This window comes from Pogonomyrmex barbatus, unplaced genomic scaffold (genome assembly GCF_055798465.1).
Source record: "Pogonomyrmex barbatus isolate J1 unplaced genomic scaffold, ASM5579846v1 scaffold1, whole genome shotgun sequence".
NCBI classification, from domain to species: Eukaryota; Metazoa; Arthropoda; class Insecta; order Hymenoptera; family Formicidae; genus Pogonomyrmex; species Pogonomyrmex barbatus.
In genome coordinates, this window is record NW_028297098.1 from 3,102,243 (window position 1) to 3,163,190 (window position 60,948).

General features: G+C 36.5%; 1 protein-coding gene and 1 long non-coding RNA gene across 3 annotated transcripts; one reads left to right on the forward strand and one right to left on the reverse strand.

The window, feature by feature from the left end:
* Positions 1-26,585: 26,585 nt before the first annotated feature.
* LOC148937956 (uncharacterized) lies at positions 26,586-29,873 on the reverse strand. The gene is made up of 3 exons (XR_016138672.1): positions 29,667-29,873; positions 29,235-29,300; positions 26,586-28,926 (listed from the first exon to the last, which is right to left on the reverse strand). It is a non-coding gene; the product is annotated as an uncharacterized LOC148937956 (long non-coding RNA).
* Positions 29,874-33,827: 3,954 nt separating this feature from the next.
* LOC105432509 (uncharacterized) lies at positions 33,828-59,624 on the forward strand. 2 transcript variants are annotated; one of them, XM_011647363.3, is made up of 4 exons: positions 33,828-33,985; positions 55,703-55,989; positions 56,970-57,239; positions 57,511-59,624. In XM_011647363.3, exons 1-4 carry the CDS (start codon positions 33,976-33,978, stop codon positions 57,916-57,918), a joined length of 975 nt encoding a protein of 324 aa, XP_011645665.2. In that variant the 5' UTR covers positions 33,828-33,975; the 3' UTR covers positions 57,919-59,624. The 2 variants fall into 2 exon arrangements, with proteins under 2 accessions (XP_011645665.2, XP_011645664.2); XM_011647362.2 differs by lacking the exon at positions 33,828-33,985 and adding an exon at positions 38,740-39,549.
* The last annotated feature ends 1,324 nt before the right edge of the window (positions 59,625-60,948 follow it).

The following is a 60,948-nucleotide window of genomic DNA, read 5'->3' on the forward strand; positions in this document are numbered from 1 at the left end:
TCCCGTCGTCAATAAATTCCGAAAAAATATGCCCCAATTACGGAAATGACTCATCAAGTAATTGCGTATAAAACAAACCGCCTCGCGGGAGATGCTTATGCGACGATAACGGCGTAGCGGCGGCTTTGCATTCTGAGCACATACCGGACACCAAATAAGAACGTAGATAAGACATATTTTCCCAAGACGCCCGACGTGATCGACTAAATTTATAGTAACCAGTGAGAAATTTCGAGACTGATGGCTCCTCCTTGCACATTTATGAATGTGGAAAGATCGCTGTAGTTAAAGAATAAATAATAATAAATCTTAAATAATAATAAATAATTTACTGTTTATCTTGCTAAGAAATCATTTAGAGGATAATATAATATAAAAGTACATTATTAAATATATTTTAATGTCTTCGATAAATATAAATTTTTTAATCTTTTTTATAAAAAAAATTTTGCTAATAATATGCTACCATATAATATTTAAACATGATTGCTCATATTAATTTGAAATATATAATAATTGATTTTTTTTATAAATATACATAAATTATGATCTTTCATATATTTCATTGACTCCTAAAACTTGTTTTTTAGTAAACAGTTCTGACTATCCGGTTGCATTTATCAGGCGCCATATATTGCTCTATATGTTAATTAATTAAATACATTTAAATGTTTTCAGTACTTACATATTTAATCTAATTATATATTAGACTGAACTTCATTGTAAGGTATTATATACATTCGTGTTGTTCACACAATTATATAAAATATAATATGTGCTTAAATAGAAAAAGTTCAATTTTTGTATCAAATTATACTTTATATGTTTTTAAATTCCATTCATTGTAACTATATTTTTAACAAATAAATAAATTTAATTTTCTCTTTTTAAACTTACAATATATACAAATAAATTTCATGCAAGGAACAGTCTCCACCGTGACAGCTGGAGCAACTATCAGAGAATACTTAACCGATAATGAAGATTTCTTTGTTCTGAGAGATTTCTTTTAATTTTATATCTTTTACTTATAATATATATAGTTTTAAAAACTGAAAATCTATGATCTATGTGACGCGAACTATATATTTTCAGCTACTAGCAGTAAATATCGGAACGCAGCCATTATAGAATAGAAAACAAAATAGAAGCTCCAAAGTAAGCTTTATAATAATGTCAGGTATTATAACTTCGAAAGATTTAGAAAGAAGAAAGTGCATAAGATGATATAACCCTTATTAATATTTAACAAATCGATAAGTTAATGTATTTGTCTGTAAAAAAAAAAAGGATAAAACAGGAAAAGGATAAAATACGAATTGTGGCTATGATTGCAAAATTTACTTTCAATTGGATTTTTATACGGTAGACCGTCATTGAGCGAGACGTATAAATTAGATTTCACGATAATACAATAAATTCTGTTGGATGCATGTAAACGTCTTGCTGTGTCCAGTCGGGGACAATATTTTACATTGGCTTGTGCAGGCGGAGTTGCCCGACTTGGGCGCGATCTCCCATAGGACACGTCACGCATTCGAATGGGTAATAAATAGTGCGCGATTCCCGAATCGAATGATTTAAAATTTCATAAAAGAAGATCGCGGACCGGTGTTGGGAGGTCGCACAATGTATATATAACTCTTCTCCGCGACGGGGCCGCGAAGCCAGTTCAAGCGCCTAAATAAATCGTGGGAAAGGTCCGCGTTGCCTAGAACTTTTATGGGCGATCGTTTCCTCGTGCCACAAAGTCGCAAGCCGATAGTCCTTGCCGACTCGTTTCCACGAAAAGTGATCACTAAGTAAGTACTTATTGCGTTCATTCCACTCGTGAAATTGCTTCTCCGCGGTGTTGTAGACTTTACGGAAAGTATGCTCGAGATTTCTCTTGGTGTTTCTTGTTGAATTTGGGTTTCTCTCGAATACAATGTAAGCAGTATTTTAAAGAAATCATCAATTAATTAATATCTTGCAATGTAATTATTTGTCGTTAGCTATCTTGCCAAATTCACTATTCGGAATCAAAGCACATTAAAATATTATTTATACTTTTTTTATAAAACATTTCGTAAAAAATTTATATGCAAATATTAAGTAAAATCAAGATTTCAATATTATAAGTACACATTTACAAATAAACATACTAATCTAAAATATGACTATGAAATATGTAAGGTGAAGTGAACAAGGAAGCGAAATACTGCTTCCTTATGTAAGTCTAACAAAAATAAATAAAATAGGACAAATCCCCCGAGGAATGTGTCAAAGATTAATGCAGTCTCATGGATCTGCATAATTTACATACTAATACGTGGATTCAATGTGCTCGGTTGCTCAATGGCTGGCGTTGACGGCGTGTATACAACGTGCAATATACATATATGTAATCAAATATGCCAACGTCAAGTCAACCGTTCCATCACACGTGTTTAGCTCGGCGATTAAACGCCAGCGTTGAATCTAAGTAGCTTTAGATAAATTGATCAATAAAATATTTAACCATATTATAGAAACATCAATATATAATCTCGTTTACTCTAATACATATTCAGATAGATGTTTTTACGCATTTGAAATTTTGCAAATGAGATTTTATCTTCTGCTTGCATAGTACACTAATAATTTTCGCATCGCAGTAAAAAGATCATATCTTATAAGATTCTAACTTCTTCTTAATCTCAAGATTTTTGGAGAGAAGAAGATAAGAAGTTTTGACGCTCCAATCAAAATATAATCGATTATAAATTCGACATGTCTTCGAAATAATAAGAAACTGTATAATGGATGATCAGTATAATGGATGATTTGCATTCAATAGCCCGCAACCTTGATTCTTGCGTTTTGCTGATAAGGGGATCATCGACTTCTGGACGATCTTCTTTGTCACGGATAACGATCGAGAGTATCCATTTCCAATCTTATTTCATGGCGCGTCCAATGCCCAGTTACAGCGCGATTTTTACGGCCAATAAAAATATTAGTAGGTGATCCTTTTCTACCAGCCGCAATCGCTCGTCGTTTTCTGCTGCTTCGGTCAGTATTAACCCCCTCAAACGTATTCTTCCATGAGTCTTTCAGCGATCCGTAACCAAATAGATTCCTAACTCAATGGCTTTTTGACGATATATTTCATATTTTATGATTTGTAGAATGTTCTCGCTCGCATATAAGTGTCTTTTTAATCGTTAAAATGACGCGCCTACCTTATATATAAATCGGACATGTATGTAACAAAGAAACGGTAAGATCAGAGATGTTCGTAACTTTATCTAAGCTTTTAAATAAATTCGCCATTTGCCAATCGATTTCTTGCATCATATAAGTTTTAATTCATCTTGCTCATTGTAATTGTATTTTAAAGTATATTTTACATCTCGTGCGCTGATTGATCGCAAATGCGCGCAATTCGAAACGAAGCGCGTAATAATAGCAGAAGAATGGCGAACAAAGGCAGCTTCCAATTACATGACGTTCCTTTAATTATGCAGCATCGATGGACCGGCCACGAACAGTTCGTAGGAGGCAGCCAACGGCTTTAATTTGGGTCTCTGGAAGTTTTGCCAGAACCCGCTGCCCGGGGCGCCGTACGTGGGAACATAACCCGGACCATGGATGGATCGGTATGGGTGGCCGTCTATGCCATGCTCCGCCGTGTCCTTGGTCCTTGGACTAAGGTAGTCGTCCGGTCTTGTCTTCTTTTGCGGTTGGTCTCCCGCGGAACTGAAACTCTTCCCCGTATCGAAACGAGAGCTCGCCGGCCGAACTCGGAATTGGCCCTATAAGACGCCGCTTTCTAATCAACAACTTTTTACCGCTTAGCGAATTTTACCCCAGATCGACGTCGTTCTTTTAACTTCTGCCAGTGACTAACACACTTGCTTGAATTTCCAATCCGATTATCGTGTTTGTTCAAATTTGAAGAATGTAGAGGAGATTGAGTTCTTCTGCCTCATAGGCAGGCGACGAAACATAGATATGATTAATTATAATTATAATTAATAATTATAATTAATATATTTAATGAATCAAAATATATCAAAATCTAATAAGAAATTATTCAATAACATGTCTTTCATTTTTAATGCCAAATAATAAAATAAACTAAATCAAGAGTCAAGAGTCTTGATTTAGTTTCACACAGAATCTTTAACTCTTATTATTAATTTTTTAAAATAAACTAATTTATCTGCATAAAACGTTAAAATAAAATAAATATTATATAGAAAATACAAAGAATATTCGTAAAATTCACATTGATAGAGTTTCACACATCTACTTTTTACAACTGCATCCGCGTAACGCATTGTAACTGCAAAAGAGACTTAATTTTATAGAAATCGCATGTATGAGGAGATGTACTTTATAAAAGTAACGATCTTAAGATTATTCACAATACAAGGAATAAGTGTACTTCGTAAACAGAGATTAGAGTAAAATCAGAGAACCATTAAGTTGGCCTTGATTTCTTACGCGTCGAAAAGCCCAACGTACGATCGCATGTTTTTCAGCATAACAATATACACGTAATGCTAATCCACTTTCATTGCATGTCGCATGATACTTAAACGATACTTGCTACCGAAAATGGCATCGTATCAATATTGTAGCAACTGAAGATTATTCGCCATTACATTTTGCAACTGGCAACTTCAGACTTGTCGCTTGGATGTTCGCACTATTGAAAAAATACCCTGACAGTTATGTCAATCGTGAGGATTTAGCGAATGGCTGTGTCGACTTTCGAAAACCGCAGGTAGATGAATTCTTCGGTGATCAAGTTAATCCGCTCGAACGTTGATGACGATGGTCTCCTCAAGTGGGTTATAAAAGTACCACTTTTTTATGTAGCATATGATTTATAGGGATTCTAAATCGACGTCTTTACGCTGCATTTTTCAAATTCTATAACGAAGATGCAAATATTATCCGCGACTGACACTATATATTCGCAAAACGATTCCCTGAGATGTAAAAATTACAAAAACAAGCTAATAATAAAATAATTATATAGAATCTAAAAAGTTTAATTAAAAAGAGCATTAAATTACAGAAAATTATAAAATATGCGAGTTTATAAAATCTCATAAAATATTTTTATAGAAACATGATATTTATCAAGAATGTGTATTTCTTTTTACTTCTATTAGTTATTCTAACTTTCAAGTAGTAATCATATTTATCAAAGTAATTTTCATAGCTCTAATGTAAGCTGTATACTATGATCTATATATTATTCAATTATCCGTTAAATTAATGTTACAGTACGTCTAGTTTAATAAGTCAAAAAAGTACATTTGATACATTCCATTTTATTACGTCAAAACTGTCCTAGATCTCACTAATATGAGACGTTAATAATTCTTGTCAACTACATAAATTAATGTTGTGTACCCCTGTAGAGTGCGCAGAGAATAATTACCCACCTACAACGAGTTCCTTTCTATTCCGATAATGTCAATCTGATACATTCTAATGATTTTGCCTCCGGTCCTATCATTTTTCTCGAGAACTTTATTATTACTTTATTAGATTACATAATTAAGGATACCTTGCTTGAATAAAAGATATACACGAATACCTTACTCGAATAAAAGATTTTACAAAATACTTTTGAATAATTCAAATTGTTTATCTTTATCATAATCATGAATTTTTCCTGTCATTAGCAGCTCGAGAGACGAAAGTTACCCATGATGACTAGCACTTTGCAGCGCAAAAGTGTTTTCTAAGAAGAGCGTTACGTTTTTGTGACTTCTCTGCTCTTTCCTCGCGCGATTATCCGACTGAGAATTATTTTTACCTTGCTTACCGACTTCTCCTTTGCAGGTTCTCCGTTGCTTAATGACCATTCAGTGACAAATAGACCCGAACAGCTAGCTCCAGATGTTCGCCTTCGGCGGCACGCTATGGCTGTTGGATAATTGTACATCGGTGAACATAGGAAAGGTTTCAAATCGCTTGGTACCGCCTTCGAATACTCGCGATTACAGTTGCTTGCCTCGCACGTACCGCCCCATGAATGCGCACATTAATGCGAATAATCGAATATACAAAAGTACTAAACAATTATGTAACTTACAGGCATCGCCGTGACATAAAGCTTGCTAAATATTTTTTGCATGCAAAGGAATACAATTCGTTTGCATATTAATTACATTTTGCACAAATTTACTTTCTTAGTAACTAGTTTTAATAGTTATATATTTTATTTGACCAATAATTAATGTATCGATGTATTTAGTTGTTTAAGAGAAAGGAATTTAATTTTCCCCTTTCTCTGTGACAATGCGAGAGATATAAAAGTCATAATTACAAGACACCAACTTTGTTATTTGAGAAAACGACTTTGGCGGACGTATCCTTCGACGGATAAAAAGAAAAGGGGCGAGAGAGTCGAGCGAGATGGATCGCGAGACTACAGCGAGAGCATCGTAACCGGTGCGTTTCGGCATAATTTTCGGCGTGCCTCGATCTTTATGCAGATCGGGAGCAAACATCTAGTCCGACCGGCTGATTGGTATTCCTGATGGTACGCGGCTCCTCACTTTCCCCCCAGATTTATCGTGCAAAATTCGGCCCGCATTTTTATATTGATAATCACTCACGAAAGAATTCAAAAGGGATGAGAGAAGTGCACGAGGAATGTGGGATGAGTAAATGCAATCACAATGACGTCATAGCGACTGTGGTAGCGTATTGTTGGATGTGGATAGATAAAGAACGAGATTTTATTGCTCCCTCGGTACTCTCTCCTTTGCGCTGCTTCTCTATTTCAACTTGATGCGATATAACCGGATCCAATACAAACGGATTAGTTGGACTATATTTACATGATATATTCTTAATTTGCATGTATATGTGTAAATAGCAAATAGTGTACCGCAAACAATGTCAGTCCATAGGTACAGAGAGTACACTCCAATTACCATCGTGAAATAATGTTTGTGCAAATGTAAGAGAAATAATGTAAGAGAAATAGAGAGAAACAAGCCGTACAGACAGACAGAAAGTCTGATAGGATGAAGCACCTATGTGTGATATTAAGATGTTTAGAGAGTAAACAAAGAGCGACATCGAGTACCACTTCGTGAGTATAACCAGTTCGTCACGCTAGCACTACGTCAGGTAGCTTTTCATGAACCGACCACGGCGTGTCTTCGTGTAAACTTGTCAGGTAAAACAGGGTGAGAAGTTCTCTTCTCTCCCTTGTTCGCATTCCTATCTATTATTGATGCGAACGAATAAACTCGTTAATGCCGAGTTCGCTGATCTCGCCGATCTCGCCGATCTCGCCGTTTATTCTCGCGACGTCAACGTCATCATTCGTGATCAAGAGAAAAAAATCGCAGCTTTCATCGCTTTTGTCGTTAAATTTTGCTTAATATCAAAAGTGAATCTTAAGCAAATAATAAGTTTTCAAAGTATATCAAGTATAAAAAAAATTTTCCGTAATAAAAAGTCGTTAGAATCATGATTGCAAGTCTCACTCGATGGGTGACATATAATAATCACACAATGCCTGTATGACAATTGCTGATACAAAATATTGATAAGATCGACGAACAGATTCGATTTGTGTATATGTGTCTATACTTTAGAATGATCTCAGTACTTCAGAATGTTTTAAGTTTACTCTTTGATAATATCAGTTCCGATTGTGAAAATTGCACATGGTATGAAGCAACAAATATATCTTTTGTGTAGATGACTTTCACAAATTCATTTTAACGTTACGTTTCTTCTTCATAAAAAAAATTTAATTTATGTTGATGATGATAATGTTATAAATATAAAGATAAACTATCAAATATAAAATGTTAATGGCATTATAAATATTAATATAAAGATAAACTATCAAATATAAAATGTTAATGGCATTATGATAATCCAATAAAAATAACTAACACAAAAATATTATAAATAAAACTGACATTAACTCAGTGTAACTTTCAGTCTGCGTTGTGGGAAATACATTAAATGAATGACTAACCAATCTATTTCTATCGACACCTCGTTCTATTATTACGTCAATCTTGTAATAGCCAGACAGCATTGAATCATAAATCTCTTTGAGTTTTATCGTTCTATGAAAGTTCAGATTATTTTCATCGTAACCTCTTTCAGAAAATTGCGTTAAAATCTTGGATAAAACATACACATCTCTATTATAAATAAAATTATTTATTTATACATGGGTGTTAACGATAAATTAATAAATTTAAAGTTAAGAAAAATTAAGTTTAAATTATAAGATTAATAAGTTTCTTAATAAGTTTATGTTGTTTCATTGTTTATGAATATGATGAGAATATAATGACTTCCCTCGGAGATATTATTCGCAAACGCTTAAAGTGCAACGCTATGAATGACGCAGTTAAAGTAAACATCGTCGATAAGGGCTCATGCGCAAAGGGTGGGAGAAAGCGAGAAGAGGGTAAACTGAGACGATAATGCCTGCAGGTGTCTCGATGCTGATCCACGGGAAGTCTGATGCGGTATAACCATAGCAACAACGTTCCTGGAGCGACCGATGACATAATCGCGGCACGTCCGAACTATGTCACCTGCATGATCGTTATCATCGCAAGTGCATGCGTGGCAAAAAGTCGACCCTTTTCCAAGTAATAAGGGCAGGGATACCCGGCTTTTCATTTCTTGCCGTGCTGACCACATCATGCGTCGCTCGCCAGATAGATAGCACTTAGATATTTCCCGTATCAGTAACCTGTCAACGCCGAGAACGCGAGACGATCGTCGCAATTAGGACATGGCTATATAACACGCCACCACTCGACACGGCCCGCTTCATAAACACACATTGCACCAGATCCATGTTTTCGTTGATAAATAACGGCGCAGAAAGCCATATCTGATCTTGCCGCAATAATTACAATCGGCTGACTCATCAGAACGCGCCGGCGATTATCGCTTTCAAAGATCCGGGAATTCACAATGAGCTGCAAATCCGCGAATCTTGTAACGCTTGACGAACCGAAAATACTTCTTATTGTTTCTACAAAATGATTTTTGTGTGCCTTTGAAAATGATAAATATATATTAAAATAATTAATCTTGATTCATTTTTTTTTAAATTAAACAGATACTCAAGTTGATATACAAAAAAAATGTTATTGCATTTATAGAACACTTTTTAATTTTCTTTGATACTTGTTATGTAACGGAATCTGTGTATCTTTATATGTCTTTGGGTATTTCCAATCTTGCACCATGCAACGTATTAAATTATCAGTTTTTTTCGGATCTATAAATCTCCCTGTAATTTAAATTGATTCTTATCCAAATGAATCCTGTCAGACGTAGACAAAACAAACTATAATCTACATTGTTACACTCAAGACTATCATCGACATATACATGGACGGTGAGATCAAAGAAGTAATAACTCCCTAATCAGGTAAAAAATATATTGCTTCGTTCAGATCTAAAAGATCTGCGAGATCTAATTGGACAAGAAACAATTAGGAAGTAACGATTATAAGAACAATCACGTCCAAATCACGATGAGAGCTAATATTAGTTTAACGACCGCGTTTTCGGAAACGCGTAAATTAACTTCGCAATCGGCTGATTCATCATCGAATGACCATCGCGCCGAGGATTCTGAGAGTGAATCATTGATACTCAATATGCCCGATAACCGTGTCACGATCGGCCACGGATTCCGTTGTGCGTAGGCACACCGGAGCCACCGAGATCCTGTCCGGTTAGATCAGCTCTAATTTTACGAGGTACCAAAGGTGGCCGGCGGACACACGCGGTTGCGTCCGCACAACTCATTTCAACCTGTCAGTTCGTTGTGTTGCGACTATTTCGATATGTCGCTAAATTAGCGCCCCATTAACTAATTATTATTATGTCTTAATTAAGAAATCATATAACATATTAATCAAGTCATTTGCATTGATATATTAAAATATTAGGAAAACACTGCTTGCATTTTTATCAAATGAACTTTTCCGCTAATGATATTACACTTTTGTCGATCATAGTTCATGAATTATTGGGATAATATAAAATGGAAATATTTTCAATAACGTCAGAAAATTTTTTTTATTAAATTATTGCGATTTACAAATGACACACATTTTTATGAAGACTTTCCGTTTTTACAAAAGAAATATTTGAGTTGTCGTTTTATTATTTATTAATTTTATGTTTCTCGGCCATTTATTTAAAATATGTCCATAATAATCCAAAACACTCCAGACACAATGTAAAACTTTGTTTTCAACACGCGTGTTGCTAATTCCGCTTTACAAGCTCGCGATAATGAAACATTTTGACAGGCTTCTTTTATTAGCTTTATTTTTCGCAAAACCCGCTTGACACTCTGATTAGCTATTAACTCCGTTAAAAAATAAATTATTACGAGGAATAACCATGCAAATCATATCTTATTTCCAAATTAATCTGTGGCCTCTCATTATACAAGGATCTAATGGATATACGATGTACAAAGATCGCCGAAGCGGCGTGTGGTTGTATTGTAATTGACCGCCGAAGGAAAACAGAATTCAAAGTGTATGTTTACAAGAAATGACGTCATTTGCTTAGGGGGACATGTGTTGTCAACCTGTCTGGTCAGATCGCCGGTTGTGATCCTCGATAACAAAAAAGCGTTATGATCCTATCAGGCGAGGATATAAATTTTAAGTCGTCATTTCAGGTAATCGACACTTTTTATATACAAGTGTGAATAGATAGATAATATTGCAATTGCAATTATCGATAGCAACCAATAATTGCAATGGAATTTGCAAAATGTTATTAAAACGATGATATTTAAATAATCTAGACTACATTTGAAAAATTATATCCACGAATATATATTCTAATACAAAAAAGTTATGGGAGTAATTAAATCGATACCACTCATGGATAATATTATTAAGAATTAAATCTCTAGAAACCAGTTTTTCTAAATATGATTATGATTCATTAGCTTATGATCCAATAGCAATTATTAATTAATAAATTGCAATGAAAGCTATTTACTAATTACATAATAGAGATAAACTGGCTCTGTTTTTTATCCGAATGAGGTGAAAACTCTGTACAACGCACTTAAACAATATTTAAATAAAATAACAAAATTTACACATTTTTTTATAAAAAATTGATTAATACTATTTTGGACAATTTTTATAACTCTTAAATTTTCTTCTATAACAAATATTTAATAATATTATTATTAAAAGAATATTTTTACTACAACAATTATAATAAAAAATTATAATTAAATTAATAATAATAATAATAATAATAATAAATAAGTAAAAAATAGTTGGTTCCTTACATACATGTAAAATGTAATGTAAAATCATTTAAAGTCATCAAATAACTCGTGTGCTATATTTTCATTCACAAGTTATTAAAGTTGTTATAAATATAGAATTACGCAATATTCATGGATTTATTCTCAGAGTGGAATTGGCTGCTCGAATGATTGCGTCGTAGAGAGTGAAGGCGTGGTGGTCCCTCTTACGCGTTATTAACGTTTCTCCGGCGCAGAAAATGTGCACGGATCACTTGTTACTTATTACGCAGGTATGCACCAACTGCAGCATCCAGAGCGCCTTGTCATTACACAACTATCGACAAACCCGATGAAAGTATTTTCCTCCGCTTTCAGAAAGCTATAACATACCGCAACAGAATAAGTTCCTGCTCCGGTTTGATGTACAAATAAGTATTTTTTTTTTTTTTATACAACATCAAATAATATATCGCTTTCTCTTGATACGATACTTCAAGCTCGATTTAAAAAACGCATGATTTAAAAACTGAAAAATGTGTGTGTGTGTGTGTAATAATTTTATATATTCAGTATCAAAAAAAGATTAACAAAAATACAATTTTGTTATTAATAAAAAAATATCATATTGTAATATGCAATTCCATTCAGAAAGAGAATATCAGTCTTCTGCGTTCTGTCATTGTAAGTTATAAACTATTTTAGAAAAAAATGAAAATTTTTCTTATAAATTAAAGTAAAATTAAATTAAAATAAAAAATGACATTTTCATTTTTTCACAAGTTAATCGTATGTCTAAGGAAAATCTTCCTGATAAATCAAGAAACTTAATTATGTATTATAAAACTGCATGAGGAAACAATGATTCGAGCAATCAATTAGTAAATCCAAATGTAATTCAGAAATAAAAAAACATGATTTTATTTATTTTTTCATAAATTTGTAAATAAAAAATAGTTTCACTGTAGTATTGCAATAGTCACTTTCCAATCGGGATTATATCGAGAATCTTCTTCGTAATACAGGTTCTATTTATAGACATCATTAACAAACTAATAATTAAGTATAATCGCTCGTGCTGCTTGTAATAACGCTATTGATATCTTGCCGAGAAGTCATAATTTTATCACATCTATCGAGGAGTATCCCGATAGATAAAATTCTACTATCATCACTACGATAATCTATTTAACTATCATAATTTTAATTTAACTAGAGTTTATATTATTTTATATATCTATGCATTTATTTCATCTAATCACAAAACGTTATCTTTTAAAAATAAAATGAATTTAAATTTACGCAAATATAAGATATACTTAGATATCCAAAATAAAGTTTTCATCAAAGAATCACTATTCTCAAAAATTAAATAATTTTTTACAATAGTTTACACATACAAATATGTGTAAACTTGAAAGAAATATGAATAGATATTTTGAGACTTTATAGTTCTACAGCTACCAAGTTACTAGACTGTACGCGCATTATTGTTACATGAACCTCTCCAAGCAAGAAATGGTGATAGACTTTGGTGTATAGCGAACCCTTTGGAATTTTAAGCATCATTTAAGCATACAATAGTGCGGGACCGCCACCTACGGGCAGCGTCACTCTTTGGGCACGGCCCCTCGAGCCATAAAATCGGGTCATAAGATACGCATAAGATGCAGTTATCGCGTGCCCGCGTCGCTCATTACCGCGGCGAATTTTGAGCGTAACGTATCCAGTAATGTCGCTGCCGCGACATAATTCGCCGGTGCGGCGAGGTGTCCGCGAATGCGAGTCCTCGTAATTGCTCGTTCCGGGGGCGTCGCATTATGGTTGCCTCTCGCGGTGCAGCGAGCCGCGCTCGCTGCATTCGTGCCGGTGCATGGCGTGCGCGTCACGAACAGGAAGAGAAGGGGCCTTCATTTGTCGGGGAAGTGTTAATGGCCCGGCGTAAAACTCGGCGACGACAATACCGAAGCCGGGGACCGCCGTGTGGGCGCCAGGGATATGGGCCAGTTCGTCGCCCAACAGCGCTCTCAACCCCGCACGTACATCCGTCTTAATAACGACGAATGATTATCCCACTTATTGCGAGATTACGCGTTACGCGCCGATCGCTCGTTATATTCGGGAAAAGCTACAATTGACCGAGCCGCCGCGAACTTCGCGCTGAACTTTCACGGCTCGTTTCGACTCGTTTTCCGTTATTGGACCACGCCAACGTATGTAACTGCGATTTCTGTATTTTAGTCTGACGCGTCGCCAGTCGTAGAAAGTATCCGCATTAAATGTATGAGGATATTACAATTTCCCTCGACGTGATATCACGTACCTTCGTGGCGTTGCAACTTTCGCGGAGGTCGGACCGTTCTCTTTTGTTCTTCCTTTTTCTGCTTCTCTCTCTCCATTTCCCCTTCGTCATTTCATAAGTTTTCTCATTCATAAACGGAATGTCAGTAACATTTTACATTAGTCATCAGCATCTTAATTATTACAGTAAAAAAATTGATGTAATTAGTCAGTTTATTTTCTGAATTATTCAGAGTGTATTATATTACATTTTTTTCTGAATTTTTCAGAATGTATTATATTACATCTTTTTCATCAGGGTCTACGATTCTAATTTACAAATTTTAAGGTCTGCGACCCTATTGTTAAAAATTTCAAAAACGAAAATTTTTTTCATCTTGTATCCCATTAATCTTTATACAATGTGAGGATCTGTGCGCTTTAATATGGTGAGGTATACGAGGACAAAGCACGTTTGCGATCTTCAACAATACATTTACGTCCTTTAGCTTTTCATACCGAAGGGAAACCGTATTACTTTTGACATTCCAATGTCAAATAGCAATGTAAATTGCAAATAGAACCTGCATCCTTTATTTTGTAAGAAAAGTAATCACAATGATTGACATCTTTAAAATGTTCTCAATGTGTTGAAATCAACTCGCCAATCATGCGATTACAAGAATTTTCTCGATGCCGAAGAGACATAAAATTTTTTTTCTAGTAGTAGCAATCACGTGCACTAATAGGACACTGCGATTCATCAAGCTGCATAGAGTATCCTGGACGCATATATGCGTGATATGATCGTCATAATGGCAACATAATCTCGCGATTGATCGTAAAACTAAAAGCATTTAGACGTGGAGGTACGAATTGATTAGAAGAAAATATGCGACAAATGACAAACATAAGTTAAAATCAGACATAAACTCGAGCGAGATATGTTATTTTGGACACTACTGTGATATATGGCTTAACTGCCTTAAGTGAACGTTATCGCCGTCAATAAAACCGCAAAAGGGTTATAGAAACATCAACTGAAAATATATGAACTCATCGACACAGAGTAATTCAGTAAATTAAAAAGTAACAGAAAGCGATAATGAACAAAAAGATTCTTAGCTCTTATTAATTTATTTATATTCCCTTATAAAAAATTGTTGCACATTTTAATATTAATACATAAATTTAAGAGATGTAATGAATTTAATGTAAGTAAGTGATATACAAGTCGTATACTCACGATAAATATAGTCCCCAGAATCGATCTTCGAGATTTGCGACGCGGAACGTCAGCCACGATTCTCATCAGAATCTCGCGCCCTTCGTTCCTTCAAAAGCCCCTTTGCGTGCAGAACAAAGATTATACCTCGTCGCATGCATCCAGCAAACTGCCCCGACCATCTTATATTCATACGACTCGTAAATGCGAACGACTCACGGACGCCTTCTAAGCGTTCTCGATGCGCGCGGTTTCGGGTTACGCCCGAGAGAGAGACCCGCCTCGGAACTTTTGTGTATATTACAATTTGCAAGGATAAGCACCTACCAACAATTTTGATGCGTAATGATCGCGCGTACGTATAAAAGGGCGGTCGTGATGGCCCGGAGCGTGTTTGACAGTACCCCAAAGATATTCATAAAATATTCGAAGGATACGACACTGTACCACGCGAGATCAAATTCCTTGCTTTTTCGGAAGAGATATTATTATGAGAAACATTTTTAAATTTATTAAAAAACAATTTATCAATAAAAAATAACGTGCGTATCATAGATTTGCACTTTATATAAATTTTGAGCATTTGAACTATTATGAATATAATCGTATTTGAGAATCACATTCGAATAAATTATTAAATTATGGGAATACATAAACAAAAAATTAATTTGTAAATGTTCCTTGCAAAACTGACGCACCTACAAGCATACATAATTCACAAAAACGCTTTCATACAAATTCTGTCATTTTTGTAAATGACAAATTAAAGATTACATTGTAATATAAAACAGAAAAATGATTCAATATCGAGAGGAAAGTTAAGAGAGATAATAATCCAAATAGCTATTCAATGCATAACAAATTAGTGCAATGCGGCGCTTTCGCTTTCATTCTATCAGATCGCCAGTCATGACGCGTTGAAATGACGCGTTTATTTTATGAAGTTTTAACGTATATGGAGCGGTAATAATCTCGCTTGCCGCCTTGTTAGCATTAAGCACCTATTCACTAATATTTCATACCTTGTTCATACGATATATTTGAACGGTGTTCGCCACAACGGATCTGTCGCTGGCGCGAACGTGCGGCAATAAGTTACGTGTACGAAGGCAGCCAAGTTCCAGCGAGACGTGTATATTATCGATACGTGTCCCCCTGTGGTATTAGTCCAGGACTATGCTGTATCACGCGAAGGTACAAGCTACTTGGATGATGTAGAGCAATCATCGTAGTAATCGTCCGTGCCTCCTCTCTCGAAGATGTCCCGTGGCCGCGTTGAATCGCACGCCGCGCACGGTGAATCCGCACTTCACGGACGCGTACCTACACATCGCGTTTGTGTTGACGACGTTGGCGTATGTACGATTTGTTGAAGGCTAAGGCCCGATCGACACCAAGAGATATATTTTATTATATTACACACCCGGGAAGGCTCGCGGCACTGCGTGCGTACGCTTAAGGAATTAACGAGCGGACAATCGCGGACAAAGGAGAGACTCGATCCGATGAGAAAATCGATTCTCCGATATATCCGGTATAGAACGCAAGACGTTATTGATGGTGGGGAGTAATTAGTACGTCCACTAGAATCGTTTGTCAAAGCAGAAATATAGTTGCCAATGAGAAGGTACTGCGTGCTTATATGTGTATGGTGCTGAGAATTGAAACCTAAATCCCATTGGGACTTTACTTAGAGCATTGATTTTGCAAAAACTATTCGAGAGGAAACATGTTTGTTATTTATGTACACTTATTCTGGCCACAGCCAACAGTTATAATACTTGTTTTGCATTTCTTATTATAAAGATTTATTTTTAAGAATATAGCGGACCATAACAAAGCCTGATGGTTATCATAATTAAAAACTTATTTTTGTAATATTTGATAATTGTGATAATTGTTTACGATAAATATTGTAAAATTTGGTACTATTTTTATATCTGTATACACTTGTTTTATGCTCCAATAAAATCAAGTCAACGGATTAATAAAAAAATTATAAAATGAAGTATACGATAAAGAAAATATAGTATATACGTTTCGAAAAATTTTTTTTCCATATTCATTTATTACAATTTGTGCATTTGTAGAGGCTTTTGTAAGGCAGGAGTTTCTACGATTGAGACACTTTCACGCTTATAATCTCAGGTATACGTATGACGCAGCGCGAATGGTTCAACGTACGACTGTGAGAAAGACCTTAAGGACTCCTCCTGGGACGTGGGCGTGCAGACGGACGTGAGATGTAGCAGTGGGGCAAGATGCGGACTGTGAGCCGCCGGTTCACCAAACAACGGGTTCGCCAAACCGTCGTGCAGATGAGTCGGACACGAGAAACGGAACACCTGAGCTTTCGTCTTGTCCTAGCCTGACCCTTCCTCTTCCATACTCCTTCGCCGCCGCTTCTTCCTTTCTCCTCCGACCCCCTCACCGAGCAGCGGCACCTATCGAATCGCACCGAGTCCTCCAAGCTTTGGATACCGAACCCGGATTGAGGACTGCACTCGCCGAGGAAGGATGGCTTTGCCACTAACTCACCCACGTGGGATGCGCATTTCCGAACTCTCTCGTCATCGACCCTTTTAGCTCGAGCCGCCTTGCACCTCGTAGAGCACCTACGAACAAGGTCACATCCGTCGGAGGGATCGATCGCGAGATCCTGAAGGGTAACATCTGGCCCAAGGTCTAAGATTCGATCGAGGCCATCGCGAGCGATCGGTGAAAATAATTTGCTGCCGCGAAAGGTGCCGTTCGATGACCTAATTTACTTCTGATTTACGAGTGCTATCAGTCTGCACCTTAGTCATGATATTAATATGTAAAAATAATCGACTATTAAATATAAAGTAACGCGAAATTACTCATTTATGCCTTTATATGCATATACGCTCAAAAAAGCCTCGTCATTCATTTTATTTTTATAAATTTTAATTTGACATCATTAACTTAAATATAACAAAAAAATATATTAAAAACATAATCGATGAATAAAAAAAAACTATTTTTATTAAGATTAAATTATATCTGTTACGTTCAATTACATATCGAGTAAGAATAAAAATCTAATATTATATACAAACGATTATATTATTTAATATATATTTAAAAAATATTTACTTTCAAACAAAATCTAGATCTGTACAAATTTTGGCAGACTCTTTCTCATTTCTATCTTTAGTGTCCTTACTGTCGTCTGCCCGACATCCGGTTATTGTCGAACAGGTGTAAAAGTAAGATAAAGTCATCTCATAGTCCGTACTATCTAAGTTTGCTGAAAGATTTTCTTTATCATACCGGAGAATAACTCCTTTGTCGTAGTAATATAATCGTACGAGATATAAACGTTTGCACGTATTAATAAAATTATTGGGCAGTTAATGAAAATAATTCATTGCGTCATGTCACACTACAGTAAACACTGAGATAATCAAATGGGATTAGCATCACCTCGATCAATCGTATCAATCGTATCAATCGAATTCATTATCTTATTGCATTTCACTCCTGATAACATTGCGATACATCGATCTGTTCATCGTCGAATGTGTAAGCCATCCGCGGATATCAAAGATTTCTCAAAGTGTCCATCGTGTGCATACAAAGGCAAGCGTGTGTCTTTAATTCGTCAGCGATTAACTTTCCGCTCTTTGTGATCTTACCGCATCTTACCGAAGTATTGCCACACGCTGGCGGCTATCTCGTTCGGTCTTCTTAAGGAATAAACGACGAGAAGGTAAAGGATAAGATGAATAGTACTCGTCCTATCGCGCGTGCAATATTCGAGCAAAACAAATGGTACCGGAGGCCGCCTACGTCCCCCTTGGCGTCCAACGAATTATCCGCCGCCTCTTTCCGTTCTACGCCATTGCACGCGCTAATGATATTTTGCGCGACTTCGTACACTCGTTACTATATCAATAATTCCCTATAACGTTCATGACAAATATATTTATCTATATAAAAGAAAAAAATCGTACGTTCTCCCGCACAGTTAAGACTATTGAAAGCGTTCTTCGTATCTATTTGCGATCCTAATTCGATCGTATATAAGCACTAACGATAAATTGATTCTATCGTGATAGTATTCCGCTAATCATGTTGCACGAATGCTTTTTCATTACATTCTAAAATTGTCAAGAATCAATTATTGATATTATATGTGGTGTGGAACTATAATTAATATTAGTAGCATGATAGTTACATGGCCATAAGGAACTTTCTGATAAGCAAAGATATAAGTTTATATGCTAATTTTCACCGTTAGCTTTCTAAGAACATTCGGTGGTACACGCGCATATAAAAAATCGATAAAAAAATTTAATTCAAGACAATTAACCAAGACAAATATATTAGACGGTACAGCACGGCGATACAGAAAGATATAACGATGTAACGCTCGGTGCGCTCGGTACGTTCAACACCGCGAAATTATTACGCGAAAATAACGTCATTACGGTTACAAGCATGCGCATATATCTTTCCTAGAAGCGTAATCTGATTTTAGATTCTTTGAAAAAAGAATTCGTTGAGGCTCGTTAAAACGTATTGAAAGTCACCATGGTTCCGGCACGCCGTCAGCCTCGCCATCTAAAGCGACACACCATGCCGCGTTCGGCGGTGATACGGAATTACTTCGAGAACCCTCGCGGGCATAGGCGACGTTTGCGCTCGGATCGAGATCGGGCTGTGCGTACGTATGCGTACGAATGAAAATGCACATGCGTGTCAGGACACGTGCGTGTATGCTCGGGCTTGGTAACGCCCGTGAGATCGCTTATTGGTTGCCAATCCCAACCAAGCTTTTTGCCCATAAGAGAAATTGGCGCATAATGGAGGTGCGGTACCAGTTCGCTGACTAGATTTACGAGGAGACTGTCTTGAAATTATTGTCGCGCGCTCGCCTCGATTCGCCGACATGGGTAACCGATAAGACATTCAAAATTCGCGAACTCGCCCGGGAACCGGAGCACGGCGCATTCTTTCGACGATAAACTTTCGTCGGGGCTCGCGCCGAGTGTCACGACGGTGCGTGTTTCTTTTCAGGGAGGTGGGACAATACTATCGTGATCGGAGGTGGACGCCCGTGTGTCGTGCTATAAATTACGATATGCAAATTTAATAAGCGCGCTGAGCTACGTCGTTGCTCACTGTGCGAATCTTCATTGCCCGCGATTTCTGAGACCGTATCAGTACCTTGTCGCATACGAACGTTGATGTATAACGCAACAAAGATTTATAAAAAAAAGTGTATTAGTAAATAGAACAATTGTGTTCAAATAAAAAATTTATTTTTAATTTTCTTTAATTAAGAACACTACATTCGTATATTTAAAGATACAATACTTATTAAAATTTGTCCATCTAAAATTATCTGAGACTGCTTCTATTTTTTAATGAAACGTATAAAATAAAAGTAATCAAGATGTAAATGTATTAATTTTACACTGTTATATTAAAGAATCAAAGACTTATATTTTCTATGCAAAACATTTTTAAATATTTATCACATAATCATAACTACAGTTGGTGACTGCAACTGTATTATATTTCTTTGTCCATACTATACAAATTTTGAAGAGATATTTAAATATTTATTACATAATATAAATTATAAAATAATGCAGGTAATAGAAATATAAGAAGTATCAAAAGAATTTGTCCAGTATTTTTCCTATTTTCCTATTATGTTAATGTCACTGTATTATGTTAATTTATTAATCAAATATTAATATATTTCCAAGAATATGACGTACTTTGTCGTTTACTTTTGGTACGAAAAATAAATATTTAGAGGCATTATGACGCAAATATAGCCTAATGTAATATGGTGTAATCTTCCAAGATTTTAATCGCCTTAAAGACGCCGATTGCGACAGATTGACAGATTGTCTGCAGGAAAAATCATACGTCATTCGTTAACGAGTACGGCGCGGCATTGCTATCGCCAACCGCATCTTCGTCTCGGACTCGCAGATGGACGTAATTACATCGTATCGACAACAGGCGTGCCTGACCCGCGCAATGCGCGACGCTCTGTGATTTACAGTTGTGCCGCTTGAATTAAATGCAATTAAGTCGCAGTAAATTACGCACGTTCCCGCTGAGACCAGCAGATAAATCAGCGTCGTGTTTGCCTTCGCGTGTAATCGTGGCGAGGGCGACGCGAAGAAAAAGAAACCGCGAGGAACAGCGAACGTAGAAGAGAATGACGACGACGGAAAGGAAGCAGAGGATGCGCGCCGGGTGTCGCAGGGGGATGAAGGAAGCAGGGGAACATCGCGAAGAGGACGAAGGAAGAGAAGAAGTCGGCCGGCGGCGAGGAGCACAATGACGCTTGCATGCGCACGCCTGTGTTTACTCTTTGCAGAATCTCTAGAATGTGGACAGGGGGAGGGGGATTCCATGTACTGTACCGTAAGGGGGTGTGCACACACGTGCTGCAGTTACCCTCCTCTATCCTTCCTCTGTTTCTCTTTCTCTCTTCCGTTCCGTCTGCCGACCGTCTCTCGCCCCGGGGGCCGCGCACAAATAACTGTCCGCCCGTAAACTCCCGCTACGACACTCGAGAGGTAGGAACGTTACACCTATTCCTCCGGCGGCAATTGGCGATCGTCGAGGTTACCTCGTTATAAGAATGAGATTCGCCGTTGCCGTTCTCCCGAGGTCGCCGCTGCCGGGAGCAAAAAACGCTCTACCGGCGCGTAAAAATCGGCCGCTACGATATTTCACGCCGGCGACAGCGAATACCGGCTTGGCACGCGTGCTCTTTTTGCGCACACCGCCATTGGGCCTGACATTTTGATGCCAGTTTAATTGATCGATACTCACACTGTTCCCGAGTCCCACGTAACGACATGACAAATGATAGAATGCTTCTTTTCAATCGTGTATTTTTTTATCCATGAGACGAGAAATGCGCTTTTTACCAAACACCTGTTTAGTTCTACGAAGCATGTATATTGCATTTTTTAGCTATTAATACGTTTTAATAATTTATCGAATTCTCTACAATGTGTTTTTATGATTATATCCATCTTTTTAATACTTTTAGCATTTCTTATAAGGCACACAACGGTAAGATCTAAAATCGTAAGATGCATAGTTTAAAGTATCGGGTACTACCTTAGCACTACCTTATAAAGTAACAAAAAAAAAAATCTACGTACAAATGTGTATTTCCAGGTCACTAAATTAATACGTTATCGTCGCCGCTGGAGACCGTGGAACATGGAATCTGCAAGGGAGGAAATATTTTAATGACGTGACGTCACGGTTAGCAGGTTAATAAGGTCGTGTGGGCGCGTCCTGGTATAATAAAGTGCGCGCTTATCCGAGCTCATCCTTTAGTCCTTGCACACGCCAAGAAGGCACCTACTAGAGATTCGCGCGTAGCTTTTTCATTCTCTTCTCTTTCCATTCTGTTATATACTCCGCTGCGCCGACCTTAATTTACATATCTCTGTATCAATGCTACTACCTTGCTTCACCAGGCGCATACTTTCAGCGACACGTAGTGGTTCACGTATCACGATCGTCCGCCACTCCGGATTCTCGCAATGGGCAAGAAGGTTACCAGGACTGTAGATGACTGTGACTCCGATTTTCGCTTTTGTTGACTACCAGCTTGGCTGGGATCGTTTATGCGGATGTATACCGTAAGATCCGCGTATCAACGTCACCTCCTACGGTCGTCATCTTCGACGAAAGGGTACTCGAATACCGTGGTAGCCGCTCATAAATATGTTGACTATGTTCGCCAGATGTTGCGGGAGTTGTAACTACATTCCTGCTTCCTCTTCTATCGTGAAATTTATATCGTACGACAGATAGAAAGCGACCAGTTTATTTACTAGAATATAATGTGATCATTCAAATCACATTATATAAAAGAGAAATTGTTTATGTATATAAAACTAATATATTCTACTCATTATAACAATTATAATAAACTATCTCTAATGTACAGTAATTTTCTTTTTATAATAAAATACATATTTAGATTATTGTATTTGATATTTGTATTTTATTAATAAATATAAAATATAAAATATATAAAATATAAATAATAAATATAAAATCTTTTTTTCTTAGAGAATTACTATAACGATTTATAGTTGTTGATAAATAGCACATTTTGTTGATGTTCTTATATTTCTTCTCGATAGACATTTCTGCTCGGTAAATGAGAGAGTGATTTGTCTACACTGATAATAATTACGCATTATTTGTTTCGCATCTATAGGATCGTAATAATGTTCAGAATCAGTCAGTCGTTCAATCTGAAACACGATTAACAAACATGTCACGAGCGTCGATAATCCAATAGATACATTTTACCAAGAATACCGATTGCATCTAGATAGAAAATCAATGATCCCGGATTGAATCCGGGCAACGTGTCATTTGCTATCAATTGCTGTTATTATATATATTTTTATCGCTCGTCATGCCTGCGAGTGTGCAGTTGTGATAGAAGAAAGCACCAGTGTGCCAATTATTATCATAGCAAATTTCCCGATCAGCTTTCTCCGATTATTCGCCAGCTGACTTTACGTTTCCGTTTCGTCCTCACAAACGAGTCACCAACATACGGCCATTGACCAGGAGAAATCCTACGTTATTAATCAATCGCGCGCTCGTCCAGCTAAACACTGAGGTCTACATTCTCGCTACACATTCAGCACTAAATGCGGCTGTTCGATCGCTCGCGTCCTGTTTACATTACATTATTATCTCCGTATTCTACAGACTCGGAATCACAGCCTCATTCAACGCTAAATGTACAATAAGGATAGAGATCTGAGTGCTGAGTGCTCACATGGATTCAACCGCGGCTTGAAACGCGTTTGGAGATAAATCTTGACGCGTCGTTGGTAATTATAGCTATCATTCGATCGGTCTTCGGTGACGGAGCAGTAAAATTATTTCTTCATTAATCAAGTATCAGCTTCTACATTGCATTCCGGGCGTGTGAGAAACATTTTTCGGTTTGTTTCACAATTTAAATATGCACTGAACTGTAACGTTAGCTTAATCGTATACGTTCAACATAAAGTAATCTTAATGACCGTACGGAAAAATAGCTGTACAAATTAACTGAATGTAACAGCGGAAATTTTAAGTGCAATATACTAGAAAATATACATTATGGGGCTTAATAAGATTTAATAAGGCACCGTTGACGTCACAAGATTGAAAATTAAAACATTGTCTATTTCTAACTCTCAAAATCTCAGGGGAAGTCCTCAGATAAAATCTCAAATTCATTGCATAATGCAATTATTTTGCTTATTGTTCACGGTTGCACGGTTGTCATTTCATGAGACCATCGGTCTTTCCTAGAACGTCAATTGGAGAACGCAATTTACGTGTCCAACATCGCGTGCACTTGTCCTGTCGAAGGATGACTTGTCGATTTTTTCATGTAAAACGTGTACATATTTTCGAATTCGAAAAGAATATTTCGCAAACAAATACATGTCATTTTCTTTTCGCGATACAAGTATCTTAAGTTCATTTGTTCGTTATTATGTCCGGTATGTATGTGTATCCGCCTATCTTGAAAATTTCAAAGAATACGCATACGTCTTTTATTGCCATTACTTAACGTACTTGTCACAAAATCCCGTTCCGTGTGTCAGAAAAATGTCAAACCCCAGACGAGAAACGACGTAAACCTGACGTCGTTTCTACGAGCAACGGTTTGTTGCACGATGCTTGTGACAAGAAAAGTGCAAATACGCGTATGTCCGCTTATACGAACTCTGCGAGCAGATCTCAAGATGCAGCGAAACTCAGCGGCCGGAGATTAGATTTGCCGCTGAAGGGACGTCCTCTCGTTTCATTGCAGGTTTATTTGAATACGTATTAATATTTAATACTCGCGGTGTTTAAGTGGGAGTCGTCTCTCGTCATCCGGCGGGTCCTATATAATTACAGCCGGCCCACACCCACGGAGAAAACGAAAAAACGTAACAGCGGCACGAAAGCGCGGCTGCCCCGAAAATAAAAGTAACGAGATTTTTAGGCTTCGACGTTTGGTGCCATCTTACTCTCGTTTGAAGTGCCTAGAACGAACTTGGTTATTCCATTGTCAGTCAACGAAACTCGATCGTCGATGTTACGCGATAAGTAACGTGCAACGATCGTGCAATTAAGATAGAGACAAAAGAGGAGATTGAGAAGATAACATCAGGGAGGGGCCAGCATCTTGTGAAAACAAATGTTATCTTCGTGTCATCAACATTCTTGGCCAAAGTCATTACCGTCGCTTTTGTATCCGGTGTCTGTAATATTTGCACCAATAAGCGATGAGTAACAAGACGAGTAGGAATCCCCGCAAAATGACGTATCATTATGCGTATTCGCTCTCGTAACGGCAGCACTGAGGAAAGGATCGACGAGGAGAAAGAAAGAGACCTGACCGGTAAAAGGGAGGGCGAGAGCGTAGCGTTTTTCGCGATTTTCTCACGAGGATAATTTCGACGATTAGTGCAAAAAACGGGGTCCACCACGCGGAGCGGTGAGCGCGGGAAAATGACAGACAGAAATTGTTTTGCCATGCCGTATAATTTGCAGGGCCGCAGTCATCATGTATCATTTGCGCAAATTATAAATTCGTTATTTCACAATTATTATAATGCATTTGCGAAAAATACCGGTGACCTAGTCACACCGGTCGGTACCGATACGCGATGCCAATTACTGCAGAAATCCATTAAAATAAGCTGCAGTTGCGGACGGTCGAAATCCCCACATTCAAAAATCATGCAATGTCATTGCGAGAGTCCGTTGCAGAACACTGTAACTCGGTAACATCAATACAGAATTTATAACCTGACTGAATCGCATCATTAAACATAAATATACTAGACGTAAATCATTTATGCTATTAACAGCATTTTCTTTCTTTATCCGATATACATATTATTTCATATTACTTCATAACGTACCATATTTTATTATATTTTCCTGCATGAAATTTCTTATTCGCGCGAAAGAGTATGCCAAAAGGTTATATTCCTGTCTGTTTTTATTGCATGAAACAACTTCGCGTCAACACAGATAAATGTATGCCGTATCTATATCCGGTCGTAAATCCTACGATATTATCTGCACGTGAATGCGCCCCTGCGCCCATGACTCGTACTCTACCACGCGGAGAATCGGCCCGTTGTATTGAGAGGAGTCTCACGGAAGCTCCGATCAATTGTGAAGATCGTGAAGGATCGCGGCTACTGTCAAGTGTACTGCTGGTGTATCGTAACCAGTCTGCGAGTCTCTGCGGGTATCGGCGCGACTAGAATTAATTCGTTTCGCAGCATGGGCGCGCGCGCACGCGTTGCGTCCATTGCTTTATCAATCTCGTAAAAGGCTCCAAGAGCGTGTGCTTCAACGAAGACATCGCAATGGGATTCGTTATGCAGTCACGGCGACGATCCAGCGTCCCGCTGGCTAGTTTTGCGAGTGACTTATGCACATCTAAATGCAACCATTACAGCCTTGATCGTGGACTTTATGTTCGCCGACGCATTTGAACGGTCGACCATGCAACGGCGATAGGACAATTTATCCTCATTGACATTTTATCACGAAGTCCGACTCAGACGAAAGAGTCGAATGCACAACCGTGATCCATGAATTTTACATCGCAATATATAATCCTTTCGCACAAGGAATTACGTAGAAAACAATCGTATTTTACATAAATGCCTTCTTATCTTTACAAATCAGCTTGAATCTAATAAAATCTAATAAAATCTAATAAAGAAAAAAAGATTTCTCTATTAGAAGAAAAATGCAGCCATGAAGTATGATAATTATAATCATGTCTCAAAATATTAATGCAAATTGGTGTTTGACGTCAGATGATGTGAGGTACGAGTTTAACAGAAAATTATATAAACAGTTAGAACACCGCTAACAGATTTCTTCCTTATGCACACGAATGTTGGGGATTTCCTAGATTATCGGATAGGCGATAATTTGCACTTATGCGAAAAATCGGAAATGACAAATGTACATGCACAATTATGTCATACTGCTTCCGGTCAATCCTCTTCCAATTATAGCGATACAAAATGGGTGCGCGCGGATTTCTTCCCGGAAGATCCGATTCGATCGCGAGCAAATATTTAGATATCGTCATACAACATCGTCGCGACGTCATCGTGACGTCGTATTGATGATGACGCAAGGACGCTTCGACGAGACATGCGCTCGCTCACCCAAGCAACTCAGAGTATACAATGAGGGATGCTTGCAGCCTGTGCGAAGGCGGTTAATTTTCATCTATTTTTAGCGTAGGTTTCGTTTCACGTATTATGATGAGAAAGTGTGAATGGCGAGAAAGTGTCAATGGAGAGATTACTCGCGGAATTCCAATGCGGAAGTTCAACCGATGAAACTCAACTTTTCCAACTAATTACTATAACAACATTTTTGATCATAATAGATAATTATGTTTCGTCGCAAAGTGTAAGATAAACTTACTAAACTGAATTAAAGTTACGTAAAATGAAATCTTTTCTGCGAATAAAAATATGACTACGATAAAGTTATTACGATAAAGTGTCCTATGCTCGCTTATAAAATACCGCAAGAATCTTAATTCTTTGTTGCGGTAATGCTATTATTATATCGTCGAATATAAGACGAAAAATAATTTTGCTATCAGTAGTTTTTGTGAAACGAAAATATTTTAATATTTAATCGTAATCAAAAAATGAATATGAATATTACATCAAGTTGTTTACATAAATAGATTCGTTGTAATTTTCAAAATATTACCATTTTATTCAAAGATTACTTTTTAATAAAATAGATCCCGCAAAATAATGCGTATTTCAAGATGTATATTTCACCCTGCTTTCGTAACACGCAAGTGTGGAATATTTATGAAGATATATGCACACGGGGTGGAAGTTTGTCAGCGGGACATTCAGACGGACCAGCATTGGTTCTTGGCTAATGGAAGTGTCATCCCGTTATTAATTGCAGCCGCGGGCGACCTAATTCAGTCACGTAATCAGCTTGGTTAACTTTCTACTTGTGACGCAGATAATCGCTGCACCGCTCGATTAATACGAGCCATTAGATATCGAGAATGTTGGATGATGGCTGATAGCGAGTGGCATTCGATATAGTTGAAAAAAATGAAACAGCTTAAGATCACTTGAAACCAGCGACCACCGTGCTTGCACCGATAACGCGTCATCCATTTCTCTCATCATAAAACTTTACCATTCACATCCATATGTCGCAAATGAAGGATATGTGGAACATATATGTGCAGTCACCAAGAACATTGAGAATTACTTCTTACTTTAAGTAACACTCAAGAGGACTCATTTCTCTATACCTCTATATACCTCGACACGTTATTATTCGTTCCGCGGTCTGCACTCCGACCGGTTTTTCACTTACGATTAGATACGTGAGTATTTTCGAGGGTTCATCCGCAAGAGGAAGAATCGACGTCTTCCAATCTACAGCTCAATGAACTTTCGTTGCAACGAATCGATGTCGCTCGCAAAACAAACGAAAGCTAGGGCGGTATATTTACCATACAATTAATTCGGTTGCCGAAGAGTAAGACTGTAAATGTCGTTCGCAATTAAAGCGCTGACTCATTCGTTATTTGCCAATGCACTGGCTCTTATCTGCTAGACATCATAAAGCCACGTGCAATTACACTGACTCACTTCTTTGCCGCATCAATCGATATGTCAATAAGTAGTACGTCGGTCCCGCGAAATAATCTCCCCATTTAATTGTCCCGAATATAATCGTCGTACAACAGAGATATTAACAGGAAAAGTATTAAAAGTCAATTCTCATAAGGTACATTGCACGCGAGTAAAATCTACATATCTTCGATCTGTGCAACCTCGCACACTTATGTGATGTGCACTCTCTTATCTCCTACACACTATTGAACTATTCCCACCTCCGAAGACAGGCTGAATTCATGAATGGAAAGGCTCCGGGCTGCTACACCTCCATGCTCACGGAGAGATACCGCCCGCGTACGAAAGTTCGCGGAAGAGAAAGTCCCCGATGACGATGACATCATCGCTACCATGGTCATGGTCTCCGTCGATTCTGGATCAGCGACGCGTGCCGAATCCCAGAACTTTCCAATAATCTTTAAATACCAGAAAGTTTAAATCACGAAGAGAAAGTAATTTAATAGAAAAGTTATCTTTTTCATTTTGCCTAACAATACTAAAATATCTGAAGGTATATTAAAAGAAAAATAAACATAACATATTTTATAATTAATAAAAATAAATAAATAAAACATAACATATGTTATAATTTGTAAAAAAATTATGTTTTCTATTAATAGCTCCTGTTAACTATTACCAATACCGACAATATTATTGAATAATTACTTTGCGACCAACGCAGGAACCGTGTTCCAACCTACCGCCTTCCTCCGCAGGAACTTACCAGTCTGCCGATCGAACTGCAATGACTCTTGCTCGCCTTCTTCTTCGTCTAGCGATATACGTTTGTCTGTGAACAATGGGACATCAGAAAAGTGAATGACGTCACTGGATACGACATCGAATCCTACCTTCTATGGTTTTCAAACTCGGGGGTTTACCTACGTAGATCGATTGAGATAACATTATATGAAAATCTTGATATTACTCACAATTATATATAAAACTCATATTTTTCCTCAAGCTATCGAAAGTAACAAAAATTTGATTATGTCATCTATCTTGACACTTATATATTGACATTGAAGAAGAAAATAATGTAATGTATGATATAAAATTAAATATGATGAATAAACAAACGAGTTAAAAAATTTTATCGCTTCTCGATAAGTGCAAACGGAATTTTGGAAAAAAAAAACGAAACGGATCTAAGAACCTGGACTATGGTGCGACTTTCGCAGACCTTCGTAATCTGTGGTTCTTTTCCCCTCATTAAGGAACCGAACGTAGAAGGTAATTGATACTTTCATAACCTGGCAGCATTCCCACCTGCAAATAGCTCAGTTTTTGCTGTGGTCTCATTAGAGGTGACAATAAGTAGTTACCTGTTTCCAGATAGGAACCTACCTGCCTGCCTGCTTGCCTGTTGTGGAAACGTCTCGCGAGCTGAAAGACGGTGCAGTTGTGCTGGGATTATTACAGTTGCGATTTTGCGATACTAATTTTGCGATACGCAATTCTTGCTACGTGCGGAATTCAAACAAACATCGAGCACCGATAAATTAAGTGACATAGGTGTTATTTTAAATCACTTAACAGAAAGTCGGCAGTCGCAGTTGAAAGAATCTATCGTAATTTAGAATGTCTACATTACACGGGCTTCTACAATCAGCTATTGTTTTAAAATAATTTTAGTTAAAATATTGAAGATAATTATACTAAATTATTTAAAATCTAAATATGTCATTTTAAGATATTTTATGTGTGTATATATATATATATTTTTTTTTAACTATATTTCATATAAACATAAGTAAACTTTTAAATAATAGACAAACTCATACAGATCAAGATGCAAATTCTGTTTCACAATCAATTAAATTCAAATGGACACTTCAAATGGATCACTTATTATATTTTTCACACTTGTCATAAATCAAATATTCATTATAATTTTTAATATATGTAATACATAACGCAATCTATGCCGTTCAATAATAAATATTGAGACTAAAAATTAAATTAAATAAACAATAAAATATTTTCTTATTCAAGATTTTTTATTCACACAGGTACGAATTGATTCCTGTGTCATATTACGCTTCGCATCGGCCACTCTCGATCCGCGACGACCATCTCTTTCGCATCCGACCGAACGATCCTATCTAATTATATAAGTTATCCGTCGCACGTCTGTGTGTGCGTGTAATACGCGCGAGAGTTTACAAATTAGCCGCAGTTACGAGATGCGTGTACACGAGCGTCGGCGCAACGCTAATCACCGTGATTGCAGGGGAGTGTAAATCGTCGGCAGGATAATATTCCGTGTAATTGGTTCAGCCTCTGTCAACCTGTCTAGCTACCGGACGATGTCTTAACCGAACCAAGCCGATACGTGTGCGTGCGATACGCACGCATTTTCGCAAACCTATCTCGATACCTCTGTCATCCGTATCCGTTCGTGGAATCTATTATACCCCGCGATTTTGCGATTATACCCCTTCGTGAGCAATTGAATCCTAGTGAATCGCGATCACGACAGAAAATCTGCGACCTCATGCGTCATTTCGAGTTAACGCGTGGATGATCAAGCAACTATATCAGCAAGACATAATTCATACATACGCTGCCATAAGCGTCGCGCATTTAGAAATGTGTAAAACATGTAATATATGTCAACTTCATGCAACTTCAACGTTTTTTGCCTCATCAGTGGCCGATATCATTAGTACGATACAAACACTATTTTATGTGCAAATATTCTCATACAGGTATTCTCATTTCTCACAAGTTCTCTTTTTCTTTATGAAAAATGAGTAGTTTTCTTAAAACCATAGAATCACATCTCTGTTCTTATTCCGAATGTAAATCTTCCAATCGCGGTTCTTCCGTTTTTCGCTCGCTTTTTATGTTTGCAACTAGTCATAGATTTTACCAACGCTAAAGAAATTTGACTAACTAACGTTCGAAAGAAACGAGAAATATATTAAGAAGTTATAGCAGATCAATAGCTGTTCTTTTTACGGCAGATCAGAGAGGTAGGTCCGAAACGAAATAACAATGAACAGACGCACCACGGGGGACCGAATCCAAAGAAGATTTGCTTGGGATGATAGACTTTGACAACAAGGTTGCAAGTATCAACAAGATACAACAGGACATAAAGCAGTATCCTGTAAGCCAGTCGATGGGTCGCACAGATCGGATAAAAAATGCGTTTGAGGAGCCGACCGATCGAATGACTTTACGTATATCTTTTCTACTGTACATATATATTTTCTACGTATATATTTTCTTCTCGTCGCTGGTGGCTTGTGATATTAGATATAGATAATAAATTTTCAATAAAAAATATGAGAAGAATATTTGCACAATATGCAACATAATTCTGGAAAAGAAGCTTAGAACATGAAATTATCATATAATAAAATATTCTGTTTTATCTGTATCGTCACATTATACACATCTCGACATTTGCTTAAATCTTAAGTTAATAGAAACATTGAATTAAAAAAAAGATAAATTAAAAATAATTTATTTAAAAAGATACATTAATTTCTAATTATCTTGTCTTCATAGAATCATTTGCGTGGAATATGAAAAATTGTATGACATCCAAACTAAATTTATATCGGAAAATTATATTCAAGTGTAAAATTATTTACAAAGATTTAATTATGATATATAAATTTAATATCTTTAAATATATTCACTGCAAAATTTAATGATGTAAAGATTATATACAAGTATATAAAATCTAAGGCATTGTAATGTTCTTTACTCAATAATCTTAATAAATAAAATTTGTTACGATAAAATGTCGATGATTTGTTATAGTATCCAAGATATATAATAGCATTTATAACTTGTTCATCTTTACATGTATGTATATTTTCCAATTATTCATCGTGTAATAACATCATAATTAACCACTGTCTGATCTGACGGAAAGATCAAAATTATGGAAATAATAATTTTATGGAAATTTTGCATAGTAAGATATTTATTTCTGAAGATCAATATTTTATATGACAAAGATCAAGATGCTATGTACTTGATTGCTAAGAAATTGACCTAACGTACGTGAGTAATGTGATGTAATTGATAAGATATCTCACATAAAATATCTGCTGAAACTCCGCAAAGATAACTATGATTCATACAAAACTACAGGTCAACTTTAAAACTTTTACAACAATAATGTGCAGAAAAATTTTTTAAAATCTTCTAAAGTGACGAGAATAGAAATTATATTAATCTCACAAACAATATTTATAATTTGTATTTGCTATTTTGTATACATTGTTATATATTCTTTGTTAATATTTTACAAACGTTTATAATAAATTTTACAAAAATTTATTATAAAATAAAAATTTTACAAAAGTAGATTTATTATAAAATAGATACAATTTTGCATAGTAAGATATTTATTTCTGAAGATCAATATTTTATATGACAAAGATGCTATGTATTTGATTGCTAAGAAATTAACCTAAGTGAGTAATGTGAGTAATATAACTGATAAGATATCTCACATAAGATATCTGCTGAAGCTCCGCAAAGAGCGTCTTCTTAATTTACATATAACATCTTTCTTTATATAGTATCTTAATCATATAAAATGATGATTTTCAGAAATCAATATTTTATTATGCAAAATTCAACTTTTTTGTTTTTATCTTAATAATACATGTAAAAGAAAAATACACAAAAATAGTAATGAAAAGGAAAGTTATTTATAGAAATAAAATACAAAGATATATTTGCAGAAAAGCACGATAAAGATTAAGCTTGTTATAAATAGAGAATTGTTAAAAAAATTAACAAGAATAGAGATGCATCTAATAAAGAAAAAAATAAAATTCATAAAAATAACATGTGTGAGAGTGTGTGTGTACATTATTTATTATGTAAAAAATGCCTAAATTATAAAATTTTAATACCGCTTTGTTTCTGATTTTTTGAAGCTTTAATTTATAATAATATACACTTCAGTTTATCTAGATCTTAAACTACCAATAGACACTTCTATGTCTATCTTAGTCTACCACCACTTCTACTAATTAGAAAACGACTTAACAGGGGTGGATACTATATATATTGGAATGACACATCTTTGCTAATACCAATACAGGGATTCCTCTACCCAATCATCTCTAACGGTTGATGTCAACTTCTAAGAAAGAAAAAAATTACGGCGCCCGGACTTAATACCGCGTGCAAGTCACCGCAGGGGGCCTTTTTCTTATTGGCCGAGAACGGAGGACGCCCACAAGGTGCGCAGTTATATAGTACTCTAGTGCTATGCGGAGTTCATTCATAGTTCTACTCCAGTCTAGTCATTCATTAATACGGCGGGAGTGTCCTTACGGAGTGTGCGCTGATCGTAGCTCTTGATCACTTGAGTGACCCGCTTAGAGCTCGCCCGCGTGTGAATGTCGCACATGTGAGTTCGTCCCATAGCACGTGAGATCGAGAAGTACAAAGTAGTCAACAAGGTGAATTAACATCAAACAAGCAGAATGCGGATAGGTAAGAATGACTCATGATCAGACTCAGTTTCAGACGAACGTTCTAAGAAACAGCGGCCGTCTCGTCGGAATAAGCATTTAACGATAAAAAGTGGAAACGAGAATTATATTTTTATAATCACATTGAATGTGTTAAATAACAACATTCTTTTAATTCATCACTTTGATAGAGATTCTTTACTGAAAATTTTTTAACATTTATATTTGTACCAAAAAGTCCTTTTTGAAACAATAACAAATATTATCTTTAAAAATAATTTTAAAAAAGTCTTTAATCTTATAATAAAGTACTTTAATCCAACAATATTTACATGATGTTTATACATTTGAAAAATCGTTTTATATGAATAACTCATTACTTAAACTAACTCATAATAATTCTAATTGTATCGATTATATCAAATCGTCTATATCGATATTAAAAATTATTAACAAGAAATGTTACAATCGATTAAGTAAAAGCTATCTCGTAATTCTTATTTCAATCACGATACATTGTACTTCTCTTCTTTGCAATAAGTTAAGAAGCATAGTTCGCATCTTTTTCTTCATTAATAGCGGCACTTCAGAGATAGCATTTCTAAAAAGAGTCTCCGTTTTTAATGGAACCGATGAATTTCACGGCTCATCTCGTATCAGACTGGCGCAAATACACCTGCGGCAAATCGCTCACGCCATGGTACTTCGAAGAACGTTCGAAGCACGATAGTGTTATCCAGCAGGAACCGCGATCTTTCGCCGTTCCTTTGTTCCCGTGCTGTCAAAAGAAACGGCGCTGCATCTGGCGCTTTTTCTGCGACAAGCCGCGGGAATGTTATGGTCGAGAAATCAGCCGATAGCACTACACGAATGATTTTGCAACAAGATGGGGACCACTACCGTAGTGCACTAATTTAATCATTTTTCTACCAAAGTCCATTGCTCTATAACGTTGCGCTAGGCACGATGTCTGCCGAACTTGTTGTATTTCACATAAGCCATAATTATTTGCATTATGTTCTAGAACAATTGTTCGACGTTAACATAATAGATAAAACTGATTAAGATTGAAATAAAGTTGATAACTTTGCAACAAACAGACTCGTCACGCATTACGTACTTATTACTGTGACGTAATATCATCTTCTTTCCTCCTATCTTGATAGCTATTCGTTGACTATCATCTTTATCGCGATACAGTAGTTAATGCTCGTATGATTCCAAAATTATTCTTCTGATGTGGCATTCATTATATTTACATGTAGCCAAACATGCACAAGCAAATTTGAATTAATTTACTGATTAAGTTTATCGTACGTATTATCAACGTGATCTGTTGTAGACCGAATAAATGAAATCGAAATTGATATATCTGTTTGCAGGAAATAACCAAAGACCCCCTATGTCTGATATTGTAATCATATTTGCATGATTAGCTTTGTCAAAATTTTTATAAAGTTACTTGGAAAAAGTGCTTTATTAAAGTATTTAACAATTTATCCAGATATAAGAATTGCAAGACTAAGTTAGACTAAGTTAGACTAGGAAAATAATATAATAAGAAAAATAATGTAACCTTAACTAGGTTGCTTAACTAGAATATCAAAAAATTTTGCAGTATTATCATCATGGTTAAGCACTCCTACATAATTATTTTAATAAAATTGTATATATATATATATATATATATATATATATATATATATATATCTAGTCAAATTTTTAAATACGTTAGCAAAATCTTTTTTTTACGCAAATACATAAATATCAATGCAAATATGTAAAAAATGTTTTAATTAATATAGTTTCAATCACTTATGTATTTTGCCATAAAATTTATTAATTTATTTATATATTTATATGATCTATCCCTGCTGTATATTATGTATAGCAAATCTTAAAAACACATAATAGAGAAAAATATCTTTTGAAAGAATAACAAGATCGAATGACAAGAATATTTTTCCGATAGGAAAATATAAAAATAATAGAGTAGGATTTCTTCGTAACCACTCCTACTTTACTTTTCTTACATGTTATTTGCGTATATAAGTTTATAATATGTGATGTCGACCAATCAAAATGAACAGTCAGCATCGAGACCAAACCAATCAAATCAAGTGGTGCTAAAGATGGCGGGATAGTAAATTAAAAAAAAAATTGTAAGTGAATTGAGCCAAGGACCAAGTAGCGCAAGAGTAGAAGGCATTTCCGTTCTATCAACTGACAAAAACTTGATATTAATATCGATAGTGAGATTAAACTCAGAAACATACGTTATGTCGACAAATTAACCAATTTTAAGAGTTAGTCAAGCATAAACGAGGATTTTCCATTTTCTTCTACTGAAGATAAGAGAAAGAGAGAGAGAGAGAGAGAGAGAGAGAGAGAGAGAGAGAGAGAGAGAGCTGTTTGTTCAGAAAAAGCCTGCAGTTTTGTGACTAGTGTATGTATTATATAATGAAAAGAGAGGGAAGAAGTTAAAAATGTGTAATCTACACAGAACTAACTCGGGGAAGCCCACCGCTATTTTTCCTTGACGCCATCGATTCTTATCGGAAAACTTTATAACGCCAATGCAGCCGTTTCGATGCCGTTTCGATAAAGCGCAAATACGTAAACGGGTATTTCAGATATGTAAATGCGCGATATAAGGATATATGACGCGGGTTAGGGCATTTACAGGTGATAAAAATAGCAACAACCTAACAAAATTAAAATTCAGGTTAATAAAATTAAAGTCTGTGCGTAAAAATACATCAGGAAAAGTTGCAAAATCGTAAATGCTTTAACAATTGTAAACAATTTTTTTACATATTTATATATTTGCACTTATTGCATATATATCCTCTTTCCTCATATGACGCACTTTTACATCTTTAAATATAAATCATTCCGTACTTGCACGTTGACACGCTTCATAACGTATTCTTAATTTCACGTAAAAAGAATTTTTAAATTTCAAAAGTTTATGTCAAAAAGTAGACTATTAAAAATGCATTTGTAATTCTTACCTGCTAAATATTGTAACTATAAATATTGTAACACTACTCGACTTTAACGATTCTGACGCGCATTTCGAAGTCTTCACTTTTCGCGTGCAGACGTAGGACGGATTACCGGTCAATTAACGACGTGACACTATAATTGGCGCGGTAATTCGATCCTCTTATGGTCGGATCCTCCGGGGAAGCTCGCGCGTTTCTGGGCCCCGAGTTAAGCGACCGCGCGCACATCGTTAAATTAAAATCCCGAGGCGTTCACCAGCACCGGCGTGGCCCGCAGCGGGCCATCCCAGTGCTGGCCGTCTAATTTGTAGCGCATAATATTCGAATAATTTGCACGCGTTAATGGAACCGGCCGTGGGTCCCTCGTCGGCTACGGCGCGCGGAATCACCTTGCAAATATTTGCGTGCAATAAAAGTGATTCAACCCAATAGGTGTCAGACGAAATCACCGGAAATCAGAGCGAACAAAATGAGCGAACAATATGAGTACGGAAAATTTTGTACATACTTTCAAAACAGTTGGATTATGATAACGGAAACTATGCACTTAACTCAATTGCTTCCATTTAATTATCCGATATTTATCGAAAAATTTTCTTTAGCGCTTGCAACGTCCACCTACGAGTCTTCAATTTTTATAATTAAATTGATAAGATCGATATCATTTCATCTAATCGCGAACGCGCCGATGTCATATCGTAACTAATTCTTTGATTTTCCCACTCTTCATAACAGAATTATCGCATACGTTTCGCGCGTTATTTTTTTAATCAAATATCATGTTTGCAAACTTTCATAAAATAAAAATAAATAGAGATAGTTTCCGTTTTTATAATTATCTCAAAATCTTGTATTTATATTGTATTTATCGATGATGAATGATAATAATGATATATTCAATTGTTTGATATTACATTGTATATAATATCAAACAAAATATATAATATGCAGTTGCAAATGAATTTATGTACATTAGATAATTAAGCAAAATATATTTTAAGAAGTGGTCACTTAAAAAATATATCGTAATAGAAAAAAAAGATGTAATGTTAAATATAAACATAGATTAATAGACTGCATATTAAGCATTTTAGCAGACGTACATACATACGTAGCAAGCTTAGTCATCAACGTGTGAAGAATATACATCTTCCTCATGAACACTGATTTACGAGCCACGTGCCCGACACAGAAACTTACTTTCCTGGTTTTGCGATTAGTTCTCGCATATATTGTTGCGGTTATTTCCCTAAATGTCTACATCTTCGTGTCTGATAATCTTTATGTTACAATGCCTTCGGTAGATTAGAAACAATAGCATTTAAAATAAGTGGAAATATTACCACCTGTAAAGTTTTACGCACGTTGGTTTTATCGCTATAAATTTCTAAGTAATTCACGACTTAGACATTTCAATTGTTAATTCATTTGTTATTTGCGTGATTAATTGTGGTCAATATTCTACAGAAAAATCCTACTTTGCATCTTTCCTTGATCTGCTCTCACATATAATTTTTAATCATCACATTATATGGAAATTAATGCTTGTTTCATAATTTCTTGAACCTGTGCACCTGCAATTGCATCATACAATTTTCGCTAATCAAATGTCATCGATATATACGTTATATCGCTGTTCAAATCGATAAAGAGATCAGTGCATTTAATAACATTTCGATTGAAATCGACATGATCCGAGAGTCCACGTACAATCCGCCGTTTGTTTCCCCACGCGGTGATCGCGCATCGAGGGTGGCGTGCGCGCAGGTAGGAGGACAGGGAGGACGTACTGGCAGACTGAGGATTACAGTGGGGCTACGGAAGGGGGCTGGAGGAAGCAGGAGGGATGGAGGTGGGACCGAGTGCCGGTGAGCGAGCGAGAGTGCGAGAGCGCGGGACGAGGTGAGTAGTGAGTCCGTGAGCCCGAGTGAGTAACTGGGAGTCGCAACTGGGGGACCCACTCAGTCACCACGAGATCGGCAAGCCGAATGGTCAACCGCGCCGGTGGTTCTTCTGGAAAGTCTCCAACGAGTTAAAAAGGCTCCTGCCGGAGCCTTGGATCAGGCACAGGCTAAACCCTCGAATGTCAACGGGCGCGATCGTCCACAGTTACGTCAATCCGGTCGTGACGCAGGTGGACGGACAGTTGCGTCGCGTCAATTTTCCGACGGAAAACAGACAGATCGATTATCATCTCACAAAAACGTTGACGATGTGGAGATTTCTGGTGCATTGTTATATCACTTTGACGTCCACCTGACGTACAGTAACAATAACAGTAAAATTCGTCCCGCAATCTCCCGGTCCTCCGGTGTCGCGATTTCGATATCCCGGGGATATCGAGATCACAACGTGACAGTTCGTTCCGGTAGCGGGACGCGACGGTGAACGATAACGGACAACAACGCTTTTTCGGAGCGACTAGTCGAGTTTCGCGGAAGGACCGCGAGTGCGCAAGTGGATGCGAGCGGAAACTGTCATCCGGAGCAGCCGAGGACTCTCCTGCAGGAGGACGAGGAAGAGATGATCTTCGTGCTGCTGGTGGCTGGAGCGTTCGCCCTCGCCACACTAAGGCGGTGTGTGTACATTGCTGAATTCTATCCACTTTCTCTAATGCAACATATATATATATATATATATATATATATATATATATATGTGTATGTATTATATACAACATATATGTGTGTGTGTATGTGTACCTCGCTTTCGCACCGAGTCATCTCGCAGAGACGAGGTATTCGGCACGCAAACATTTGCTGCAACATAAGAAAACGACTCGCGAATATTACACTATGCTTGATGCGTATTGCTCCTTTCGCGGTTTCCCGGCGTTAGATATATTATAACGTTACTTCGCTCCTCTCCGGCATTGACATCTCCGCGAGATCCCATTGCGCTTTCCGGAGGATAAAAGTCGCGGTGCATTTCTGTCACGGCTAGTTCGCGGAACTGAACGAAAGAAAACGGTCGTTCGCATTCACCTGATCGACGACAAGTTTTACTGAAACATGTATAATGATGCAATGACACGTGAAGAATTCGCGCAACGTTTAAGATACCGTTTCTCTACTTGCGCGACGTGCTGTTCTTTGTCGTCATCATCGATAGCGCTCAACGGATCTTACTCGGGAGACGAACGGTTAGAAGAGAAAAAGATAATTAAGCTGCGTTTTGCAACAAACGGATAAAATAATTTAATACAAGAGCGTGTCTGTAAACTATGTCATTAGTTGTATAGTTATTTAAATTTTATATTTTATAATTTATGATGTTTATAAATTCCCAATTTGCTTCACATTTGCGCGCTTTTCTGCATTTTATAAAAATGTTTATCTTGGCCATTTTTGTTAAAGAATGGTTTCTTTGCTCTATACATTGCTATTTTTTTTTATTGTATTTAAACTAGAATATTTTTATCGAAGAATCCCGTTACGAACTAGAAAAAAAATACAAGGTCGATTTCTTATATTGTAATTGCACTTGATAATCGTTAATTATATACTACGTTTAAATAATTTAATATTACACAAAGTATTATTTTCAATCCGCGGTATATTTAATCTTAAAAAAAAACTACTTAAATATACAAGTTTTAGATTTCATTAGATTTTCATTTATTTAAAAAAATTTATATATTTATTATCAATTGCAGCTTCAAATTAGAATCAATTTTATATATTTATTGGAGTTTATATCTCTCAACTTAAAAAGTTTATATTACTTTATTCTATTTCTTTACTATGTTAATAGTAGTGTAATGCACTAGCATTAATTTAACTGTAATTAAAGAATTTATTTTGAGTCATATATATTCATATGTGTGTATACATATATGTGTATATGTTATATATATATATATATATATATATATATATATATATATATATATATACACAAACACACGCATACACACATGTGTATACATACACACACATATATATATATATATATATATATATATATATATTTTATCTATATAATTTATGTTTAAAAAATGCAACAAATTATCCATGTAAATAACTCACTTTAATTATCTTAAATATAATAATTGCATTATATAATATAACACCAAATTAATAAATGTTAACTATTCAGATAAGTTTATTAAATTTTAAATCATTCATTTTCTCTCTCTCTCTCTCTCTCTCTCTCTCTCTCTCTCTCTCCATCTATTTATCTATTTATCTACCTCTTTATCTATTTACTTTCTTAAAAGATAATCAAGCATGAAAATATCTTTTTCCGAAATTAGTCAACATCATAGTTGCATAAACTGTTATATTATTTGATCCAAATCCGAGGTAACGATCTATTTTAGCGATATAAACGTTTATAACGATAAATGTTATAATATTTATACATTAATTAATATAATATTCATATAATATATATTTTTTGATTCATTTGTAATCAAAACTTAAATGATTTTTCGATAAATCTTAATTGATGTTCATATTTTTTTATATTATTTATTTTTACTTAATTAATAAAACAATGACCTTTTTCTATAATTTTTTGTCAACTGACTTCTCTTAACATCGTCAATCGTTTTAATTCTGTGCGTTTAAAAAATTTTTATTTGGCTAATTAATGACTAAGCGATAAACTGAGTCAGTGTACGAGATTAGGTTACTAGTATGTTTATTTGGCTTCAGTCTCGGAACCAAAAAAGATAAACATTAATAGCTTAAGTCATAAACGATTTACTTCGTATATTGACTGATTAGCATTCATTGATTCGTTTGATTATCTTATTAGATGAATTTTTATAAATATATAAATAATATAATATTTTATTGTTTTATATATAATAGAAATACGTGTTTTTCTGTTTCTATTGCTAACGTAGAGCCACATAATAAATTATAATTTATTACGACATAAATTACAATTTATGTAGAAACAAAATATTCAGCAAATATGTAATAAACTTCTTATCTATTTTATTGGACGCGAATATTTTAACTAACCAAAAATTATTAAAATTTGTCACTGATTATTTTATTTATTTAATATTTTCAATCTTATCTTGGTGCGCATGATATTAACCGCAATGAATAATTTATTCAGCTACATCTATTCATTTCTATTCTGCGGATTAAATTTTCTGCGGATTAAAATTCTTTTAACCGCGATAAGCGTTGTTCCGCGTCATTGCCACCTTCGAACTAGCCTTACTCATTGCTATTTATTTAATCCATCATGCTTACCTACATATTCAACTCATTATACATGTTTGAATTCATTTGCAATTAATTTACTACAAATAACTAGTTATATTCTCTCTGATAATAATTACATAATATGAAAACAGACTTAAAAGGAAGGGAATTTCTCTTAAAGTCATACCGAACAAAGAAAAATAAAGGCAATCTTTTCTTTCTATATATCCTAAATAAACTAAAATAGATATTTAAATATTTGAGGAAAATAATTGCAAGTGCTTAAAAGACATTGATCTGAACTGTAAACAATGGAAATCCGCAATTATTATTATACCCCTATAATACCGATAAAATTTCTCCTTTGAAAGGGTGATTCTAACTCCCGGGATGACAAATTTGTATTCGTCACCGAGCCGCCTGTTCTCCACCTCCACGTTCTCCACTTCTCTGTGGAAGGTACAGCCGCCGATAGAGGCGTGCGTCGTGTTGATACGGGACACACACGGATTGTTTGCTCGGGTACCATCGCGGACCCTTTTTTTCATGTAGACCTCGACTCGAGTCACAACACTAGTAAAGTTACAAAAGCTGAAGGCAAACAGATCCGGGGACGGGCCTTAACCGGTTTATTAAACACTCGTGTGCCCCGGAGGTGGTCCCCATCGTTGCTGAAAGTGGCGACGACGCGAGCAGCGGATGAGGACGACGGCGACGTTCGATACCGCCTGACCATCTTCTAGAGCTCAGGCATGTACCCACGTTGTGCGTTTTCGCTCCGATACCACCTTGCCGAGACAGCCAAGAGAAGAGTTCTTCACTCCTGTACGTACGCGGGACGAAAGTGATCTCTCACGGAGGTGGGAAAGAACGAACGAGAAGGAGGAGTCAAACAACGTTCAGACAAACCTTCTTTTCTTTTGTCAGTCCAGCCAAGCCGCCGGAAAGCGACTTTAAATTTTAGCAACCGCGTAATTTCTATTTTGGACCCAGACATAATCATTATGAAATCAATTTCGCGTTGGCGCATTTTTTTTCCTTTGTTTCGATCGTCGTAAAAAGATGACAATTGATAAAGTCTTTGACTGTCATTGAAGTAATTATTATTCATTTGAGATCGGTACAAAATGTCAATTTTTAAAATATGTAATAAAATGTCTTTTGCGGTACCGCATATGCAATACGAAGTTCTGACGAGGTACATCGTGGAATTTTTGTACGTCCCTTAGTGTCACCGCGTGACTTACGTTCAACGACAAAAATAAAAGAGAAGTAAGGGCCTAAGAAAGACTTGGACGCGTACTGGGTTGTGGTTTTGGGTTCAGCAGGGTTCACTGGACATATTATGGGACAGACGAGCACTCCAGCGTGAAATGAAAATATTATGCCAGCGCTCAGACTGCCGTACAACGCATGACACATCGAAGAATTACTATATGCATATAAAAATCAAAGATTCATCATGTATATTTCGTAACAGAATAATTTTGCTGTCGCGAATCGCGTTTTTATGAAAAGATTACACTGATTCTTAGTCAATCAACATCTGCTATTAAGATCAGATCTAAGATAAAGATCAAGCGATATAATTATATTTTTTTCGTATAGCATTAGTTGCTGATCTAACGTCATTATTTATAATGTTCCTCATCATATAAATAGAAGGATAATTGTTGACTACAATTTTCCAAATTCTCATCAACAAAAAAATCATATTAGAAAATAGTTAAATTATTATTTAATATGATTTTTTCTTATTTTTAATCTTAATTACACACACCACACACACACACACACACACACACACACACACACACACACACACACACACACACATACACACACATTCTATTTTTGACATTAAGTAAAATTGATAAAGGATGTTACAATATTATTGTAACATCCTTTATCTAAACTAATAACTACAATATTTATATCCTCGTTATCACGTTAAATCCTTTCATAAACAATGTTTGTCTTTGTCAATATGTTTTTAGTTAAAAAGCACTTACTTGATGTAGTTTTCTTATATTTTTATGCATAAACATTTCATTACTTTTTTACAATACCACCTGATAAATAGTAACTGGTTGCTATCGAGTTATGACGGGATACCAATACGTATACATTGGCGATGAAGCATCGAGCGATCTGACCGATGCTTCGGGGCAACTTTTTGTGCAATTTGTTAAGCGTGCTTAGTTACAACCGAAGGAGTAATGCGAAACGTGTGCCAGCAAAGAGATGGAGAGGAAAAGAGAAACAGAGAAAGATAGTTTGCGAGTAGCCAGACGCAAGATATAAATTCAGTTTTATACATTCCTGTAAATTTTTCTGTCGAGTTCTCTTGTCCGACTACTAGATAGCCACCGTCTCGATCTCGCTCTTAGACGTCAGTACACGATTTAAATCGCAGTTCCGGAACAAGAGCGACTTCGTGTCGTTTCATGATTTAGCGATTCGATAAAATCAATCGCATGCGATGTGGATTACAAATATCGCGGTAATACTTTCCCTGTTCCCGATTTCTTGCGCTTCTGTCTGCTTCGATTTGTGCAACCGCGGAAAGCAAGGAAGCGCTTTTTTTCCGAGAAAAAAGAACGCACATGTGCACGCTTTGCGCGATAAAAAGTGAAGTGGATCGACGGCTATATATATTGTGACGCGAGTGAGAAAATAGTATATAATAATGCCAATTATTGTCAATAAGTAATGCACATGTTAATCGCGGTGTTAACGCGACGACAACCGTAAAGATACTAAATGCCAACATTATATATAATAAAACTACTTATGCGCAAGATGTAATAAAATGTTACAAGTATCGTTGAATCATCTTTATCGAGTAAGATAATAATTACATACACGTCTTGCAAAGTATTTTTCAGTCTCGTACAAAGTAAAAATATTGAGTATAACACATCGTTCTGTGTTTTTTATAAAGATCTTCGATTTATACAAAAAGATAATAATAATAATAATAATAAAAATCATAAAAGCAGTTATGCAACTCCTATCAGTGATAAGTTTCAGAATTAATAAGATTGTTGGTATAAATATAAAAATTCCTCATTCATTTCGCATTTTGTAATCTGCTTCAATACATTTGACAAAATTGCGAATAGATTTATCACAATTGTAAGAAATTCCGGTCAATTAATTCAGTTGTAAAGAAGATAATGATCCCTGCATTGTAACTTGAAGAATTGCTCGTGGTTTCGTTATCCGTAACGAGTCGCTAATTACTCGGATTTACGAGCGCGTTAAGTATCGGCAATTCTTCTATACCGCGTTTAAGGCGCGTCGGCGTTCTCATTGCTTTCTCAAGGTGATTCTTCCGACTCTCGATATATCCCGCGGCATTTTCTTAACATCTTTTTACGTTCCATTTTACCAACATCTTTAAAGGATTACATTAAAGATCGGTCTGTGCCTGATTGCCTTGTATGTTTGATAACCCGACCGAGGATTTTAAGAGTTTAAGGATATTATTCCCTGATATTACAGTAAATCATACGGTGCACACTAACTAATTGCTTAATAACCAGTTTGAAGTAGTCAGTAGGTCGATACTAAATAACGAATCCTAGTATCCAAAATATGTGAAACGTGTGTTTTATATCTTTCAAAAGAATTTTTCAAACTCGATCTCGTTTATTTTTTACATTTGATAAGATTTCGATTATTATCATTAATGGACTATTATTATATCGGTCACATTTATGTCCAGATCTAAAAGTTTACAATGCGGGCGGTACGCTGTGCAGAAGTGAGGCAATGTTTAAATTACACGCTGAATAGTGAACCAAGCTTTACGAGGCCCCGCTACGAACTCTTCCGTTCCACCACCTACGATAGCAATTACAGAGCCCGAAGCGAGCCGCTGGTACATCACAATAATGTGCTTACTTCCGCAACCAAGCACGACACGTAGAAATTACAATGCGTATCTCTTACTCCTCGAGACATGAAACAATCATCTTTGAAGAAGGGCCTTAATGCGCCGAACGCTTCGAAAGTGGAGCTCCAAGTGAGAATGCGCATATATTTAGCCACGTGATGACACATCAAACGCCTTAACGTATTTTAATCATTTGTTATGCTAACGTAATGCTAATGAATGGTAGCATTAGAATAAAATTTAGCTAATTAAAGATACGACGAGATCGCCACGTGTTGTTGGTTTTCCATCAAGTCCAGCCAATTACGAAACAGGCGTACTGAGCAATAATCGTGCGACGACGGGGCTGAAGACAAGTCTCCATCTACGATCTCTTGCCACCTGACGCCATCCATCGTGCGGCTGATTGCTATTCTCTTGAGGCTGCGTGCGTAATGAACGATGCGTTCATTCATGCCGATACGCGGGCCCGAGCTCTGTCGAGCTATCGAGCGAGTTGAATGTGCTCGTCATGATATACAGGCGAAGTGTTACACGACGATCGATCCGGGATGATGCCGGCAGAAACGTAGGCCGTGTTCCCGCTGAAGAATACCAGGTGTTAGCTCGCCGATGCCACGATCTGCACCCAACCTATTTATTATTCCAAGCGAAGGTGGATACTTAATGTCCTGGTGTCATGATACTTAAAGCGCAGTTGTGGGTAGAAGGTGAAGAAAGCACGCGATGACATACGACAAGGGACCGATTCAGTATTGTGCATTGTGTATAAAATGAAGCTAAAATTCGTGTCCATGCCTTACAACTAATATCTTACTTTTCGATCCCATTTTCAAAGTTGACCTTTGTTCTACTGAGAAATTCATCGTAATATCATCTTTTCTTTATAACACGTGTAATTAAAAATGATTCATTTTCAAATAATAATAAAAATGATCAAATTTGTTATAATCTCCAACATTTATGTTTTAACGTTTACTAAATCAATACAAAAATCGATTCATTCGATTCACTCGGTTTTGCGTTTTCTTTTATTTTTATAATCTGTCTCGATCATTTTTTTCCGTCGGATTAAAAACGAACTGGTTGTACTTTCGCGTGTTTGGTACTTCATTAAACCTATCAGTACAACAAGTTTCGTAACTAACTACGTTGCCGCGTCGTTAAAAAGGAACAATACGAATAGCCCGCTGGCAACGCGTAGGCCGCAGTCGTCCGCGAAAGCGATCGAGCTAAAAAAATTCATTTCGCGGACGCTTCGTAAAATCGGTTACGTATCGAAGTGTTTCTTCGCGCGACATCGTGGGTGGAGCGGGATGGAACCCGGTTTGTGCCTGACCACCGACAACTTTGATTCACGATTGTTGAGGGCCGGTTCAATGATCGACACGACACACCAACTATCGCGCGACCACCGTCGCTCGTCGGTCCGTAACGATACATGCACGCAAAATATATGTACGAGCGTCGCGATCCACTAGCCGGCCGAGTCACGTTTACACACGGAGCACCACGTGCTCGCGTCTCGATCATGCTCCCGGTTATGTATGTTGCGACGCCGATCAACCGAAGCAACGGATTTTTTTACTTCTCGTGCATGCATACGAGGGATTTACATCAGATGCGAAGGCTAAAGGGTTAATCTCTCACCGCTAGGCATTCAATATTGCGTTTATATCTTACGTAATGATTTTACTTTTATTTAAATAGGAAAGAATTGTGCGAAACTGTGTGTGTGTGTGTGTGTGTGTGTGTGTGTGTGTGTGTGTGTGTGTTGTGTATTTCACTTAATAATTTAAATGTTAATGCTACTAGAAATAAATTAGAGCAAGCTCTACAATTTTGTGACAACAAGATAATGAGAAAAAAAGACAATTAAAGTAAACCATTAAATTTTAATGCATACGACAAATAGTTTTATAAAAAAATTGAATTAATACCAATATATTTAACCGAACGTTTATTTTGTAGTCAATATTTTCAAAGTTAGGCTTGTGATTTTCAAACACGATTATTATTGTAGATAAAGTCATGACTGGCAGAAAGTTATGATCGAAGTAAACATGATAATAAAAGCAGTATAAAATAGATAGCTTTAACAAATATTCTCGAATAACTTTCAGCGTGCGTGTCCGCTTTCTTTTCCCAGTAATACGTTAATATGTATTTTTCATGTGACACGTTGACTGAGTTTGTCGCATATCTTTGGTGCAAAATCGACGATTAGCGACGACTAAAGTGATATAATGCATAGTACGTAAATCGCGAAATATCAGAAAGTGAGGATTTTTCTTGTCAATCTGAAATGGACATTCGGTCACCTGGGCGATGACAGAATCTATCGTCTTTACGATGCAGGGTCGAGGCCGTTATCGGGTCGGCGTGTTTCACTACGCAAGGAAATCGTAAAGGGCCCAAAGGGTCGACGGGGGCGTGGTACACGTACCTAGTTCCATCTGAGGACCCCGCTGACGTCTCTGTATATTCACGGTGCGCGAGATCGTCGTAAAGAGCCTCTATAGGTCGCGACGTGAGAGTTCGATTTTATGTTCGTCCCAGTCCGGGACCGCCCGCCGTTAGTCACACGATGGTTTCTGCTTTCTTTAACACGGCGTTGTATATGCGCATTTTTATAGTCTTGCACGATAGTCTCGTTTCGCGGCAAAACATTGTCATCTTGTTCTCGTACTTGCGTGTACTTGCCGTTATCGAAGTCATCATTCTCGCGGATCAAAGCCAATGAGGCAAACTGGAGAGAAAACGAAGATCTCTTGGTCCGCGCTCTTATTCTCGTCGCTCGTAAAAGACACATCTCGATTGCACGACAAACAGCGAATTATTCTTGACGGTGACAAGATCGAATGACCAGTTTCTTACCCATTATATGCATTGTTCTTAACGGACTTAACAACTAAACAGAAATTTCAATATTATACTAAATTACTTCTACCGTCGTATATTTTTGAAGTGTAAATCAATACTATAAAATATGATTTGAAATATGATTTTTTTTTTAATACATAGTATTTTCAGTAAAAGTATCTGATAAATGTAATATCGAATAATTAAATCCATTAATAGAGAAAGTGATAAACGAGGATATAAAAGAGAAGATTAATATAAACTGCAATTTAAATCTGCTTAATTCTTTTGGATATATTTTCTCAAGAAAACATTGCACCTGATTCTAACTGATAAAAATCCATGCAATGAATAATGTATGTTCATGATTAATTGCATTACCGATTTTATCATATTATACTATTTGCATTAAAGAGATAATCTCAATTCCTAGTAATATATTTTACTGCCATTAATGTCATAAATTTGTGTTGGATCATTAATATAAACAGTTTATTATGAAAGCAAAGAAAACTATAGTACTAGAATATAATAACTCTGATAATATTTTATTAAAAATATATAATAAAGATAAAATCATTTTTCTCATGATAAATCATAATATTGATTGCGATTATTTTATAAGAAACAGAACAAATTGAAAAGTTTCTAATTAAAAAAGTTCTAATTAAAAATAAGACATAATAAAACATATTATTTTAAGATAAATTAATTTCTAAAATATATTATTTATTTAAAATATATTATGTTTGTTTATCTTGAAATTTTCATATTAAAATTTTTCTTAATTTTTAAAATTTTATATATTGACAAAAATGACAGAGAAACATTAATTTCTTGAAATATGTTGAATACTAAACATTCATAATTATTATGTTTTATATATATTTTTTAAACAAAAATTAATTTGAAATTTTTCAAAAAGTCTATTCTTAAATTAAGACCACAGATTTCAGAATATCCTGTATATGATAATATTGGGTCATTGTAAGATCATAATTATCTTCTTCTCAAACGTCAGTGCTCCAGAATAACGTGATTACTTACAACGTTTTCTTCCGCGAGATCCTCCTACTGTCTCAACTAACAATATAATTCAGCATCAAGCTCTCTCTCGTGCATCCACGCATACTTTACAAACTGTTATTAAGTCAGGATGAAGATGATTTATCTTCGGATATAAAGTTCGCGTATCGATCTGATCAAACATTCTACATCGTCACAAACGCGATAAGATAATTAACTCAACCGTAAATCGATTAAATTTCCGTTTCTAAAAACGTATACATTCTGTCGTTCTGATATGATTAATTATATGATAACATCAAAAAAGATTGAAAGACAATCGATTCATAAAAGAACGAAATAAACTAAAATTACCACACTTGGACAACGTGTGTCTTAATTAATATCAGTATTGTCAGATATTATCATGAAATTACGCAAAATTTATCGGAGGATATTCATGGGATTAAACAAGGCGTCAAGATATAAAACGCATTTCTTTCTTTTCAAAACGCATATCTTTTGCAACGAATTAACAAGTGCAAGAAAGAGCAGGTACTCTCCGTTCTCTAGTACGAATAAAAAAAGCGGATAACTTACGTAATCTTCGTCACCGATCGAAGGAAAGAAAGAAGAAAAGAGAGAGCGACAAAAAGAGAAACGAAGAAACCACTGCATCGCGCCACCATCAGGCGCGATATCATGGCGATTAACGTATATACAATCGGCCTCCGCGGGCGCTTTCTTACGCACGTGTGCACACGCGTGTGCGGCCTATCGCCGACCGAAGAATCGAGATAACGTAATCGACGATGACATTGAATGCCGTAGTAACTGACCGCGTGCATTCCTGCGCACTGTACTCTCCCCCTCCCCTCCCCCCCCCCCTCCCCTTTTCGTCTTCTTTCCCGTGCTGCAGTAGTGGCGGAACGTCGTTTCAGATCGATTCTTGCACCGATGCCAACGGTAGGTTGTCACCTCTGGATATAAACGACGGGTGACGTCAGTATGACATCAGTGATCCATATCGTCGTAACACCGTAAGGCGCCTCGCTCGCGTATTACAGACACTTCAAGACGCGTCAGCATAGAGACACCTTTGATAATTCGATGCGTCGGCGACGCGGCAGGTAGACCAAAGGAGAAACGCGGGGAAAGAGAAAGGAGGACGGGGCTAAATGCCGAGGAAGAAAACAAAAGGAGCACACGAAGGCGGAATTGGCGAGAGGAGGTAAAGGATGGATGTTAGCGCGCAACTCTGGCAACTTAAGACCCTTCAGCGGTATTTTATGGGTGGGGTCGCCCTCTCCGGCGAGGACTATCCTATGCGCCTAGTAGTCCGACCGGACAAAATGCAAATCTCCGCGCACCCCGCTAATCTGTCTGGTGCATCCGTGAGGTCCGGAATCCATTGGCGGAGATTGCGGCTCGTGAGCACGAACGCGCGGGTAACCTCGAGTTTTCCCGCGTAACTCGTAAATCAAAGTCGTCCGCGCGGAGAGGACTGCGGCCGGCCCGCTGCAGGAAGGAAGTTGGGGTCTTGTGCGTCTGGCGGGCGATCGTCGAACTGACGCACCCTGCCTGATTCATATTCAGCGAATATGCGGGAAGCTGCGGCGACCGCGCACGGTCGGGGACTCGGCAGAAAAACCGGTCTAAGTGGAGATCGAAGATTGAGATAACGCGCCAATGTGTCACAAGTGATCTAATCATTCATTTATGTTTTAGTATATCGTTAATAATTATGGACTTGGAGGAAAACGATGTAAACAATCACTCGCCGACACGTTAACTCAATTACGACTCTCTTGATACTTGGATCGGTTCTCCTATTTCCTTCTCGACTTTTTAATCATCGCTCGATTCAGAACTCGAGCAAGGAGGAAACCCGACGCCTCTGCAGACCGCTCCTGACGATCCCTTATGCGCATACCGTATCAAATGTTGCGAGCTACGCATAATCTATCTTTTCTATGGTGCTCACCGTGCGTTCACCCGTGGTGCGATACTCTCGCTGTAGGTGCCGATTAGAGTAGCATTCGCTCGGCGTATAGTAACATGACTTACGCGTATACGGTTGTTAGCGCGTGCATACATATCCTATTCGCGGAGATGTAGAAAGAGAAGCGACGCGACTACGCGTCCCACATACCTCTATGAATGACGTTGCAATAATGAAAGGCGCGCGTTTTTCATGATAAAGCGTGTCCGACAGTCGCGTGTCACTTTTGCACGCGGTACGCGGTATCTCTAGGTATCTAAGACGCGTCGACTATTATATCGACAAATAATGTCTTACTATGATAATTTTTTTATTATTTACATAGAAACAAAAAAGGCAATTTACTTTCCGATCTAATTTTCTATGTAAAATGGAAATTGTACGGTCGATAACTATCGCAAAGGCTGTCTCTTCGAACACTTTCATATAATATTTACTTTAGTATTTTGCAATCGATAAGAATTATCTTGTTGACCGGCACTATTTTCAAGAACTCCACTTCGGCCTCTGTAAAATAATATGCCTCTCTGTATAGAGCATATGTATATGCAACGACACGCGAATCGCGATCTTCTATTATCTACCCTTTTCTCGCTACGTACTTATCTGCATGCGTGCGTGCACTTTTGAACGCACGTCGGCGCTCTCGCTCTCCGATATGAGATCCGCAAAGCCAGCCCGAATGGGCTCTCGTATCGGGCACCTCGCTCCCACACTCGCCCGTACGGCGTTGATATTGCGCACTCTTTCTCCCGGGTACCACCACTCGCGTCTCTTTCCGCCCGTGCGGTATGCTCCCTCGCCTGCACTCTCGCTCCTTTTCTCCTTTCCGTCTTCCACTCGTCGGTCCAAAGAGGCGAAGGTGGAGGCTAATCACCACGCAATCATCGCTCCCGGTGCGGCCGGGGCTCCGACCCGTTCCCAGAAAGCAGCAACCGCCTTTTGCCGCCCTGGGGCCATTCACCACCGCGGTACCGATGCTGCAAAACCAACAATCTTCGTCCTGTGCCGCGGAAAAAAGAGCACTGCCCTCCCCGCGCTCCGTTCCCCGCCTCTTTTCGCCAAATCACCGGAGGGCCGGCCGATCATCCGACTACTGGCATCCGGGGAATCCATCGCGAGAATAGCCGCGATTCCACCTTGGCAGGGCCTATCGAGAGACGAGGAAGGCATGCATTAAACCCGCGGAGGCAACTACCGCGTCGACACGACACTGCCCGGAATGCGAGTATGCTTGAAAAGAAGTATATTTTGGGATAATTCTCCCATACGAATGATGGACGTTTCGTTCTGAAATGCGTTTTGAATCGACATTATCGCGTGTAATGAGAGTGTACCGTAAGGACGAAATGAGGCACCTGCTCGAATAATTGTACGTACTGAAACTCTATAGGAATAACGTAGTTATTGCGTGCGATTTAGTAACTCATAGGTAGGCCGCGATTATAGGGATATTATGCCACAAAAAATATCTTGCTCGCGATAGAATTTTGCTTCCTTTTTATCACGTATTAATCAATTGTAATCTCATTATTTTGTATTGAAAGATATTTTATACATTTCTTATTAACTTTTGTAAAAACATTTGTTACACTCTATATAAAATAAATAATAACTCAAATCTACAAGATAAAACTATATAACTATATAAAACTATATAAGATATAAACTATATAAACTATATAAAAACTATATAAAAATGATTATTAACTTCTAAATTCGTTTTTTTTTTCAATTTTTTGGCGTATCAATTTTCCAGTATTTGTTTGTTTTACCACAATATAACATGCTTATACTAAATTAAATCGTAACCTGTCAAAAACGAGTGACTTTGCGTAAAGCTGTCCTTTGTCGCTGTCCACCCTTAGATACAAGATAATACAGAAAATCGGTAACTGGTAGGTAAGGACGTAAATTGATATAGTTGGGGGCGATAGTCGTTAGAGTGTATATAATATTGGATGCACCTTTACTGTACACCCACGCGACGTGCACCCAGCCGACGATACAGGATGCCTGAAACTGCTGGCTTGGGGCAACTCCGGGAGAAGAAGAGGAGGCGTGAGTTTACGATAAGATACACACAGCCACGCAATTGGCTTCCTCCGGTGTTTCGCGCTAACAGGCTAATCGAATTGGGACTTATCGTTACGTCGCCGGGGCAGATTCACTCGATATCGCGACGCATATTAAAATTACGATAATCGAGTTCTCGGATTTAACTATTCTCGTTTTGTTGGTATAACTCCAAGATATTTGCAAAACACGATAAATCAAGGACGAAAGGATTAGCTCTCAATTGGCAATTATCCATCCAAAAAAAGAAAATATTGCGAGAAATATATAACAAACTCTTTCTAATTTTTTTTTTTTTTCCGAAGGGAAATACCGAGATATTTTTGTTAATCAAATTTAGTACAAACCTGATATCTTTATATATTTTTATTTTTATATCCTATATTTTTATTTCCGCTATATTTTTATTTCCGAATAAAAAAGCGCCAAGAGTTTTGCGTGATATCTCGAGCTATGTGATATCATTACAGTGTCGGATATTAATGCTGAAAATAGACACGTGGTACACGCGGGATCACGTAACGCGTGTGCGCTTTTGCCGCGCGATGACCGACGTGCCACGCACGTAAGACCACGCGTGACCGACGTGCGAATTGTACGAACTATCGTATCAAATTGCCATTACGGCTCGCACCTGAGAGCACTCGTACCGTCGCTTCGAATGAATTTACACGTGGTTTTCTGTACGGCACGCACGAACTATCAACGCGCGTTAATTGCTCACATAGTGGTCCATGAAGTCTTTGTCGGTCTTTACAGCACTACTAGTGTACCCAGACTAGACTTCATGGGCGCTGAATGGTATTGATCAACAATTGATTCGATACGATGCATTTGTTATGTGGTGTTGACAATAAGTATTATGCGATACCGAGGACCATTCAAATCTTAATAGTATGCGTAGGAGAGTAAAATATTGTGTTTCTTCTCCACAAGTTGATAACTAAAATGAAGAGTAATTTTTTTCATCTCTTACTTCCAACAAAGTAATTTTGCTTCAGAATTTATAAGAAGTTCAACTTGTTCTTATTTCACTATTAATTCACTATTGTAAATTATATGCGGAAAAATTTCGAAAGGTCTGTCCCGGGATAAGTTCGCAGCAGTGGAATCACGAGGAAAGTCGTAAGCTGTGACGTTTAATTGTGCAATAAATCTTGATTCTCCGATTTGCAACCCATTTCCTACTGCGGGGGCGACGATTGGTCGCTGTTAAATTGACGCGTAGGTGCAATGGAGGTACCTACGTATCCGTGTAGGTACGCCGAGCGTGAAAGTCGGAAGGACTTTAGCTCTCCCTTTCCCTTTTGTTACTCTTACTCTTACATGCAAAATGGCGCGCGACCTTTCTCCAGTTGCTCGACTTCGGCCGCGGCTTATAATCTACTATATAATTAATTAAAGTTACATAAACATATAGATATATCATCTTACGAGATATCAGATCACGATATATATACTTGTTGCAACTATTTTGCTAATATATTAATTTTACACTAATATGCTAAATATCATCCATAAATTCTACAATAAAAATATCACTTTCTAAAAATTAAACGTTTTGCATTTATTTATTAAAGTTAATGCCACTAAATTAATATTTTCAAAAAAATAATTAGAAAATGCAAAATAGTTGCACAAGTTTAATTTTCATTCAATTAATAGTTAAGTGTCTTTCTCTCAATACTTTTCTGACGAAGGTTTCTACTTTTGATTACAGATTCAGTGGCACAAACGATTACTCTTACGAGTCTCGCCTTCCTCCTGACTTCGTGGCTGAACTCGGCATCGGGAGTACCTACGAACCATCTACAATTTATGTCAAACTCCAGTGTCGTTGAAACAAAACCCTGGTCTCAGCCTTGCGGCACCCGATTGGCGGCCTCGCAAAGGATGCACAGTTCCAACGATTCGCATAACATTATGAAGAGGGTGCGAACACAGTTGCGGGTCGCACAAAATCACTTCAACAAGACTTTCAAGGACGTGCGCACAGTTTACTCGAAGGTGAGAGACGAGAGCGCTCCACTCGCGACCGCGATTCCGTAATTAATTGCAGCGCGGCGTCGGGGTAAAACCGCGTAGGCAGTTCTCGCTCGAGGGGGACTCGCACGTGCGCGCGATGCAACGCGCATCGCTAGTATGCAGTCCTAGTTTTCCATTAGTAATTTGCATTGGTTACGATGTTCCACGCACATTCAGCATAATTACTTTTTCTCGACGTCCTGCGGCGCGTTCTAGACATCTCACCGAGATATTTGATGACAAATCACTTCCGTCGCGAATTATAAAACGAACGCATTGCTCGCAACGACTACTAAAAATGTCGTTATCGCGAAATGTTATTAAACGTTGTCTTCACGAGACGAAGATAAGTGAATACATTTACATAAGAAGCTTTACTTGTTTATAATGCCATAGTAACGAGATGATAAATGTTATTGTTTGGTCTACTAGAGAGTCTAAGATCGAATTTATCCCGCACGGATCGCCGTAGCTTGGATAGAGCGATATATTTTGTTTATCGACTTTTATCGCTTTGAAGCTTATGGACACGCATGACCACATTCCAAGACAGATTTGTGATATTATGGTATTTGATACCATAGTGCGCATAGTACTAGATCGATATGAGCAAGCAAGATTGCTTATGCTCACAAATACATGTAAATCACGTCAAATATTGTAATTCGTTAAATGATTCATTAATGTATCGTGATAATCGTTTATGATAATCACTTAATTTATGTTTGGATTTATACAATATGACAGTATTGGTATAGTTGAATGCAGTTATATATTTTATTCAATGACGCGCAATCAAGTATTAATAATTTATGTATATGCGTGTTCAAAGATTCAATAAAATTTTTATTAAATTCTATATTTTACAACAAGAATTTCAACAATTTGAGAAAAAATTATATTAGGTGGCGACGATAGATTTATGACTCGCGAGATTATATTATTTTGTCCTTTTGCTATAGGTGTACAGAGTGTTGCAGTATAAGGAGCAATATAAGATGAATTGGTTGCCCAAAAGACAACTCGAGTGGTATCATAGGGAACTTTGGTGTCTGGAAAAGGGGAAAAAAGCCGAACGTGCCCTTCCACGTCTATATGACGCGCTTCAAAGATTCTCAATTACGTTCTATGAACTTAGAGAATTTCAGCTCAACTCAAGTATCGATGTCAGTCGCGGCGTTATTAAGAAACGGACCAAAATCATCGACAAAGCACATAATCAGGTTCTTAGGGTAAGTTAGCATATTTCTCGCGTCTGACAAGATAAGATCTATCGATATTCGTTGATATAAATTGATAATTGTATTTATACCGCGGGTTAAAATTGCTCGTAAATCGTAAATTAATTGCTCAACAAATGCGAAATATAAAATCATAAATACTTTATTACTTTGACTTGAGTCAAGTTATCGTAAAACTTACGAGCATGTATATGTCAGGCAATATCAATCTATTGCAAGTGAAAGTGCAAGCGTGTAAAAGTAATACTCCGTATGATTGCAGTTGCTGTGCGAAGTCGAAGCGGCCATGATAAATCTGGAATTGAAAACATCTACTTTGAACATCTCTGAAAAGGATAATATGCATTGGGCGAGAGATGGCGATTTGACGCTAATGTTAATTCAAGATTGGGGTGTGTTAAAACTTTATCATACTTTCCTGAAAGATTGGATAAAAGTTTTTCGCAATGCCACCACGAATAACACTTGCGGTCATAACGTAAAATCTTCGCCTTTTACGCCGAATATACCTAAAAGATGGTTTAACGGAAGGGGTACGAGAATATCGAAGATGAAAAAGCATCGACTGATAAGGAAGCCTGGTCGAAACGGTCCCCTGCGTCAGAATACGAAAACGGGATCTCAAAGGAACAGACTGATGAATAAGAAGCAAAAAAGACCTACGTTATAAATGTAGACTACATTTCGAACCTGAAGAAGTTTGCGCTTAATATCGATGAGATCTGCTGATAATTTAAAGACACCGCTCTATACAGCGTCGAATCGTATACTATTTCATATTAACATAACTTTTATATTTATTCCATTATCGCAATCATATTCATCTGAATAGTTTTATTTGTTTTTTAAATATTTGCCAACAAAACTATTGTGTTAAGATTATATATCTCGATAGCCGTGAAAGCTGTTTAATTCAATGTCAGTGTTGATCAACGCTATTGGATTATGGTAATAGAAATATTTTATCGACAACACGCGGCTGCATACTAGAGACAGTATTAAGAGATCTATTTCAGAACAGTATTATATCTAATAACTTACATATAAAATATACCGAACATAGCCGATAATGTTGATAATAATATTTCGAGGTACACGGTATATACTTATGTATACTTGAATCGATTAGACTCTCAAAATTATCGGTCCAGCGGATTACAACGGCCGTTAAAATCTAAACATCTAAAACACTAATCTTATCGTATATAAAAGGAATGTAAACAACTCGTTTTTATTCTCAGACATTCAGTAATTTAAGGAAATGCAGTTATGGAAATGCGTATCGGAAAGAGAGAATGAGAGAGAAATACAGAAAGATAAATTCGCAGATGCAGATTTTTCGGGTCTGAGATCGACCGTCTTGCGCACGATATTTTATGTCGATATGTCAACATAGATTACGCTCACGATCAAAGCGGCTTGTTATACGGTCACGGATTTGAGACTCGATTAAACCGATGGATTTCTGCGATACGCGCAGGTGACGATAGTGCGTGAAAGGATCAGCAACGAGTTTAGACGGCTTGTGAGACTTATTTATTCTAGCTTTAAGAGCGAATGGCGAGAGCTTAATGTCATTTAGCTGTGATATCCCGAGCGTACGCGGACGTACAGAGTTCCTACGTTTATACATATAGGTGCATATGCACATACACATATACACTTACATAGATAGGTATCGTGCGTTAAACGCGCACTATACGTACGTAATAGACGTAGATGATTCTCTCCTCTTTTCCGGTGTGTTTTACCGAAGAATCTCGCCTTGTCGGGAACACATGACAATTTTACCTTTTCTAGTTAGTCGAATCCGCGTTGCGTCGTATGCGCATAGACGACGCTAGAAGCGTTACAGCGGAAATCAAATCCGAAGGTTTTCGCGGTTCCTTCTGTCTCGCTTTGGACCAGATATGCACGCAAATGCGCTAACTGATAATAAAGGACCATTATGAATATTAATATGAGAATCCTTCGAGCGAATCTTGATTTTATCAGCGTGTCAACATGTGACGAAGTGACACGTCTTTCTTGCGATAGATTATGATTATGATATATTTATATCGATAGAGATCCGATATTTTAGGATAAAACAATGTGTATGTATATGTAATATGTAAGTACATTCATATCTTAGCGTTACGCATATTTTTGTACTTGTATGTATGCACACGCCGCGATACAAAATGTTCGTAAACGCGCATTTACATTTAAGACCATAATGCATTTTATACAATATACGTTGAATATTTATTCGGGCGTATATGCATAGCGTTATGTTTTATTTATTATGTATCACGTTACCATTGCATATATATTTATTGTCATGCCTTTACTTATATGTGATCATCTCGAATAAATTCAATGTTTTGTATCGAACTGAGATTTGGATAATAGAAATACCTTTATAATCCACGTAGTAATTTAACTTTAACAATATTGTAAATCGTTCGTTTTACATGAACATTCGATCGAAAATATCAGGAATACATGAAGGATCTCCATTCTGTAATGTATTCGATCATTATCCATAATATACACAATGTGGAAATAAAATGTAAGTAAAAATATGCTATTTAAAATGCAGTAAACATGACTCATTTCAATAGACATTTAATATTTTAAGCAATTAATTAGATAAGCTATTGAATAATGTCTAATGTCTTTTGTTAACTTTTTGTAACTGCCATTCCGTATTTATATATATATATATATATATATATATATATATATAAAAATATTGCTATCATAATATTATTTTGTCATTGGTTTTGCACAGTAACATAATCCTTATTTATAACGTTTATCTAAAAATAAATTTAGTTATTTTATTTTAAAGACAGCAAAGTATAATTGTATAATAATAAATATTACTATTTAATTTTTTAATTTTTAATTAAAAACATTTTTTTAAGAATTTTTAACTAAACTTTAACCAAAAATTTTAAAATTGTATTTAATTTATAGACTAAAATTATTTTACATTTAATTTACTATTTTTTTAGAAACAAAGTGATTAGGTTAACATAATGCATTTCATTATCATCAAGCTTTTCTAGACGCATCAAGTGTTGTAATAGGAGTACACGAAGAGTGGATAGGTTGTAATTGCTCTTTGCTGTACTATGTATTTATAAAAGATAAATCGTGTTGTAGTTTAATCATCCGGCATTGCATTAATAAATTGATTATTATATAAAAAGCTAAAATGCTTGTCTATTCAATTTAATCTAGTCATCTAAATAAATTAAGCAAGCAAATAAATTAAACTTTTATCCATAATTTTGATTTAATTTTAAACATGATGATTTAAAAAAAATAATATTCAATTGCTTACAATTAATGTTTACTATTGTATTAGCATTAAAAATAATAATGCTTATTATTCTTTTTTTTATTTTTTGAATGCTGCCAAATGAAAAAAAGTATACAGTTTATTGAGTCAATCACTTATTATAAAAAATTTCGACAATTGAAATATACTTTCTTCTATTTTCAGTTATAAACTTTTTATTAATCTAACTTGATTTTTCTTTTTCCATCGCAATATTGTATTTAATTTCATATGAACATTATAATATAAATATTATAATTACAAAATATTTTTTTATGAAAATATTATATAAATTAAATTATTTTAAAATCATTTTAATTATTTTAACCAAATATTACAATTCATTTCAATATATTAAATTTATCTCAA

Bases quoted from the DNA above. Each gene is read 5' to 3' on its own strand.
- LOC105432509 (XM_011647362.2), top strand. From the start codon at position 39,495: ATGATCTTCGTGCTGCTGGTGGCTGGAGCGTTCGCCCTCGCCACACTA. The intron at 39,550-55,702 runs GTGTGTACATTG...TTTTGATTACAG, and splicing joins CCTCGCCACACTAAGGCGGT to ATTCAGTGGCACAAACGATT. The intron at 57,240-57,510 runs GTAAGTTAGCAT...GTATGATTGCAG, and splicing joins CACATAATCAGGTTCTTAGG to TTGCTGTGCGAAGTCGAAGC.